Source organism: Arachis ipaensis, chromosome B3 (assembly GCF_059453495.1).
Source record: "Arachis ipaensis isolate K30076 ecotype BB chromosome B3, ASM5945349v1, whole genome shotgun sequence".
Taxonomy (NCBI): Eukaryota; Viridiplantae; Streptophyta; class Magnoliopsida; order Fabales; family Fabaceae; genus Arachis; species Arachis ipaensis.
This window is the reverse complement of record NC_142438.1, coordinates 15,307,671-15,379,759: the sequence shown is the minus strand read 5'-3', so window position 1 is coordinate 15,379,759 and position 72,089 is coordinate 15,307,671. Positions and strand designations below refer to the sequence as shown.

At 32.1% G+C, this 72,089-nt stretch overlaps 2 protein-coding genes and 1 long non-coding RNA gene across 6 annotated transcripts; all 3 read left to right on the top strand.

The window, feature by feature from the left end:
- The first annotated feature begins 19,088 nt into the window (after positions 1 to 19,088).
- On the top strand, positions 19,089 to 21,074 carry LOC107629766 (uncharacterized). Its single transcript, XM_016332649.3, has 2 exons — positions 19,089 to 20,176; positions 20,537 to 21,074. The coding sequence occupies exons 1-2, from the start codon at positions 19,196 to 19,198 to the stop codon at positions 20,867 to 20,869; spliced, it is 1,314 nt and encodes a 437-aa protein (XP_016188135.1). The 5' UTR covers positions 19,089 to 19,195; the 3' UTR covers positions 20,870 to 21,074.
- Positions 21,075 to 41,965: 20,891 nt separating this feature from the next.
- Positions 41,966 to 44,090, top strand: LOC148569903 (uncharacterized). 2 transcript variants are annotated; one of them, XR_015907386.1, is made up of 5 exons: positions 41,966 to 42,004; positions 42,168 to 42,218; positions 42,482 to 42,553; positions 42,767 to 42,835; positions 43,157 to 43,309. It is a non-coding gene; the product is annotated as an uncharacterized LOC148569903 (long non-coding RNA). The 2 variants fall into 2 exon arrangements; XR_015907385.1 differs by lacking the exon at positions 43,157 to 43,309 and adding an exon at positions 43,774 to 44,090 and having other exon boundaries at positions 41,967 to 42,004.
- A 2,183-nt stretch (positions 44,091 to 46,273) lies between these two features.
- Positions 46,274 to 55,387, top strand: LOC107634209 (uncharacterized). 3 transcript variants are annotated; one of them, XM_088508915.1, is made up of 9 exons: positions 46,274 to 46,439; positions 47,110 to 47,184; positions 49,324 to 49,401; positions 49,481 to 49,540; positions 50,018 to 50,175; positions 51,295 to 51,364; positions 51,676 to 51,861; positions 52,452 to 52,495; positions 52,787 to 52,991. In XM_088508915.1, exons 1-5 carry the CDS (start codon positions 46,274 to 46,276, stop codon positions 50,110 to 50,112), a joined length of 474 nt encoding a protein of 157 aa, XP_088365041.1. In that variant the 3' UTR covers positions 50,113 to 50,175; positions 51,295 to 51,364; positions 51,676 to 51,861; positions 52,452 to 52,495; positions 52,787 to 52,991. The 3 variants fall into 3 exon arrangements, 1 of the variants encoding a protein (XP_088365041.1); XR_002358891.2 differs by lacking the exons at positions 46,274 to 46,439; positions 47,110 to 47,184; positions 49,324 to 49,401; positions 49,481 to 49,540 and adding exons at positions 53,595 to 53,657; positions 54,100 to 54,189; positions 55,229 to 55,387 and having other exon boundaries at positions 49,676 to 50,175; XR_002358883.2 differs by lacking the exons at positions 46,274 to 46,439; positions 47,110 to 47,184; positions 49,324 to 49,401; positions 49,481 to 49,540 and adding exons at positions 53,595 to 53,657; positions 54,100 to 54,189; positions 55,229 to 55,387 and having other exon boundaries at positions 49,676 to 50,175; positions 52,452 to 52,531.
- Positions 55,388 to 72,089: the final 16,702 nt, after the last annotated feature.

Below are 72,089 nucleotides of genomic sequence, written 5' to 3'. Positions count from 1 at the left end.
AAACTTTAAATTGAATTTAAACTTTTATTGTATTAAATAGATAAAGAAAAAATAGTGACATAATCTGTTGAGTAGATAAATAATAACTTTATTCGATATTTTTTTTATTGTTTTTTTATTATAATTTTTAATGGCATCTTACAACTTTAAATTGAATCCAAACTCTCATAGCATTAACAAATAAAGAAGGGACCGGATAACGATATAATATGTTCATAAACAAATAATAACTTTATTCGGTATTCTTTTGTTTTTTTCTATTGTAATTTAGAATGCATCTTGTTACTTTAAATTGAATTCAAACTCCCACGGCATCGATAGATAAAAAAAATAACGATATAATCTGTTGAATAGACAAATAATAACTTTAATCGGTGAATAGATGATGACTCAATATAAAAATAGTTATAGCACAGAAATATAGTAGAATATTTTTATAAATAAATAAATTAAATTTCATTAACAAATAAAGAAGGGACCGGATAACGATATAATATGTTCATAAACAAATAATAACTTTATTCGGTATTCTTTTGTTTTTTCCCATTGTAATTTAGAATGCATCTTGTTACTTTAAATTGAATTCAAACTCCCATCGTATCGATAGATAAAAAAAATAACGATATAATCTATTGAGTAGACAAATAATAATTTCAATCGGTGAATAGATAATGGCTCAATATAAAAATAGTTGTAGCACAAAAATATAGTAGGATATTTTTATAAATAAATAAATTAAATTTTTTATTTATTAATAGGACAATTATATGATGCTAAAGGAAGAAATGTTTCTCGTCTGAAATAGTGTGGCAAGCATTTAGAATAAACGTGTGTCCGTCCCATTTCAATGAATGCGAGAAAGTAAGGGACTAAGGTTGCTGTTCGTGACAGTGCAACCAAGTGTGGGTCCTACCAATGTCAGTGGAGCTTTGACCACGTTTTAAATTTTTAATTAATCTCTTTCTAATGGACTATTATTTGTAGTAATTTATGTTTATTGATTTATATTTTATACTATTTTAATGGATGAATTATGTTATTTAGAGTTGTGATTTTTTAATGAAAATAATTGAATTAACTGAAATAAAATTATATTACGGTAGTTTTTAAGTTTTGTATCTTCATTAAATAATAATAAATGATTTAACAAAAATAAAAAATTAATTACAATTAATTCATTTAATATAAATTATCATTACCGTTCTTTATAATTATTATTAGTTTTTATTGTATTTTTAAATATAAAAATTAAATCATAAAAAAATATTAAATAGAAATATAATATTATAATTAATGTCATTAATAAATGAAACTGATAAGAATATGATAAGTAAATTGATAGGAGAGTGAGATAAAAAATAAAATTGTTATTAAATTATATAAATAAAGTAAATTATAGAAAATTTTAACTAATTGTAACTGTTACCAAACTTTTTCTATTGTTTAACAACCACAAAAAATTTATTGGCCAATGTTTTTCCATAACTTATACTTCATTTTTTAAATGAATTTCTCACAAATTAAACTAAGGAAAAACCCAAAATAGCCCCAGACAATTACCTTAAAAGACAACGAGACCCTTGACAACGAGACTCAAAATAGTCCCTGACTTTTATATTTAAAAATACAATAAAGACTAATAATAATTATAAAGAACGGTAATGATAATTTATATTAAATGAGTTAATTGTAATTAATTTTTTATTTTTGTTAAGTCATTTATCATCATTTAATGGAGATACAAAACTTAAAAATTACCCTAATATAATTTTGTTTCAGTTAATTCAATTATTTTCATTCAAAAATCACAACTCTAAATAACATAATTCATCCATTAAAATAGTATAAAATATAAATCAATAAACATAAATTGCTGCAAATAATAATCCATTAGAAGGGGATTAATTAAAAACTTAAAATGTCGTCAAAGCTTCACTGACATTGGTAGGACCCACACTTGGTTGTACTGCCACGAACAGCAACTCTTACTTTCTCACATTCATTAAAATGGGACGGACACGCGTCTATTCTAAATACTTGCCACGCTATTTCAACAAATGAGGAACATTTCTTCCTTCAGCATCATAGAATTGTCTTAATTAATATATATGACGATGGTTGTAACACAAAAAAAAATTAGTAGTTTACCATTATTCTTTTTTGTTTTCTAACATGTCATCTAGTCCATTTTCTACCCCAAAGTGTTGTAGTCAAATTTTTTATTTTTTAATCTCCCAAATTTAACTAAGAAATTTAAGTACAGTCAACAATGTTAGAAGCCATTAGAGCAAAAAACCAATAAAAACAAGGTCAAATTAATTTTAAAAATTTAAGATTGAACAAGTATATTTATTTAATATTTATTCATATTCTGACCTAAAATATAAGTTAGGTCTAATTAAATAAAAAATGTCCAATTCAAAGGGTTGGCCTTCACTGATCCACTTAACCTCTTTAAAGAGGTCGGATTCGACATAAACTGGCGGATGACACTTATTCAAATAAGTAATTGCCTCCTTAAATCTCTCATCCACTTTTAGAAGAGTGATCTCAACAACCCTAAGATAAAGGGACGGTTATCCACTATCAGAAATGGAATGATTCCAATGGTGGTTATTGGTCCATCACCTATAAGTACATTGAGGCACTTAGGTAAACCTAAGTTCCAATACTCAAAAACCTGCTTAACCCTTTGCTGACTTAGGCATAAGAGTGTCTTACAGGTACCACCCCCATCCTTTCGAACACACAGCTCAGACGGCGGCTCCCTGACGCAGGACAAGTCGGAGACCACCTTCCTTGAATGCTTGGGCTTCATAAACAAGCCCAACAATCATCCGGTTCTAGGTAAGCCCCGGAACATTGGCGCCGTTGCCGGAGACTCAAGATCAACGCAATATGGCGGACGACCAACATGAAGACGGACACACCGTATCAGAGTCCGAGCAAGAACATCAGGACGCAGTCAACAACGACAGAGGGATAGTATCTCTACATGGAGTGGAAGGACACCATGGTGAAGGTCCCTCGAATACACAGGGATCGAAAAAAATTTCCTCTGAAATTCATTAGCTCGGAAAAGATGGGCAACCTCACTCTACTGACTTAATGGGATTATTATATGGTCACCAAGGTCGACTCGAGCAACTAGAACAAGAGCTGGAACGACAGCGTGATGCTGAAGGAAGCCTAAGGAGAGAGATTGAGCGACGAAGAGAGCTTGAAGAATAGCTCTAGAAGCTAGAATCCAACCTCCGAAATAGGAATTCTCGCAGAGATCGAGAAGACACCTGTTAGGGGAAGAAGACCCATTCATTGAGGATATCATGAGGGCTAAAGTTCCCAGAAACTTTAAAAGTCCTGACATGGATTTGTATCACGGGACGACCGACCCAAAGCACCATCTCAGTAACTTTAAAAGTCGGATGTACTTAGCTGACGCATCGGACGCTACACGTTGCAAACCTTTTCCTACGACTTTGACGAAGGCGGCGATGAAGTGGTTCGATAGCCTCCCCCCAGATCAGTCACCAGCTTTGACGACCTTTCGCGTAAGTTTCTCACGTGATTTTCAATTTAGAAGGACAAAGTCAAGCACGCGCCGAGCCTACTAGGAGTGAAACAGGAGGTCGGAGAACCTCTGAGGGACTACATGGAGAGGTTCAACAAAGCGTGCTTGAAAATTCAAGACTTACCCACTGAAGCAGTAATAATGGGCCTAGTTAATGGACTCCGAGAAGGACCCTTCTCCTAGTCCATCTCAAAGAGACATCCGACTTCCTTAAGTGATGTACAAGAACGAGATGAGAAGTACATCAATATGGAGAAAAACGCCAGGTTATGAAAACCGAGTTGGCGGTTAGGGCATCCCCACCAATCAAAAGAACAGGAGAGGGATCCCAAGAAAAAGGAAGAAGTCAGGCCCGAAAGACTTAGAAGATATCACTCTTACACCCCCTGCGAGTTTCTCTAGTCGATGTCTACAGAAAAATTTGCCATACTGAAAAGCTCCCTCCCCCGTGACCAATCAAGAACAAAAAGGGGGAGGGGGAGCCGTAATGAATACTGTGAATACCATAAATTGTATGGAAATTCTACTAATGATTACTACGACCTAAAAAATGTGATAGAAAAGCTGGCTAGGAAAGGTCGGATAGACAGATATCTCATGAAAATGTTAGACAATTATGGGAAAAGAAAAAGAGAGTATGAAGGTCCCGGACGAAGAAGTCCGCCTCCGCAGACCCCAGAACGACATAGCCATATAATATTAGGAGGATTTGCAGGAGGAGGGTTGACCAAATCATCTTGAAAAGGGCATTTGAAGGAAGTCTACCAAGTCGGGAATGAAGGGCCCAACCTCCCAACTATTTCTTTTACCAAGGAGGACGGGCAAGGTATTGTGCTCGGACACCACGACCCGATAGTAATTACTATGATTCTCGCCAACGCTCATCTTCATAGAACTCTGGTGGATCAAGGGAGTTCGGCTGACCTCTTGTTTAAACCAGCATTTGATAAGTTGGGATTGGACAAGAGAGAGCTAAGGGCCTACCCCGACACCCTCTTCGGATTAGGGGACACTCCCATTAAGCCGCTAGGCTTCATTACCCTGCATACAACTTTTAGAAAGGGGATGAAATCCAAGACCTTAAGCATCGACTTTATTGTTATCGATGTAGCTTTTGCCTACAATGCCCTGATAGGAAGAACAACCCTAAATTGGCTTGGAGTAGTAGTTTCTACACCCCATCTTTGCATGAAGTTCCCAACACTGGAAGGGATCGCTACCATCAAGTGAGACCAGAAGCTGACAAGAAAGTGTTACAATAAAAGTTTGAACCTGAGAGGTAAAGGCAAAGAAGTCAATACCAATGAGCTCGGGGAGTCTGAGTTAAAGAAGAATTACGACCACAGCCTGGAAGAAGGACCGAAGAGGTACGGGTCAGGCAAGAGATTGGAAAGAACACCAACATAGGAGCCAATTTAGCAGAAGATCTGAAGCAAAAGTTAGTATAACTTCTACAAGAGAATTCCAATTTCTTTGCTTGGAAAGATTCCAACATGCCCGGAATAAATTTCGAACTCATGTCACATAGATTGGCTGTTCATCTGGGATCCCGACCTGTTCAGCAAAGAAGATGGAAGCTAGGTCCCGAACGGGCTGAAGTGGTTGAAGAGCAAGTACAAGTCCTGCTAGAGGCAGGCTTTATTAGAGAAGTCAAGTATCCGGCCTAGCTGGAATGTGGTGTTGGTCAAGAAGCAGAATGGGAAACGGAGGATGTGCGTCGGCTACACCGACCTCAACAAAGCATGTCCTAAAGATCCATATCATCTACCAAATGTTAGCTCGGGGTATCAATACCTGTCATTTATGGATGCTTACTCGGGATATAACCAAATTCCGATGTAGAAGCCAGACCAAGAGAAGATATCGTTCATCAAGCCCAGAGCAAATTATTGCTACGTGGTCATGCCATTTGGACTAAAAAATGCAAGGGCCACATATCAAAGGCTAATGAATAAGGTGTTTGCACCTCATCTGGGAGAATTAATGGAGGTATACATGGATGACATGCTGGTGAAGACCAAGGATGACGCCAGCCTCCTGAATGATCTCTCGCAAGTCTTCAACACCATAAGATTGCACGAGATGAGATTAAATCCCGATAAGTTCACCTTTCCAGTGGAGGCTGGAAAATTCCTAGGATTCATGCTAACACAAAAGGGGAGTGAAGCTAACCCCGATAAGTGTAGAGCGGTCCTAGAAATGAAGATCCCGACCTGTTTAAAGGAAGTCCAGCAGCTAAACAGTCGACTTGTAGCTCTATCCAGATTCTTGGCAGGATCAGCGTTAAGATCCCTACCTCTTTTTTCTCTACTAAGAAAAGGATGCCAGTTCGAATGGAGTTCTGAATGCGAAGAGGCATTCCAAGAGTTCAAAAGGTACCTGAGCCAATCTCCCATTCTCACCCTACCAAAAGTGGGGAAAGAACTCGTGTTATACTTAGCTATCGCCGAGAAGGTCGTGGCGTCAGCATTAATACGGAAAGATGAGGTTGGGCAGCATCCTGTTTACTTCACAAGCAAGGTGCTACAAGGCCCTGAACTAAAGTATCAAAAACTTAAAAAGTTCGCATATGCCTTTATAGTAGCATCTAGAAGGCTTCGGCCTTATTTTTAATCTCACACAATTAGAGTTCGGATGAACCAGCCCATGAAGCAAATCCTTCAAAAGATGGATGTTGCGGGCAAAATGGTTCAATGGGCAATAGAGCTATCCGAGTTCGACTTGAAATACAAAACTTAGACAGCCATCAAAGCCCAATGTCTCACCGACTTCGTGACCAAATACGCAGGAGATCAAGAGGAGACCTCCACGATCTGGGAGTTATATGTGGACGGCTCCTCCAACAAAGTCGAAAGCAGTGCTGGCATAATATTGGTTAATCAGAAAGGAACTCAAATAGAAGTCTCCTTGAAATTTGAGTTTCCATCCTCCAATAATCAGGCAAAATATGAAGCCCTGATTGCCGGACTAAAGCTAGCCAATGAAGTTGGAGCCACCAAAGTAGTCGTCTTCAGTGACTCTCAAGTGGTGACTTCTCAAGTAATGGAGAATATGAGGCTAAATACCCAAATATAAAAAGGTACTTAGAAAAAACTATGGAGTATCTTAGGCAATTCCCCAAAACCGAGGTCAGACACATAACTCAGGAACTTAACAGCAGAGCCGATGCCCTCTCCAAGTTAGCAAGTACCAAACCTGGGGGAAACAATAGAAGCCTGATCCAAGAAACTCTCCAAGAACCCTCAATCACGAAAGCAGATACCAAGCTAGACGTCTTAGAAGTTTCCAAATTAGACCTCGGATGGATGACTCCTCTGATCAAATATCTAAAATTCGACACCTTACCTGAGGAACAAAAAGAGGCCAAGAAGATTCGAAAGAAAGCACATAACTACAATTTGGTGAGAAATGTCCTCTGTAGAAGGGGAATAGGTACACTATTGTTAAAATGTGTCCCGACCTCTAAGACGGAAGAAGTCTTGGACGAAGTACATAGTGACATCTGCGGGAACTATCTCGGAGCAAGATCCTTGGCCAGAAAAGTTATCCGAGCTGGATTTTTCTGGCTGACCTTACAGAAAGATGCCATTAACTTCGTGAGTAAATGTCAGCCATGCCAGATGCATGCGAACTTCCATGTCGCTCTCCCTGAAGAACTAATCAGCATAACTTCTCCATGGCCTTTTGCAAAATGGGGATTGGACCTACTCAGACTTTTTTCTCAAGTGCCTGGACAAGTTAAATATCTCATAGTGGGAGTAGACTATTTTACGAAATAGATTGAAGCAGAACCCTTAGCCACTATCACGGCACAGAGAAGTTGAAAGTTCCTTTACAAGAATATCATTACTAGGTTTGGAGTTCCCCACTCTATTACCACGGAAAATGGTACACAATTTACCGACTCTACATTCAGGAATCTGGTGGCCAGCATGAAAATAAAACACCAGCTCACTTCGGTAGAGCACCCCCAAACAAATGGGCAAGCCGAGATAGCCAACAAAGTCATACTGGCAGGGTTAAAGAAAAGACATCAAGAAGCAAATGGGGCTTGGGCCGAAGAGCTTCCTCAAGTATTGTGGGCCTACCAAACTACGCCTCATTCCACTACCAGTGAGACACCCTTTCGACTTGCCTATGACATAGAAGCCATGATCCCTATTGAAATCAACGAGTAAAGTCCAAAGATGAGATTTTACAATGAGGTCGGTAACGTTCAAGCCCACAAAGAAGAACTCGAGTTGCTCCCAGAAGTTCAAGAACAAGCACAGATAAGGGAAGCAGCGGTGAAGCAAAGGATGACGAATAGATACAACAGAAAGGTCATTCGAAGAAGTTTCATCCCAGACGACTTGGTCTTGATCCGAAATGATATCGGCGCAAACAGGTCAGGCGAAGGGAAGCTCGCTGCAAACTGGAAGGGACCCTACAAGATAGTTTATGTCTTAGGAAAATGATACTATAAGGTGTCCGATCTAGGAGGATCCGAGCTTCTGAGGTCGTGGCACGCTTGCAATATGAAGAGATATTACAACTAGAAGTGAACATCGCTCCCTGATGTACTCTTTTTCCCGACTCCATGGTTTTTTCACAAAAAAGGGTTTTCTTGGAGAGGGTTTTAACGAGAGCTAGGGGCAGAAAATTCATTTCCCTTAGTAGCAAAAGTATCCTTACAAAGCCACATTTTGCTAGTAATAATATCTCTCCTTATATTATCTTTTTATCTTTCTCTTTAGAATTTTCATTTATCATTACTACGACACGCACTGACTTAAGCTCGAAAAAGCACAAAAATCTGTTGTCCGACCTAATATGGTCGGCTAGATAAAGCGACGAGATACAAGTCGGTGTAAAGAGGTTATAAAGGCTGATCATAAAACTGCCCGGAAACAATATAGCCAGTAACTTATAAGTCGGAAAGCCCGAGTAGAACTAAATGAATTACAAGAATAACCTAAGTTATGAAAATAGTTCAATCAGCACAATGAAAATAAAACGTAGGCAAATAAAGTAATGGAAAGCGAAAAATACAAAAGACCCGTTAAAGGTCAAAGGCAACAACATTCCCATAGGAATATTACTTGACAAGAAAGTTCTCAGAAGCCACAGTTAAACTATCTTAGAAAAATTTTCCAAAGCGTCACAAAACTAAGGTACAAAAAAGGTTTTTCTATGAAAAGCCTTAAACCATTCAACAAAAGTTTCAAGTAAAAAAGAAACATCATCACAGGAATAAAACAACGACTTTGTTAAAGGTCCTATCCAAAAAGGACCAGAAATAAAACTTTTTGTTTAAAGACCCTATTAAGGATAAAAAGTCAGCAAGCCATCCACAAAATACAAAACATAAAAATTGTTCATCAAAAGGTCCCACAAAGTTGGGCCTTAGTAAAGAAAATCACATATTTCTAATAAGAGGATTATCATCTAGAGGAGAAGTAGGGTCGGTAGCAGAAGTTGGAGGCGTCGACGGAACCTCTCCAGCCGTAGAGGTCGGAGCAGCATCAGGCGGAGCAGAAGAACTCGGCATTAACTCCTCAGAAGCAGAAGCTCCACGAGGAGGAGATTCAATTATACGTTGCCCCGCTGTCTTCAACTCGGAGTCTGTTTCAGGGCGGGAAGGAAAAACTATCTCTCCATTGATAATGACTTTGTTAGGGTGAAGGGGTGACAGGCCTAAGTCGGGAACAATAACGCCGACCTGCTCCTTCAGGACCTTGAATACCTCCTCAGTCCCTTCAACGATGGAGTCCTCCAAATCCTGATAGCCCTCCTGAAGCTACTCCACCTCCCTTCTTAAGTCAAGATTGGCCGAAAAAAGGCGTACATAATTCTGTTCAGCCTTCTCCTTCAAACCCTCAGCCATGGCACAAGAACCCATTAACTGCTTCTCCTTTTGTCGGGCTTGGGAAAGTTCTTCCTTCAGCCTGTCATTCTCCTCCTACAATCTTTTCTCCTCTTCTTGATACAAAGTAATTTGCCCTTGAAGGTGCTCCAAAGAAGATTGGGTAGCACTTTAAGGAGTCTTTTCCAATATATCATAAAAAGTGGTGAAAACCTCAACAGTTCGAATTCCTCCTCGGATTAAAATCTGAAGATGATTACAGATAGCAGCATCATCCATAGCAATTTGGCTATGTGGAAGGTTGTGCTTCCTAGAAAATTTCACTTCGTCAAAGTCGGTGTCCCTGGTGTTGGAGGCACCGGCTTTCGAGATCTTTCGTTTCTTTTTCTCAGGCTCCGAGGAAGAAAAGACTGGAGGGATGGGGCCAGGAGGAGGAAGAGGAGGAGTAAGAATAGGATTTACCAAGATCGACTGAGAAGAAGTCCCCAAACCCGAGATTTGAAACCAGGGAGGAGTGGCAGAGGCTCTGACCTCTTGTGCGGTAGCCTGGGCACATGCATTCCTTTTTGCTTCCTGCACCTTCTGATAAGCAGCTGATACGTGAGCATCTTTCCTATCTTTTCCTAGTGAATTTGCATTCAATTTGTCGAGTTTAATCAAGAATTAATTATCTTTTAGCCACTATGGATGCTACTTTGAATCGTTTGCAGTTCTGTTTATTTTAGGTATCATTTGGCTGGATTTGATGGAATTTTCGCAGAAAAAGAGTAGAAGGCGAATGATGTTGTCAACCCTGACCTCTCTACACTCAAACCTGAACAACTCGAGCTACAGAGGTCCAATGGACGTGATTCTATTGGCGTTGGAAAGCTAACTTTCAGAGCTTTTCAACGATATATAATAGTCCATACTTCTTTTCCACCAGTTCTGCCAAGGCTGCGCCTAACTTGAGATTTCTCAAGTTAGGCGCAAGGCATAACAACAACACATAACGTAGCACTCCATTCTTCAAGTTAGGCGCATGGATTCTTCAGGTAAGGCGTAAGGCCTTGATCACATTCCAAGTTAGGCGCAGAATTTCACTAAGTAAGGTGCAGGATCACTTATCTAGGCTCCAATCCATGCTGCCGTGATCAAGAAAGGCGCATGACTCCAAGTAAGGCACATCCCCTTCCAAGTAAGGCGCATGATTGGTGGTCCCAGCATCCGAATTAGGAGTGCTCGAAGATTTTTAATTAATTCTGATTTAAACTTTATTTCTTTTATAATTAGAAAAAGATATTATTTAATTTTTAGAAAATATATTTTACATTAATTAGGATTTGATATAAAAGGGAAAAGAATCTTTTCTCTCTTCTCTAGAACATCATTCCGCAATTTACAGTTTACCTGAATCCTAGTTTTTCTCTCTGAACTATGAGCAACTAAACCTCCACTGTTAAGGTTAGGAGCTCTGTCTATTGTATGGATTGATACTATTATTTTTCTATTTTAATTCATGTATTGATTTTTATTTCAAGAATTATTTTCGTTCTTTATCTTATGAATTTGGGTGGAACGGAAGTATGACCTTGTTCTAATTGAGTTCTTCTATAACTTGGAAAAGCTCTTTAGTTGAACAATAGCTTGAAAATAATTTCTCCTATACTTCTAATTATCTGGACTTAACGAGATACGTGACATATAATCCTTTTATATTTGGTTAATTAGAGTTTCTGTGGCACATAAACTAGAATTGAACTTCATCCTCTAATTGGAATTAGGTGACCAAGGAATTGGCGGTTGATGAAAGTTAGAGTAGACTAAGAAGGTCTAAGGAATTAGGGCTTAGTCATATATAGTTTGCCATGAATTGAATCTTGCATGATTAAAATAGTTAGTAAGAAAAGCCAATCCGAAAAATAGATATCTCTGAAGCCTTAACTGTTTCTCCATATATTTCTCATCAATTTACTGCTTGCTGTTTTAATTTCTGAATTACTATTTAATGTTTTTGAATACCAAAACACTCTTTTCTGTTTGTCTGACTAAGCCAATCACTCAATTATTGTTGCTTGATCCATCAATTCTCGTGGGATCGACCCTCACTCACCTGAGGTATTACTTGTTACGACCTGGTGCACTTGCCAATTAGTTTGTGGGTTATAAATTTCGCACCAGCAGCTCTCGACCCGCTTTACATTTTCTCTTAAAAAGAAAGGAAAAATGATTAGCACATAAGTTAGAGTAATCAGAACCACCTACAAAGTCAAAAACAAAAACTTCCTAGCTCGGTCCTCATATAGCTCGGAGATCTAAGAAGAAATTTTTTGGTGCCCAGGTTTGGAGCCCGTCCCTAAGCCTCTCGAAAAAACTCGACCACGGCCTCCTCAACTTCCTCCAAATCTATTAGGTTGTATTTTTCTACAGGGTTTGTCTCTACCCAGTATAAAGGAAATCGGGGCTCATTGTCCTCAGCTAAGAAAAAGAGATGATGGCCTTCGATAGCCCGGACCTTGAAGAAGAAATATTTGAAATCATGAAAAGACTCATCGAAGATGGAAAAACTTTTCGGCCTTGAATAGTTCGGAAGGAAACCCATTGTTGTTTATTCTTAGCACTAAAAGGCTTTGTCAAATGAAAAAGATAGAAGAAAATCTTTAAGGAAATCAGAAAGTCAAGCCCTTGGCTGACAAATTGATAAATTTTGAGAAAACCCTAAGAGTTGGGATGGAGTTGGGTAGTAGCTACTCTATAGTGAGACAGCACTTCCATCTTAAAATCGGAAAAAGGCAGGATAACACCTAAACGGGTAAATAAGCAGTCATACACGAAAATAAAGTGAGGATCAGAATCATTCACCCTCCCACAGCAAACTCGGTCCTCAAGATCTGGGGCCACTAACTCATATTTGGGTTCGTCAGCATCAAGACTATGGATTCTATGGTGTTTTCTAAGTTCGGTTATAAAAACATCATCTACTATTGGGTGCTCAGAAATGACAGAGGAATCTACCCATCTCGATAAGGTTTTAGAAACTTGGGAAGACATTTTCAGAAATGGGAAAATATGTTGGAAGATATACCTACATTGCACAAAGAAAAAGAAACCATCAAAAATAGGTTTCGAAACAAGATAGTTCCTTTTCAAACAAAAACAATCAACCACATCAAAGGAAACGATTTTTATAAAAAGAAAAACACAAAAAACCCGAAGTTTCCTACTATAGGTGCCATAAAGTCTACTCATAATCTCTTCCTCGATAATTCAGCACACTTAACAATCTCAACAAAGATACTGTGAAAGCCAATAAAAAGTGAAGGTAATGAGAAACTAATCTTTCTGGGAGAGAAGAACTGACAACAAGAATGAAAGGGACGAAAAACTAGGAACAGAGAAGGCAAGCATCAAAGTACAAAGGTCTTTCGAATATGGAAGAAAGCACGAAAAGAAAATTCAAAGAGAAGACGAAAAAGGAGAAAGAGGAACATTAAAGAGTATTTATAAGAGGTCAGGGGCATAACTGTAAAAGTAGCTCACTCATTAAAAATGGGGCGCCGTTACCAATGTAACCGCTCTCCACGTGTCAATGCGAAGAACCAAAAGATGTGCCGGTTGATAATTTGAAATCACGTCGGTTTCAAAACTAAAATCACGTCAGTTTTCTGACTTGAAAGGAAATATCGACTTAAGCATCCCCGAGCTCAACTGATACTCGAATCCAATCGTAACTAAGAGATCGGACTCGAGTAGGGGCACTGTTCATACCTTGACCCAAAATATAAGCCAGGCCCAATTAAGCCAAAAAGGCCCAATCCAAAGGATTGACCTTCACTGATCCACCCGACCTCTCCAAAGAGGTCGGATTCAACATGAGCTGGCGGATGACACTTATTTAAATAAGTAACTGCCTCTTTAAATCTCTCATCCACTTCTAGAAGAGTGATCTCAACAACCCTAAGATAAATTTCCACCATCAGAAGTGGAACGACTCCAACGGTGGTTATTGGTCCATCACCTATAAATACACTGAGGCACTCAGGTAAACCTAAGTTCCAATACTTAAAAACCTGCTTAACCCTTTGCTGAGTTAGGCATCAGAGTATCTTGCAGGTACCACCCCCATCCTTTCAAACACACAACTCGTACGGCAACTCCCTGATGCAGGACAAGTCAAAGACCATCTTCCTTGAATGCTTGGGCCTCGTAAACAAGCCCAACAACCATCCGGTTTTAGGTAAGCCCCGGAACAGTATTGAATATGTATTCATTGATGAAGGGTCATTCTTAAACACTTCTTATTAAGTAAGGAGTGCTGCCGTCCTTATTAATTTATCAAATCTCAACTCTTTATTTATTTTATTTTATATAAATAATTTGAATTTAAGAAGATAATCGGTCAATCAGGTTAACCATTTGTTTTGGTAAAATTTTGGATTTTTTTCAAGTATTAAATATTGGACTGGAGTCTAAAACAAAAAAGTATATAAGGATGTCTGTCAAAAAATAAAGCAGCTGAGCTATGAAATTAAAGTAAATAATGGATAAAAATTGAGTTGAAAAAAAAATTATATACCAAATCTAAAAGAATTACAGTCATGCAATCGCCAAAATCTCATCTCACTAAGAAACTTTATCAAACTTCTTTGAAAAATTTTGTCGCCATAGTCGTCTGATCTTGAAGATGGGATGCCATCTTTGATGAAGGAGACCGAGGTAGAGATGAACTGGAGAAGCTTAGGAGCAGCATCGTGTTGTTTTAGACACGAAGAAGGAAGACACGACAAAAAGGCTTGATGAAGGAGGATATTAAAGACTTTGGATTGGCATCAATGGAGGATCAACATCACGTGGAAGATGAGGAAAGGATGGTGATGTTTAAAGATATCAGATCTGCAACAATGGAGTAATGAAAGAGTTCCATCAAATTTCGTTGAGTGTTTCGCTGGTGTAATGGTCATTTTGTGTCAGGTCGTGTCAAATAAGGGGATGAATTTTTTTCCTTTTTTTTTTCGTCTGTCCTAACTTGCTATATATATATATATATATATATATATATATATATATATATATATATATTGGCATCGTCATGTGAGGATCAGTGGGGTCATAGTATCTTTGAGGAGACAAGAGTTGTAACACTCTTATTATCAGAATGTGACGCTTCTGGCGATGTCACTCTGAGTGTTACGACGACTTTATATATTTAATAATAAAATAGGAGTTTTTGACTCAAAACCGTATTGCTATTTTCTTTAAAACAAAAATAAATATATTTTTTAATTAAAAACAGATAAGCATATAAATATATACAAAACTTCTTACTCAAGCAACTTATAAATATTATATACATACATATTATTACAGTCACGACTCATATCCTTCTTACAAGAATATAACAATAAAGGTGAGGAATAGTCTATATCATATATATATACAAACAAATCAAAGGTGTTATTAGTTGTTTTAATATTATCTCTTAATATAATGATAAATCCATATAACTGTGATTAATTATTTTAAAATAGTAATTCATTTCATATTTATAATTGTATAAAAATAAATTATTAATTCAATAAAAAAATTAAATAATTAAAATTATATATTTAATAAAAATATAATTTTAAATTCTAAAATATCAAAAATACATTATAAAAATGGACCAACCAAATATGTTTTTATTATTTTCAACATTTAAAAATGAATTCTCCTCTCATATACCAATTGTGTTTCCTAAGGTGTGAACAGTTAAAAATAATCATTTTTAAGAAACAAAAAAAAATATTTTTCTAAAATAAAAAAATAAATATTCATATGTAGTTGTCTTCATGTAAAATTAGTTGATAGCTAATAACTGTTAAATAATTTGATATATTTGACTTAATGGTTATTTAATAATTTTTAACTATCAATTTTATATAATAAAAAAAATTGTATGTAAATATTTACTAAAAAAATAAATAAAAAAATAAAAATACAAAAAATTAGTGAACAGTTTTAAATCATGAAATTAGTGTTTTTTATAAATTTTAAATTTAAAGTAATTCAATTACAATAATTTAAATTGGATTGGATTAAAAAAAATTAAATTAATATTTTTAAATAAATTTGGATTAAATTAAAAATAAAAACCAAATTAATTTTATTTAAATCATAAAATATTATATTAATTTTATATTTTAAATTGATTTAAAAAATGTGTATTTCATTATCAGTGTAATAAAAATAATAATTGTATTCAAAATGAAATATGCCTTTTTTTTTTTACTGCATATATTTCGTTTGTAGAAAGGCTAAATCCAAAAAAATTAACTTTTAAATATGTTCATAATTATATATATTTGTAAATAAAATATTTAATTTCTTTATTTAAAAAAATTATCCAAAAGTAGATAATGCTGTATTATTGTGTCACGTTAAAATTATGAGAAGAATTGATTTGTTAACATCAACTAATATTATTATACGATGTAACAAATAAACGAGGTCTAAAGAAATAGATGGATTCATCTTGAAAATAATTTTTCATAGTAATATACATTTGTAATTCTAGAGAAAAAAACGGGTTTGGACTTTGAATTATTTTACCTTCTTTTTATTCTCACTTGCTAAAACTATGACTATAAATATAAATTTTTTTTGGTGACTGACTATAAATATAAATTTAATTTGAAGGGCATGCTATAGTGTTTATATATAATTGTTTAATTTACTAAAAAAATAAAAATTAATATTTAATTTAAAAATATTAAATTTAAATAATTTTTAGGGTTAAGTACGATTTTGGTCCTTAAGATATATGTTAAAATTTTTTTTGTTTCCAACTTTTTTTTATAAAAATCGTTCCTAAGATTTAAAACCAAATTTTAAAATCGTTTTTTTTTACTTAAATATTAAAATTTTAGACTAAATTATCTATAACAAAAAATTTATAAAATAAAAAAAAAGAGGATCCACCACTGCCTCCGTTTTTGTCGTCACTTCAGTACGATTTTGATCCTAAAGTAAGGATGATTTTAAAACCAAATTAGATCTCAGAGACGATTTCAACAAATTGGACGCTAAATTCATAGATACCAAAGAATTTATCTTAATTTAACTATAATAAATAAGAATCAAGTCAATCAAGTCGGTAATATAAATATATAATTATTCGTTATCTATATATATTTGTCTTTATTATTAAATTTTTTATCTACATAAATTTAATGTATTTATTATGTTTAAATTATGTCTAAATATATTAAGGAAAAGAAAACAGAAAATAACTAAGAATTTCTTAATCTAGAAGGAAGCTCCTATCCTTCTCTAGCGAACAAATCTGCAACAGTGTTTCTTTTACGCAGAGTATGGCTCTGTTCAACATTATGCAATCGTGCAACCAGAATTCTAATATCTCCAATGAGAGTATTGCATGGATGGGAAGTAGAGCATATCCTCCCTTAATGAAGTCAATAACCATATAAGAATCTTATTCCACAACTAGGTGATGGAAACCGTTAGCATTAGCTATTTGGAGGCCATTAATAACACCCCACACTTTCGCATGAATGATGGAGCAGCTCCCTATGTTGCAAGAATAACTAATGATGAACCTGGCAAAGTGGTTTCTGAAAATTTCTCTGCAAGCTGCATTGTTATTGTGAGAGTAGAATGACCCATCTACATTGAATATGCGGTCAGAGGATCGGAGGTTTTATCTTCAATAATAATGGATTGATATGCGATGGCCATGATCAAAGAAAAACTTCCATCATAGAATTAGCCCAAGCAATATGATCTTCAACTTTCCAAGCTAAGGTAATGGACGTGCCATGGCCATGATCTTCTTCACCGCGGTTTCCAGAAGCCTCTCCTCAAGCTTAGCTTTGTCCTAAAAACCTAAAATGATAAGAAAATCCGATCCATAAGCGATGAATTCAATTCACCATCGGGAATTATCATATTAGCATGTTGGTCTAGTATTCCCAAGGTTGGCACCCAAATGTTTCCAAAACTTAATTTTTAAGTCATCTCCAATGCGCCATGCCATATAGCATTCTTTTAAACATCACTCCAAAAAGATGTGATTCCTTTCCACAGATTAGACATATTACTTTTCCTGTTTATCTTTGGAAGGATGTCATTGTTGTAGCTATATTTTGATCGTAGGACTCTAACCCATAATGAATCTTGCTTCTCGACTAGACCCCAACCTAATTTTATCATGAAGGCCTAGCAACGTTCTTGGCATATCTTACTCCTAGGCCCCCCTGGCGGGACTTTTTGGGCTAGCTTGTTAATATTTTTTCAGCTTGTGAGATGAATTTTTTTGGTCTGCTTTGTTTCTCTCCCAAAACCAGTCCTTACATTTAGAATCAATCAAAGTTACAAATTAAATAAATAAAGGTATACATAGTATAATTAGAAAAAAAAAAAAAGGGGGTTTTTTTTTAGGCTTTTTAATTGTTAAGTCTTCCATTCATCTTATTGACAACCTCTTTTTAGGGTCTCCTTGTTGGCTTTGGAATATAGCAAAAGCACCTCAAAGTACTTTTCCAAATCATGATAAACTGTAAAGAGCTTTTGGAATGTAAAGAGTTTTATCCTCGTTTATTTTCTGCCTCAAGCTCCTAAAGAATTTCTCCAATGCTTTTTTTTTTTAAACTATCTCTACTTGTTGCATTGAGGTTTCTTTAAAGAGAATTAAGTCGTTTACTGACATATATTGAAAGAAAAATATTTTAATTGTATTATTAAAAAATATTTAATTTTTTTAATATATAAAATTTAAAAAAATATAATTTTAAATTATATATTATTATATAAATTAGTGTATTAATATTTTAGTACTTTAATTTGATAATTATATATTTTAAAGATTAATTATATTTTATAATAATAATAATTGTTATGTGTACATAAAAAATAATCATTTGTAAGAATATTTATTAAAATATAAAATATACATTAAAAATAAATTAAATAATATATTTATATATAAATATATAATAAATAATTTAATAATTAATTTTTTATATACACATAATATTTTTTATAAATATTATTGTCATATTTTATCTTTACTATTGAAATTTTTTGAATCCGCCACTAACCTTAATAAATTTACTCTATTCAACTTTATACATGAGAGTACATAAAAAATATTAAAAGAATACTCAATTAACAAATAAAATATTAACCAAATTTATATAATGATATATTTTAACTCTTATAATAATATTATTAATATATAGCATGAATTACACATCGAGATCAAATGAGGTAGCTTTTGTAAAAAATTCTAACAGATCAAGTTAATTTAGATCCAAAAAGTATAAAAATTATTATTAAATAACTTATCAATGTATTAAATTATCTAAAAATTAAAAAAATAATAAAAAATATAATTATTCTGTAAGAGAATAAAAATAACCGAGTCCTCTAAGGATTTTTTTGATATCGAGGAACAAAATAAAATTAAAAATGCATTGGTCACGCCTCTAGTAAGAATTTAAGATAAGAGGAGTACAATTGATTGTGGAATGTCGTAGTGTACTCTACACTCGTCCAACAAATGGAGCCCTTTGATCTCGACACGACGAGGGTTATGCGGCCACTTCAGGTAGAACTATGATAGATGTCGCCACCTGATTCCGCTTCTGCATGCAACGTGGCAGTTATATTGCATTGTTGCAAACCACCGACTTTAGCATACTCCCAAAAACCTAAACAAATCTCCAGTCTGAGCGGTGGTATATACAGCAATACTATCACATCATTTAACCTTCAAACTCCGTTTTTAATTTTCAATAGCAAAAATGATGAACGTATTAGCGATGTGTTTGTTTCTGACTTCTCTTGCAAGCATGTTTTCTCCCATTCCGTCTGCAGATCAGAAGCAAGCAGAAAGCACCATTGTCAAAGAAGGTCATCGGGTTGTCGTCGTTGAATTCGATGGAGATGGTTATCAGAACACCAAAATCTCCATCTCACCGGAGCAGCATGCAGATTCTGACACTGGCGTTGTTTTCAACACCGCCAAGGAGAAGATGAAGGAGGCGGCATCTGTTCTCCCTAACGTGGGGCAAGGATTATCCTCCCAAGCACACGATGCTGCCTTCCTCCATGCTTCCAAGGACCTCATCTGTGATGCCTACGGAAAGTGCAAGCATAAGATAGCCAGCGCCGTAGAGAAAGCCAAGGACAAGGCCCATGACGTTATCGACTTCGAGAGAGAGTCGCTGGCAAAAAAGAAAGAGGTGACGCGTGGTGCAGTTGAGAAGGCCAAAGAAACCATTTACGATAAAGCTCATGATGCCAAGGAGTATACAAAAGAAGCTGTGGAGAAGGTAAAGGAACATGGACAAACCCTCAAGAATGATGTGGTTATGAACGTCACGGAAGGGAATGATATGCTTTTGGGGGCTCGGGTAGCATTGAGGCGAGTTGCTGCTGTATATTTGGGATCCATGGACAATTTGGATTCATTGATGAGTGTGGCTAATTTGATGGGATTTACAACTGCTTATGGACTGTGTGTTTGGGTTACTTTCTTCTCAAGCTACGTGCTATCGAGGATTATGCCGAGACAGCAATTTGCCGTGATACAAAGTAAGATATACCCTGTATATTTCAAAGCTATGGCTTATAGTATTGGGATGGCTTTGGTGGGCCATGTCTTTGGCCATAGTACCAAGGTGCTTTCCCATAAAGCCGGGATATTTCAAGCTTATAACCTTCTTGCCGCACTTTTCACTGTTTTTGCCAACTCTGTTTATTTGGAACCTCGTGCTACTAAGGTATATACCCGCTACTTCCTTCCTTCCTTCATTTAGATCACATACTAGTTTTTCATTCTACTGATTGTTAAAGCCAACTCTCTTTTTTGGAAAAGATTAATTACAATTAATGATTTCATATGAGTACTTCATCATTGATGTTGTTCACCTTCCTCGTTTGGTATTGAAAGCGGTTAAAAACATTTTTAATACACAAAAAATTTAAGACTTATATAGTGTTGAAACAATCATAGAAGAGAAGGTGGAATCAAGTGTATGCATATTTTTCATACACATATCAAGATTTACCTTGTTGAGATGATAATTGTATTAGAGAAGCTTTTTAAGATATGATATTGGTTCAATTTTTTTTATGATCAGCTGATATTTGAAAGGATGAAACTGGAGAAAGAAGGAGGAAGGGGAAGAGAGGATATGACAGGTGAGCGTAGCATTACAGAAGAGAATCATCAACATCACAGTACTACTGATCCTAATGAAATCGGTACAAATGGTGCCACCACCCCGGCCTCAGGAGCAGCAACAACCACACTAGGTGCAGAGCAGGATGCATTCAGATCCAAGATTCTCAAACTTAATGAGAAGCTGAAGAAGTTGAATTCATACTCCTCCATCTTAAACATCCTCACTCTCATGTTTCTTACTTGGCATCTAGTCTATTTGGCTCAGCGTGTTCATGACGGCCCATGTTAAGTTAAAAAATACTTAGCAGTAGTAGTTTCTTATGATGATACATGCTCGTAAATGTGTGTTTTATGTTTGTGATGACTAGTTTAGTTAATCTTAGATTTGTATCTTTCATAGGCACGGAGGCAACGCATATGTTTGTGAAGTACTCATTGTAGTTTTTTTCCCTCATAATTAGTGTGTTATATGATAAATCAACAAGCTTTCACAATATGATAATGCTTTAAATAAAGTGATGGTTACATCACTTTTAATTTGTTTTTAATTGAAAAATCTCTAGTTTTTTTATTTTAATAAATAAATTCTTTTTAAAAACTATCTCGCCGTGATACGATCGTGAAAGGGATAGGGATAATCTAGTATTGTAGATATTTTTGCATTTTTACTTTTAATCATTTTTTATTTTTAAAAGATATCTCGTTGTGATACGATTGTGAAAGGGATAGGGATAATTTAGTATTGTAAATATTTTTACATTTTTACTTTCAATCATTTTTTACTTTTAAAAGATATTTCGTCGTGATACGATCGTGAAAGGGACAGAGATAATCTAATATTGCAGATATTTTCGTATTTTTTTACTTCCAATCATTTTTTTATTTTCTCTTTTGTCATCAGATTTTCTCTCTTTGTCAAGTCACCAATTTCCTTAACTTTTTGGCGTTAGCCCTTATACATAGTCTTATGACTTTAAGGAGACCTATATTTTTGAGAGAGAAATGTTAAGGGTCAGCAATTTTAATGTTTTATAATCATCAATTAATTATTAATAATATTTTTAATTATGTGAGATTATATCTAATATTGAGAGATCATTTATTTTTATTTTTATTTTTTATGGTTAAATATTGACTAAACACAAAGTTATTGCCCTAGACTTTTTTTTTTTTGGTAAACAGGCGTTGCGACCTGGTCACTGCCACTCCCTACTTTTGGCCGAAAGGGCCTCTTCCGTATATTAATTTGATCGCTAATCAATAATAGTCACAAATTTGATCAAATGCAAATTAATATAATAAGATGGCAAGAAAATTTTATGCATTAATTAGGTGAATAACTGTACAAATAACGCAAAACTACACTAAAACCAACAAGAGGGACTTTTCTGCTAAAATTGATTCATCAAGAGACTTCTTTAATAAATTATATACATCAGAGTGCACAAAGAGAATTTAATTAACAAAGTAAAATATTATTTAAATTTATATAATTATATATTTTTTTTATAATAATATTATTAATATATAACTTTAATTACACATCGAGTCAAATGGGATAGTTTTTACATAAAATTTTAACAATTAAGTTAATTTAAATTCAAAAGATATAAAAATTATGATTAAATAACTTATTAATGTATTAAATTATTTACAAATTAAAAAAAAACTACAATTATTCATAAGAGAATAAAAATAACCACGACATCCTCTAAAGATTTGTTTTATGTAAGGAACAAAATAAAATAAAAAATGGACTGGTCAACTCTAGATTTATTTTATGTGAGGAACTAAATAAAATTAAAAATTGACTAGGCAACCCTCTAGGAAGAACGTAAGATAATAGGAGTAGAAATGATCACTAGTCGCTTTTTGTTTGAATTATATTTTGTATATATACTATTAACTAATAACAAATTTTTAAATGAATTTTAAATTTACGATAAATTAATTTTTAAATAATATTACATATTTAAGATTTTTTATTAATTAACTCTAACTAAAATCGGTCTAATATAATAAAAATCAGTTATGACTAGTATTATTCTAAATTTTATTGTTTATTTAGTTAAATTTAATTCATAAAAAGATTTAAATGTATATAATCACTTTAAACTTCGTTAGGGAGACAATGAAAAATCTTGACACTACATATAATAAATTTATTTATTGGTATACTGATGGATTAAAAAATAAAAATACCTCTTAAATTCTAATAACAAAAAATTTTTACCCTTACTTTTAAATTTTAACTATTTTTTACCCACTACCAAATTTTCTAAAATATATAACAAAATAACCATTAAATTTCAAATTTTAAAATTTTCAATTTTAAATTTTAAATTTTAACAATGTAATCCCTCAGTAGTCCCAGTCCTATAGTCGCACCCATGCCTTCTTTACCCATACTTTTCCTTCATGTGCCCATTGATAAATGTTCAGTTCAATAAGTTGGCAAATAATTATTGTAATTCTTATGAAGATAGTTAATTTAAGTATATATAATTAACAGATGTTCATTTCATTGGATAGTGTTATTTTAATAGTTATATGGATGATTATTTGTTGGGTTTAGATGTATTTCAAGTTTTTCGGAAGCGACTTTCTCCTACCTAAGCGACACCGGCGAAATTCAAACCACCACCATCTCCAACCTAACAAAGGGCAAAAAGGCCATTATTTTCGCCGTCCTGGGAGCCTTGACACCAACCTGCACGTCCAACATTAAGCGTTGGCATAACCGGATAATCTTCCTGTGAAGGAACATGGTGAAGCCCCATCGTGTACCACAACACTATGTTGTCTTCCTTCTCTATCTTCCTATTCTTCCTGCTCCTAACGCCTAACGGCTAATGTATCATCTTCTCTACTACGATTCACGAATAATCCAGTGGCCATTTTTCAGATTTGTTGTAGGGTGTGACCCAAACATTATAACTGCTGAATGCCCCTCGTATTTGAGGGTAATCATCACTCACCAGAAGGGGGTGTGCAACTGATCTCGGTAACAATCGGTACCCAGTCTTATAATAACGAAGAAAAGAAGTGCCTGCCGAGGGATTTGATACGCCAACAAAGAGATCACGTGCAGTTTTAGTCGGCCAGAACCTCGTGGCGGCAGCAGAACGGTCGGCTGGGGGTTGCTGCGGCGTCAACGTTAGACAACGATGGGGTGAAGTTTTTCGATGAGATGTTGGGTAATGGTACGTATTTAAACGTTTAATTATTAATTCTAATTTTTTAAAATTTAAAATTTGAAATTAATCAAAAATCTAATTATTAATTATAATTTAATTTTTTTATTTTATTTCTATTGTATATATTGTATATTAAATTTATTGTCTCTTAATATTTTTTTCAATTATTTTTTGTCTTAAAAAATACTTTTTCTTTTACTAAAAATAGAAGATTCAAACCCACAACCTCTTAATTGAGTATGGAGAGATTATACCATTTGAGCTATAATTTATTGGCATCTTACAAAATACTTTGGACAAATAAAAAAATATATATTATATTTTAGTATATATTTTATATTAATAATAATTAATTTTAGTATATACTTAAGACGATTATTCACATAAAAATATGTATTTATATAAAATAATTGAAAACAATAAATAATATAATAAATTTTACCAAATATATGTTAATATTTTAATTATTATATTTGAATAAAATATTTTCATGTGATTAATCATTTTAAAATGATATGTAAAAATTTTTATAATACTTTTTTTAAATTTAAACAAAATAGTCTTCGACTAAAAAATTATTAAATTAATTCTCAATCTTTTAAAATATCAACAAGTTAACAAATATATTATATATGGACAAAGTAGATGTTATGTAATGTAGCCTTGTCTCATTTCATCATCAACATCATCATTATTATTATTATTATTTAATCTTCTATTAGATTCAAGTAGTCCCAATATCCAAATACAACAGATTTTTCGCCCGTAACGAAAATATATTCATTTTATGGCCGTGTTCTTTTTCTTGTTAAACAATTGAGTCTGATACGTTCTGTCCTCCTTTTTATTTTTTATTTCCTCCAAGGCTCCAAATCCCCTTCCCCCTCCCTTCTTTTTTTCCCGCCGGGATCCCACCCAAAAAAAAAAAAACGGAAAGAAAGTCAGATCCTTGTAACAAGTGCGGATGCTACCATGATGAAGGGGTTTTGCTTGCATATAAGGAATAGACGTGGAACGTTTCGGTATTGTACGCATGTACTGGAGGTGTGGACACGCGTGAAAACCATTGCAGGTTGACTGATACGGAACGCAGTAGAAATAAAATCTGTCGGTAGAAAGTAGATTAATTTAGTGAGATTTATGTGGGTATAATTATTATCATTAAGGTATTAGATTTTTTTGTATGTACATAAACCTGTTTTCTGTTTTGGTTTGTAAAATTATGAAGATGATGAGCTGGGTGGTTGGAGTGTTATTAGGATATTTTATTAGATGAGTTAAAAAAAATAAAATTAAAATAAATAGGATTTACCAAAAAAAATAAAAATAAATAGAATTAAGATAATATTCTATTTGTAAGAATTTAGACAACTGTAAAATTAATTAATAAAGATTTTCATTTTTAAGCTAAAAAAAAAAGTTATTATTATTATTATTATTATTATTAGTAGTAGTAGTAGTAATAGTAGTAGTGTATGATTTATAGTTTCTGGTTTAAATTTGAAGGGTTAAAAATTTAGAGTTTATAATTACGGACTAAGATTTATGAACGAGTTAAAAGGTTTAGGGTATAGTGTTATTTATTTAGTATTTTTTATTTAGTATTAAGTGTTTAGGTTTTGTAGTTTAGGATTTATAATTTAGGTCATGATTGAGGCATTTTAGATTTGTAGTTAGGATTTAGGATATGTTATTGAGGGTTTAGGGTTGAGAAGTTATGTGTTAGAGTTTAGGATTTGTGATTTAGGATTTTAAGTTTATGTTTAAGGGTTTAAGATTTAGGATTTAGTGATGTGTATTTAGTTTTTTTAAAAAATTAGTTTATAAATTTTAAATTTATGAATATTAATTTAAAACTAGCAGGAGCCCCCGCACGCGGGTAATAGTAGTGTTTGGATAGTGTAACTGCTTCACTTAAAATATTGGATTGAATATTAATATTGTATGTAACATATATAATGGTCTTTTGATCAATTTTAATACAGAGTAATAAGACATAATATAAATAAAGTGTGAAATTAAAGAGAATACACAAAAAAAAGAGTCATTGAATATTTTAGTTGTATTGTGATATTTACTATCTACTTCTTTCTAATTAAAAATGCAAAATTCCAAAAATAGTGTAAACAATAAAAGAAACACAATAAACAAAAAAAATATAAAAGATAGGAAGATCAAAAATGATAGAAATTGATACATTCATTTAGAAAGATTAAAAGAATGTTCGACCTATTATATAGAAAAAAAACATGTTCCATCCTCTATATTTGATAGTCTAAATAATTTTTCTTTTCAAGTTCATATTAGCAAAATTTACTTATATATGAAAAACATATTATATATGTATATTAACATTATTACTTCACTAAAACAAATTTATTTTATATCACTTCTAATTTTAAATAAATAATACATGCTAAACTAATAACTTCTTACTAAAAGAATAATATATTTTAAAAAATATTATTATTTAAATTCACCTTATTTTGACTTACAAACTAATTATTCAATTTGTTAGGATTCACAACTTTAAACAAAAGATCATTATTTTTGTATATAATCTAACAAAATTTCAAATTTTTGTATATGATTATAGACAAACTTAAACTTTCTTACAAAAAAATAATTCAATTTAAAATATTTATAAAATTGACGAAATATAGTTTCATAATTATTTTATATTTTAAATATAATAATTTGCAATGTACATTTGGTTCTAAAATCCTACTTGTAACTGTTCATTCAATATAGGTAAATTGTATAAAACATATAATAATATATTTTTGGTACCTTATTTAATTAGTGTTATGTATTTATTTAATTAAATCTATTATCTATTTAAATTTCTAATTAAGTATATAATGATAAACTCTTTCAACGAAAAATGCATTAAATTAATGTAGAGTTATATGTTATTTAGGAAAATGTTCAAATTCTAATAATTGGATACTATAGTTAAGTTCAATTAACCTCAAATAACACACCACAAACTTGCACCAATAGCTTATGTTAAACAAAAAAAAGTTATCTTCGTTTAATTAAAACTTATATGTATCATAATTATTTTTCTAAGAAACAATCAGGAATTTAACTATTTTGATATATATAATTTTTTTTCAAGTAGATAAGTTTCTAAATTCCCAAGAATTGAATTATAAAGTAAAGTTTAATTATCCTCAAATAAAAGTAAGAGTATAAAAAAGTGCTAAATCTCTTTATATAAGCTATTAAATAAGTTATTTATGTTTGTGCTTGCTCTTTATCATAAACATTTTGAATTTGTATGTGAGTGTTGTCTCTAAGACATACTTTTCATACTTTATCAAAATGTAAGTATAATACCCACACTTAATTGGTCCCAGGATCACTCACTCATATAAATGACGCTATCATATTTTTAATTTCTCAAACTCACTAACACTCATATTAACAAGGAGAGAATTTTACAAAAAACAAATACTAAGCATTCTTTTCATATATATACATGGGATACAAAATACAAGAGATGCACCACCTATTTATAGTTGTATTTGGCGGTTTTAAAACTAAACAACTTGTAACCTAAGCTTAATGATTAAGTTTGGATATAAGGCGGTGACTTATTGAAAGTTGTAGAAGCAACTATCCAGCTGTGAATCTTTGAACATTTGACCATGATCCTTTGTAACATTTCTAGTTACTTCCATAATAATCATTTCAAATTTTACTTTCTTCAATGTTTGACCAAGTTTTGACTAAACTTTTGTAAATGGCGATAAATGATTTTATAAGTTGATTTAATTATCAACATTGCCTCCCTTAAATCAAGCTTGTAGAATTAATCATTCCAAGCATTTTCTTCAACTTGTAAAATAACTCAATCTTCAATGGCTTTGTAAATATATCTGCCACTTGTTTTTCAGTTGGACAGTACTCGATCATAACTTCTTTTTCATTCACCAATTCTCTGATTTTGTGAACCCGAATATCAATATGCTTCGATCTTCCATGAAATACTGGATTTTTGCAAAGTGCAATAGCTGACTTGTTATCACAAAATATTGTTGTTGGAGTATTTTGTTTCTCGTTCAATTCCTCAAGAACTCTTCTTAGCCAAACTGCTTGTGTTGCACAACTTGCTGCTGCTATATATTCTGCTTCTGCTGTAGAGAGAGCAACTACTGGTTGTTTCTTTGAAGACCATGAAATTGCACCAGAACCAAGATGAAATACAAACCCTGAAGTACTTTTTCTTGTTTCTATATCTCCGGCCCAATCACTATCAGTGTAGCCAACAAGGTTTATTTCATTAGTATTTTCATAATAAATTCCATCATTTAAAGTACCTTTGATATATCGAAGAATTCTCTTTGCCGCTTGCAAATGGTTGGTACAAGGCTCCTCCATAAATCTGCTAAGCAAACCAACTCCAAACACAATATCTGGTCTAGTCGCAGTTAAGTACCTTAGACTTCCAATCAAGCTTTTGTAATATGTGGGATTTACTGTTCCTCCTTTATCTTCTCTCAACAATTTGAACTTCTCTTCGACTGGAGTAGAAACTGGTTTTGAGTGATCCATCTGAAATTTCTTCAAAATATCATTTGCATATTTCTTCTGAGAAATGAAAATTCCATCGTCTCTTTGAACCACTTCAATGCCAAGAAAATAAGACATCAAGTCCATATCTGTCATTTCAAAGTGCTTTATCATAGCCTCCCTGAATTTTGTAATTATCTTCAAATTATTCCCAGTAAAGATCAAATCATCAACATAAAGACAAACGATCAAGATATCTCCAGGTTCAATGAACTTGATATAAAGAGTATGTTCAAATGAACATCTTTTGAAACCATTTTGAGTGAAATAAGAATCAATCTTCTTGTACTACGCTCTTGGTGCTTGCTTTAACCCGTACAAAGCTTTCTTTAACTTGTAAACTTTATCTTCTTTTTCAAGAACTTCATATCCTGCAGGTTGCTCAACATACACTTCTTCTTCTAAAGTGCCATTTAGAAATGCAGACTTAACATCCATTTGATGTATCTTCCATTTATTTTGAGCTGAGAGTGAAATAATCATACGAATAGTGTCTAATCTAGCAACAGGAGCAAATACTTCAAAGTAGTCGATACCTGGTTTTTGTTTGTATCCTTTTGCAACTAATCTTGCTTTGAAACGATCAACTTCACCACTGGGTTTGTACTTAGTCTTGTAAACCCACTTTACTCCAATTGGCTTCTTATCTGCTGGTAAATCTGTCAGCTCCCATGTGTCATTCTTCTCAATGGCATGAATCTCCTCATCCATTGCTTTCTTCCAATTGTTGTCTTTAGAGGCTTCTTCAAAGTTCAATGGTTCACAATCTGAAAATAGAGCAAAATTTATGATTTCTTCATCGGACGGATCGTTGTCATTGCAAACTTCATAATCTGCTAATCTAGCAGGTAGTCTCCGTTCTCTTTGAGGTCTTCTAGATGATTCTGGTTGTTCGGTTGTGTCAGGTTGCCTTTCTTCTATTTCATCACATGGATTTGGAATTATAGTCTGTTGCTTTTCTGTCTTTTTGTTCCAGTCCCACATGTCTTTCTCGTCGAATGTCACGTCTCTGCTGATGATTACTTTCTTTGTTTCTGGATTGTACAACTTGTATGCTTTTGAGTCTGTGCTATAGCCAATAAAGATACACTTCTCGCCTTTGTCATCTAACTTCTTCCTTAATTGATCTGGTACATGGGCATAAGCGATACACCCAAAGACTCTGAAATGATGGATGGAAGGCCGCTTTCCACTCCAAGCTTCCTCTAGAGTTTTATCACGAACACTCTTTGTTGACACCTGTTTAAAATATGAACTGCTGTTGCAACTGCTTCTGCCCAAAACTCTTTAGGCATTTGTTTTGACTTGAGCATGCATCTGACCATATCCATGATGGTTCTGTTCTTTCTTTCAGCAACTCCATTTTGTTGAGGAGTGTATCTAGTTGTTAGTTGATGTTGAATCCCATGTTGCTTAAAGTATTCTGAACATGCAAGATATTCTGTTCCTCTGTCTGTTCTGAGAATTTTGATTTTATAGCCACTTTGTTTTTTGACAAACGCCTTGAATGTCTTAAAGACATCACATGCTTCTGATTTCTGCTTCAGAAAGTATACCCATGTATATCTACTAAAATCATCAATGAAAGTGATAAAGTACCTGCTACCACCATTACTTGGAATTTCTACAGAACAGAGATCTGAATGCACAATTTCAAGTAATCTTCTGCCTCTCCATGACTTTCCTTTAGGGAATGGATCTCTGTGCTTCTTTCCCAGTTGACAAATCTCACAAACACAATTGGGAATATGAATCCGTGGTAGACCAGAAACAAGTCCTTTTCTTGACAGGTAGTTTAGGCCAGAAAAATGAAAGTGCCCAAACCGCATATGCCACAACCAATTATCATCAAGTATCATAGAACTCATGCAAGAGGGATTAACATGTTGAATTTTTAACGGAAACATTCTGTTTGAAGTCATCTTTGCTTTATCAATGAACCTTCCATTGTTGTCAAACACAGTGCAATAACCATGATAAGTTATCATCTTATATCCCTTCTCAGATAATTGCCCCATACTCAGTAAATTGTAATCAAGTTCAGGAGCATAGAAAACATCAGAAATATAACTCAGAGAACCATCCTTCAATTTAATTGGTATGTGCCCTTTTCCTTCAATAGGGATCTTTGTACTATTACCAAACTTCAATAATAGTTTAACTGAATCATCTAGAGAAGAAAATAATTCCTTTCTACCAGACATATGATTACTGCAAGCATTATCCAAGTACCATATATTTTCATCTTCAGCACATGAATTACTTGTAAAAAATAAAGTTTGAGTACCCGGATTATCATCAGTATTTTGATGCTGATTTTCTGCAATGTGTGCTTGATTATTATTCATCACTTTGAATCTGCAATCTGATGCTTTGTGTCCATATTTTCCACAATGAAAGCAGTTGAAATTGGTTTTTTCTTGATAAAAATTGCCTCGACCTCTTCCTCGGTTGACAGGCCTAAAATTCGTTCCACCTCTTCCTTGATTAGGTGATGTAAAATTATTATAATTTCCTTGGTTGTAATTGCCACGACCTCTACCTCTGAAACTTCCTCTGCCTCTACTTTGAAAATTAAAACCACGACCTTGTCTTTCTTGTGTACGGCTTGATTCTGCAACGTTGTTGAAATTCACTCGGCTTTTCAGGGCTTCCTCAGTTGATTTTTCTGACTTTTCCAATATTCTGCTGATGTGGCTTTCCATAGTTCCTTGCAACTCTGCAATCGTCATAGTATCCATATCATGGGACTCTAATATCGTAGTTACCACATGGTCATACTTCATCGGCATGGTGCGAAAAATTTTCTCCACCACTTTGCTATCGGACATATCTTCTCCATAGACTCTCATCTTATTGACAAGATCTGTAACACGAGTAAAATATTGCTCAACAGTTTCTGAGCTCGACATCTCGTACCTTTCATATTCTCTTCTTAAAGACAGTAGCTTTGCTTTCTGAGCTTTATCTACGCCTTTGTATGATAGCTTCAACGTGTTCCATGCTTCTTTTGCATTTTTGGCATTTGCTATTTTGCCAAACACCGTATAATCTACTCCTTGATGAATTTGAGATAGCGCCAATTGATCTCTCCTCTGTTGGGCAGCATCTGCTCCTTCTTGCAAACTCGGTTCAATGAAATTCCACAGGTTCTGGGCCTTCAAATGGGTAGACATCAAAGTCTCCCAATAACTATAATCAAGTTTCCCATCTAACTTGGGACCGGACCACACAATATTAAAAGTGTTTGCCATACCGACTCTATGAGTAAACAACTATGTGAGAACTCTCTCACACCTCACAAACTCTCAAACACCAGGCGCTGGATTAACCAGCTCTGATACCAAATGTAAGTATAATACCCACACTTAATTGGCCCCAGGATCACTCACTCATATAAATGACGCTATCATATTTTTAATTTCTCAAACTCACTAACACTCATATTAACAAGGAGAGAATTTTACAAAAAACAAATACTAAGCATTCTTTTCATATATATATACATGGGACACAAAATACAAGAGATGCACCACCTATTTATAGTTGTATTTGGCGGTTTTAAAACTAAACAACTTGTAACCTAAGCTTAATGATTAAGTTTGGATATAAGGCGGTGACTTATTGAAAGTTGTAGAAGCAACTATCCAGCTGTGAATCTTTGAACATTTGACCATGATCCTTTGTAACATTTCTAGTTACTTCCATAATAATCATTTCAAATTTTACTTCCTTCAATGTTTGACCAAATTTTGACTAAACTTTTGTAAATGGCGGTAAATAATTTTATAAATTGATTTAATTATCAACACAAAATAATTCACAAAAACTCTTTATTAAGATTTATAAAAGTGAGATAATTATTTTTATAACTAAATTTTACTTCCAACCTACTTGCCTTTATAATCCCATATTGACCTACAGAAATTTAAACTTGCTAAGATTAAATTTTAAATTAATTTTTTTTTAAATTATATGATTTAACATACTTATTTAAGTTATCCAAAATGCAGAAAATATTAAATAAATTTTTTGGTTCTTATAAAATTCAAAATTAGTTCTTGTAATTTATTATAATTATTCAAATTTTGATACTAAAACAATTAAAGAAGATTGATTTTGATCCCATAATTAATTTATTTATATTAATTGTTAAGGCGGTCTCAAAACAAATATAGATGTTATATGTCAAATTTAAATGGTTTAATTACTTTGTTGGTTCCTATAGTTTCGCAAAATTTTTAATTAGGTCTCTATATGTTTTTTCTTTTTAATTGGATCCCTGCACCAAATTTTTTTTCAATTAGGTCCCTCTTAGTAGTAATTGGCTTCATTATATAGGGACCCAACTAAAAAAAATTTGGTGCAGGAACTCAAATAAAAGGAAAAAAAGGTGTAGGAACTCAATTAAAAAAAATTTGGTGCAGGGACCCAATTAAAAATAAAAAAAGTATAGGGACCTAATTAAAAATTTCGCAAAACTATAGAGACTAATAGAGTAATTAAACCAATTTAAACATATATCATTCAGCATTTAAAAAATAAGGACAAAGATCAATAAGTATTTTAAAAATAAAGGTTTAATTACTTTGTTGGCCCTATAGTTTTGTGAAATTTTCAATTAGGTCCGTATACTTTTTTTCCTTTTAATTGGGTCCTGCACCAATTTTTTTTTCAATTAGGTCCCTCTTAAGTAATTAGTTTAATTATATAGGGACCCAATTAAAAAAAAAATTGGTGGAGGGACCCAAATAAAAGAAAAAAAAGTATAGGAACCCAATTAAAAATAAAATTTGATGCAAGGACTCAATTAAAAGAAAAAAATGTATAAGAACCTAATTGAAAATTTTGCGAAACTATAAAGACCAACAGAGTAATTAAACAAAAAATAAATACATATTTGATTCACAATTTCACAGAAAATAATCAATATAATCATCGTACTTTAAATTAAACCTCAAATCCGATGAATCTTCTATTTTTATTTTGTCTTTTGAAAAATTCAATGTTGTTAAGATAATACCAATAAAATCGTAAAATCATAACATTACAAAAAATTGAACTTAAATTCATTTCAAATTATCAATATAATCAACTCCACCAATATTATTTTAACTTTCTAATAAAAGCATTGTTTATTTTGGACAACTTTTTTCAATCTTAATTGCACAATTTTAAATAGGATGAGCTGAATATATATATTAACATTTTCTGCTAACATAAAAAAAAATACCAAAACCCATGAGGAAGCTTACCAACAGTCTCCATTGAAGAAGCTCACAAAATTGTGAAAAGAGAAGAATCTTTTTAAGATTTAAAACAAATTAACTACTATTTGTAAATTCTTATTAGTCTAAAATAAAATGTTTCTCTTAGTAAATAGAAGCAGCTTAGTTGTCATTCATAGTGAAATTCAAAATATCCAAGAAATTGCGATTCACCATATTAGAAGAAATAAGAATATGTATAACTATAATCAAGACCTTTAATTACTCTTTTAGCAAAGCTTGTATAAAAAGAATATCCAAGCTCTTGTACTATGGATGAGTAAAATCAAATGCTACCAATCTTTGTTGGGATAATCTTTTTCAATAGATTCAGACTATTACAACAAATATTGAACCAATGCAAATCAAAATAAAACTGCCAACAAATTATTACAAAAATATGAAATGGCATGAAAACTAAAATGCTTTTGCTACAAAAATGTAGTGAGAGTACGGGCAACTGCATTATCAGGAACCAACACCTGAAGGAACAACCACGTCCCACCTCGCACTCTTACAATGGTAGCCTCCAGTATGAGCAACCATTTCAACATCCATTTCAGTATCACAAAAATTATTGGAGAAACTTTTAGATTGTCAAAATAATAACCACCTTAATTAATTAGCAACATTGTATAAAAAAGATAATGTATTTACCTTTTAGACATCAACACCTTAATAACCACCTTTAAAAAAAGACTTCTAGTGCTACTGGAGTAACTCCAGTCATAATGGTTAGAGTTTAAGCTTGCTAAGATCAAATTTCAAACTCAAGAAGTTTCAAATTCTAGGGTTTAACTTGCTTATTGAAGTTAACCACAAAACAAAAAATGTTTAATAAAATTTTTAGATTTCATAAAATTTGTATATAGTTCATGTAATTGATCATATTTATTCAAATTTTGATTAAAAAACAACTCAAGAAGAATGATTTTGATCCCACAATTAATTTGTTTATATTAAATGTTAAGGTGGTGACAGAAAAAATAATCTTTGTGGACAATTTTGCAGACTTAAAGTTTGTAATACATTTATTAAAATCAAATTAAGTTTTAGGACTTGTAAATTTAACAACTACCCTTAATATACTTTTTAGTTAAACTCTTAAAATATTTTTAAGCCAAAAGAAAAATAAATTCTACAGAAATTGAGAATTAAAAAAAATCATACTTTAAGACAATGGCCAAAATTTTGTTTAACGAAAAAAGGAATTACATAATTCTACTTAAAACAATTATCTTGTCATAGTTTAAAGTGTGATAATTAAATCAGCAGAATCACCTTGCTTCTTAATCTGTAAAACATGTGATGCTAGATACACTCCTGAGAGTACACCAACAGCAGTCATTATTCCCAAAGCAATGACTCCATGCAGCACATACTCCATTCCCTGTAGAAAACACATGAACCTGAAAATTCACAGATACATGGTGGCATTTTTTGCCGCAAGTTTGTTTAACATAAACACAACATAAATAGAAGAGGAATTTATCGTAATATAAGAGAAAACTTCATGAGAAAAAAATAACAGCCTGTGGAATAAGCATTTTGTTTTCTCTATTTTCAGCCTAAAAATCCAAGTAGTTTCGTGAAGTTCTATAACATAGGCCTAATAATTGTCTAAACCAATTGTAACTGCAGCTTCAAAATAATTATGCACACTATGGACTAAGTTTTCACATAGTGGTGGCTGCCTATAGAAGTATCGAAGCTGCAAAAAAGGAAATGAAAGAGCTTAATTATTTTTCTTTTTTTTCACTCAGTCCAGTAAAAACATCACTGATGAACACAGATTTTCATCCCATTTTGCATATACACAAACTTGATAACACTGAAACACTAAATCACATCAATTATGATCACACAACAAACAATTAAAACCAAAAGAAGAAAGAAATTAAAGCAAATAATAATTTTAAGCAATTAGAATTAATTCATGGAATTAAACAATGTCGTCATGTCTATTTACTAAGCAAAAAATAAAACAATTCTTCTATGACCGCCAATATAATTATGAATGTAATGACATAAAAAATGATGGAATTATTAGAATAATAGAACACCGCCACTCTCTTTATCTTTTGTTACCAAATAAGATTGAACAATAAATTACAGATGGTCAAGTTATATTAATGAATTAATTAATTTATGAAACATTTAATGTTAGAAATTAAAAGTTAGACCAATGATTGGTCTTAATGTCCAATAGTCCCTTTTATTATTTATGAATTGTTAAAGGAATGGAAAAATATCAAATTTAAATGACAAATGTCAATTTAAAGAGTGTTAATGCCGGAACTTAAAAGTTAGACCAAGGATTGGTTTTGCTGTCCAATAGTCTCATCTATTATTTATCAATTGTTAAAGGAATGAAAAAATATCAAACTTAAATAACAAATGTCAATTTAAAGAGTGTTAATGCCACCATAAAATGCTTTAGGAAGGCAAAGATCATCGTATAAGACATTTATCTATCAGCAAATCTATCTCCTCACCTTAATTAAAAGTGTTAATGCTGACCATTGCAAATTACGATAATAATGAGTTATTATTAATGCCTTTTCACATAATTTTGCTTTTAATGTTTCAGTGCTGCTCATTGTGGTATTCCCAATCATAAGAATGAATGGAATTTTAAGAATGACTTCCAGACTAAAATATTATGACAGCAGACATAAAGAACTTGTTAGAAAAAAAAAATAAAAAATAAAAAATCATATATACATGCTAAGAAAGAAAATTTAAAACCAAGAAAAAACCATAAGCTTTATGCAGAAAGCACATAATAAATACTGACCATCTTCTTCTACTCAATGAGCAACACATAATGCAACAAAAAAAAACATTAAAGAGAAAGAAAACTAAGATGGATTGTTAAATGACCCATTGACATCATCATCCAATTCAAAATGAATAGCATATCAATAAACATAGTAAAGCCAAAAAGGTATCCAATTAAAACAAAAAAAAGGCCCTGATATACTAACCTAAGAAGTACTTCATAATTCACAGATTTATGTTTTAAAATGTTTAAAAAATTCTCTCTCCCTCTTACCTGCTAATTCTTGAAGGCATATTCATTTGTAACAAATGACCAGATAAACAAATAATTTTTACAAAAAGTTCAAATAAAAATTTTAGAAATTAATTAAAATAGTAAAATAAACTACAAATTAGTCTTTTAAGAAAAGTAAAATCAGAAACCAAACTTCAAATATATAATTTTCTTGTGACTTTTCATTTTGTCAAAGAAAGTAAAGTAGTAAACTACAAAATGACCTTTCATCTAGATATAATTAGTATCAAACAAAAAATATAAATTCTGATCCCATAAACAAAAAGGCAACAACTTGCACTAATCCATTCTTAAAGAAGAATATGGTGGCAAATATTCAGTATGCTAAGCAAAAAGATCAAGCTATTAAGTTCAGATCAAAGTTCAAAATATATTCAAATGGAGATTCAACAAAGATTGGTCTAACAGATAATTATTCAATAGCATAATTAAAAATAGTTCAATTTCAGCCCTCTACATAAAATGTACTGTAACCAAATTTATGAATTTGTCGTAGATAAAATCTCACTTTAAATTAAATCCCCACAGATAACCCAAATCAAACATGGCATGGATCTGCAAAATAAGAACATATGAGACCGATTCATTGACAAAAAAGACGGAAGATATATTCCAGAGCAAAAATGTTAAATTGATGATGCAAAAATTTCTTCTATATTGAAGGAAATTTTTAGCTTATGTAGTAGTACCATACCGTGTGAAGTTTAGAACCTACTTCAATGAGGCTACTTTTGCTCCCTAAGGTAGTGTTTGGTTGATGTCCATGTCTCATTGAGACATGGACACGGTGACACATGTCTGCTGTTTGGTTTGGTGAGACACAGAATTTTGATGGACACGGGAGGACACGGATGGACACGGAGACACTAAATTTGTGTACCTCCAATTTGATGAGACACTGAGACACAACTTGTGAGACACTAATTTTTTACTCTTTTACCCTTATTCAATTTTTTAATTTTCAAAATTTGTCCTCTTATCTCTTCAAATATTTCTTTTTTTTACTTCCTCTTTTAGATTTTACAACCAAATTTGTTCTCCCATTTTTTTCAAAAAAAAATTATACATTTAATTTTTTATTTATTTAAATTTTAATTAATCTTTGATAAATTTTAGGCTTTGGTTTTCTATTTTTTTTTAAAAAAAAACTGTATATTTAATATTTGAATGATAATTTAAGATGATATTAGAAGAAAAAAAATATGAAAAGAAATAAAAATTTAATGGTAATGATACGTAGCGTTTGAGGTGATAGGTGTGCAGTGGTGTTGATAAAATTGTGGTTAAATGAAGGGTAATTTAGTCTTTTTCAAATATTTGTGTCTTGTTCATTATTTTTACCAAACACAATACATAGACACAAATATTTTATGTCTATGTCTTTAATGTCTGTGTCTTTGTGTCTATGTCTCATCCTATACATCAACCAAACGAAGCCTAAAAGCTCAATAAGCTTCTCAAGAACACTAAATGCTAGTGACACGGCATTTGCACCATGAAATCTGCAAGAGAGGAGAAATTTGGGATATAAACATCTCTGTCAGTATCACATACCAAACATATAAACCAAAATAAGTATAGATCAAATAACGTAATGACCAGAGACCAAAATGCAAATATAAAATAGTATGCTTCAAATAAATTTAGTTGGCAGAAATAGTGTATTTTGCCAGAAATAATTTAGGATTATACAATGCAGATTTGAACAAACTAAAATTTATCCATATACCATTATCATTTGACTATAAGACAGATCAGAGATTCTCAATGTTGATAGTACTATCATTGATTCTCAAGAATAAGATCTTTAAAAGATGGATCTCAAAACACATTTTTGGATGAATAATTAAGAAAATGTATGAGCTCTAGAAGTGAATATTATGATATATGCTTTTGGTCACCATATTTGTTATCACTGTTATAAAACAGAAATTGCACGAAAGAAAAATACCTTAAGTTCATACTTGCACTTCTGTCTCATGATTTTTAATGGCAGGGGAAGAGTAGAAAGAGAAAATAGCAAAATAGCAATTTAAAAAATAAATTTATCAAAATAAATTCCATGGCAGAGGCAGAACAGATAAGGGGGGCAAAGCAAGACCAGGTCAAGGGCACGGTGGCTATGGTCCTTTCCGGCGGTAACGACGGTGAAGCGGCGGTGTATGGTAGCTGAAGGGCTCCTCCTCTCCCACGTTTTCTGCTTCGGGTCTTCCTCTCTACTTTTCTTCTTCCAATTTTTTCTCTCTCCTCTTTGTAATGACTTTCTTCTCCGGCGGTGGATTTAGCAGCAGTGGTGGCCTCCAATATACTACTGCTCCAGTATTACAGTGCAAGATTGAGGAGAAGAAAAGATTGGGAAAAACTGATAACAACAAAATAATTTTAGGTTAGAAGTAAATAGTTGGACAGAATCTAAATTGGTAGCATTAGTAGCTGTGTTTTGCCTTTGAAACTTAAGTTGTCTACTCAAAAATAGTAACTTACATTATAGATTACACCCCACATTCAAAATCTTTAACTCGCCATACCTACACACCAGAAACATAAAAAGATTAGTGGAAAATATTGAGCAGAGAAACTTCAATATATTTGCGGATGGAGTGAACCGCGAGTTAAGCCTCAAAGTAATCTCTGAATTTGCACTCGAGTCTCAAAGTGATCCCTAAACTTAATAATTTCTCAAATTCGTCTCCAAATTTGCACTCTGAGACTCATAATAGTCCCTGAGATATTTTCCGTTCATCAGAACCTTAAAAACGTCGTTTTGAACCAAAAAAATTAAAAAAAAAAAGCCCAGGCATAGGCCCCAATTCAAACCAAAAAAAAGAAAAAAGAAAAAAAGAAAGTGTAGCGTAGAAACCCCCCTTCCCCTCCCAACATATTATCTGCCAACTTCTGCCAACTCTTATTTATAATTGTGTTTCATGGAAGTGTGTTCGTGGATATGTCTAATAATTAATATATTTTAAATACATATATAAAGAGACACATCTAGAAAATATATCTATAAAGACACTTTTGTTAAACACAGCTATAAAAAAGACATTTTTATTAGACACATTCACAAACACACTTCCATAAAACACAATTATAAATAAGAATTGGTAGAAGTTGGCAAATATGCTGTTGGTAACGTAGCGGAACCGTTCCCAATATGATCCATCCCCACCTTCTCCTTCCCCTTCCCCTTCTCCTTGTCCATCCCCATCCCCTTTCCTTTCCCTTTCCCCTTCCCCTTCCCCATCCCCAACCCCTTCTCCTTCCCCTTAGCGTAGAACCACCTCTCTCCCAATTCCCAATCTGTTCCATCCGCATTCCCATCCCCAACCTTTCCCTTCCCCTTCTCCTTCCCCATCCCCAACCCCTTCCCCTTCCCCTTCCCCTAAAACGCATTCGAAAATTTTTTCGAAAAAATTCCTGCTAATGAGTTTTGTATTTGAAATCATAGCATTTGGCTGATCAACGAAAGGCAATCCGTGTGATGTGTTAACAGCCAATCAAATGCTATCAATATCTCCTATTATGAGGAGAAAAAAAACAAAACTATATAGGACAGTTGTCACTCTCTCGGCCATCATTTAACAATGCTAAATAGTGTGTGAATTCACTGTGTGACTAGTTAACCATTATATATTAATAGATTGACAAAAATTTAGTATAAATTAAATAATTTGAAAATAAATACTCTAAAAAAATTGATATTTTAATTTAAAAATACAATAAATTAGATTATGTTTAGTTAATTGAAGATCTCACAACTTTTATTCAATTAATGTTGGTTTAGAATTTTTTAAAGTTGATCTTAGTTTGCAATTTTTTAAACTAAAATATAAATATAATAGTATTATTAGTGTAAAATTTAAAAATTTTAAATAAACAAAGGTAGAAAAATAAATTTAAAATTTAAAATTATTAAAAATTTAAAAAATAAAAAATTTATAATTTGTAATTTTTGAATTTAAAAATATTGATAATTAACATTGCAGAATAAATTTTAAAAATGAGTAATTTTAATTAAACAAACATACTTTTAAAGTTTAAGAGTTATTTATTTAGTATTATTAGTAGAAAATTATAAAATTTAAAAAAACAAACCTAGCAAAATGAATTTTAGATTTTGAAATCATTAAAGATTTGAAAATAGATAATTTTACATTTTAGTTTTTTTTAATTTCAAATTTTAGAATTTGAAATCATTAAATCTTTGAAAACAAATAATTTTAAATTTCATATTTTTTTATTTTGAAAGTGTTGAAAACTAAGATTGCAGAATAAATATTAAAATAAGTAATTTTAATTAATCAATTTAAACAAAGGTACTATTTTAAGAAATGAGAAGTTTAAATTTAAAAAATTAAAATATACGTGGTAGTATGTGTCTGTGTCTTAATAAAAAAAAATTTATTCGAACATATTTGGATATACCTAAATATCATCACGTGTCAATCTGTCAAACTTTATTCTCAACATGTATTCTTGAAATAAATTTAAAAATAGTGTATATTACTATTTACTAAAATAAAAAATATTTTAAATATTCTCTATAGTTAAAATAGGACACTAAAATTAATTAAAAAATAAACTTATGTTTTAATATCAATAAAAATATCAAATATCATTATAATTTATCTAAAAAATTTTATATTTTATATATATATGTGTCATCGTATCTTATAAAATTTTAAAATTTATATATTAAAATGTTTCGTATCGTGTCGTGTTCCGTATCCGTGTCCGTCCATCATAAATTCCTTTTAACATCATCATTCATATAAGAAACCGAACAAATTCACTCAGTAACGAATTTAAGAACCTGAATTCTTGTCTACAAGTAAAGCTTGGTTTAACTTCATTATTATTATTATTATTATTATTATTATTATTATTATTATTATTATTATTTAGGTCCATCTCATATTTTTTCCTGTTCCATATATAGTTCATAACTTTATTATCATATGGTATGGATCACATAATGTATAGACCAAGCCGAAAAAATAAGCCCCAATACTATATACCAAAAACATTTCTGAGACAGCAGAAAAAAGCCCAACAGATTAATCATGGAATTACCAATTACTAATTACCAACACTTACCAATAACTCATCTGATAGTTTATGGCTTTATGCGACTTCTGCGAATGCAGCAGGATTTTTTGCAGCGACAAAACACGCGTCTACCCCTAATGTAGCCACATTGTTTCAGCAGATGAGGAAAAAGTTTTCTAGCACAGATATTCATATTATTTTCAACTGTATAGTGTTTTCAATGCTACTAAATACACTGTTTCTACATGAGAATAAAAGTTATGTACAGAATTATAGAACTCACTATTGAATATATTGTTCACTCCTTCCCTCTATATATATATATATATATATATATATATATGCAAGGAAGGTCCATGATTTATAATTATTCAAACTTCATTAATTAATAAGCTCTCATGTATTATTGTTGAACATCAGGTTCGCCGCAAAAGGCGTCCGGTTCAAATGATTCATCACTGTAAACTCCAGGTATGACCCGATCTCTGATTTCTTTTGATGATTGATAACTTTGGTCCCCATTGATGTTGAAGAGAATAAGAGCAAATACAAGTAATGATGTTCCCAAACTGACTAAGATATTCCAAATCGGGCATGGTGACCTTTGGAGCCCAGTGAAACTGGAACTATCCTGACACATTCAATATATGCCATGTGATATTGCGACGTTCACTCTGGCTACCAATATATACATAAAGTTTTTTCTAAACAAAAATAACTTTTTTATTGCACAGTTCGCACTTCTTCATCATATCTATCTTCTCTATTTTGAACGGTGTTCATCATGCCAAAGAAGGTACATTCAGGTGAGTTTTTGTGAATTTATTTTCACTATTTTTCTTTTAAGATCTTATATAATCGTTTACATCTACCAAATACACTCATTGTAAGGCTCTGAACTGGCATATATATAGTGAAACATGACGCATTCCTTGAAATTGTGAATGAATCAGAGTAAAAGAGTTTTGATTTTGGTAAAAATTACCTAGCTTTACTAACCAATGCTCCCATCGAAGCAGAGAAGAAGAAAGCTAGCGCCTTCTGCGAAATGCAGGCCAAGGTTGAGAAAGAGATGGACGGTGGTTAAGGTTTTTCTTTCTCCCTAAAATCAGATTTTCATTTATTTAAGCTGATTTGTTTCATTTTATATGTTAATTTTAAGGAAAAGTCTAGGGGACCAACAGTTTTGTTGAATTTTGGCCAGCATGTAACCAGTAGAGAAAGGTGAGTCATTGGATGAAATTTCACACCAATCTCACACCATTAAATCATCATTGATGGCTATTTGATGGCTACCAATCACAAAAATTGCTGCCCCCTAGCATTGCTCTAATTTTAATTTAATGTTCAATGCTGAGGTTTTGTTCAGGTTGGTAGTAAGTAGTAACCTTCTCTATTATTTTTTCAAGGTTGTTGAAGATAGAAACCTGACTCTTACCCTTCAAGGGGAAAACTGAGACAGTTAATTTCTTTTTCAATTGTGCTTTTGATTTGGAAGGTGTGCAATACTTAATAACTTTTCAGACGTTATAGATAGAATTGAAGGTTAGTTATTTGCTTGCATCTGTTGGATTTTTTACTTGGTATCTTTATGTGCATAAATCATGTGTAGAAACTATAAATTGTTTGGCTTATTAATGTGGAACAATTATTAAATTTATTTTTCAGAAAAGCAGGATGTAGTTGCAGATAATTAACATTCATATTTACATTATTTCATCGTGTTACTTTCCTAAAGTAATTCAAGTAACCCTATCCATGCTGGGACAAATACAAGAGCTAAATTTAATAGGTTTAAGATGATTTTGTTAGAGAATAATATAAATTGGGAATATTCAAGATGTATGATATGCTCCATTTTTTGGGAGGGGTTCACAAAAAATGAAAATGGGTAGTTTGATATTTATAAGTTTGTTGGAATCTTTTTGAGATTTTTTTCATATTGTTCTGTGCTTCCCGGGTCTTTTCGTGTGTATTATTGCTTTTTATGAAATTTTCACTTAATGAATTGAAAAAAAATGAGTAGGAGGAGGAACGCGAAGAAGAGGAGGCTCCGTGCGTAAACCAGCGTGAGAAAAAGAAGAAGAAGAAGCTCCATCCGTAAATGAGCGTGAGAAAAAGAAAATACGCATATAATCACGCTCTTTTAATGAGAGTGGGTTTTATTGATGTTATGAACCTACTTAAATGAACTTAGATAAAAAGAAACTTAAATGTTTATACGATGTAACAAATAAGGTCTAAAAAAATAAATAAATCTATCATATAAATAATTTTTACATTAATATATATTTGTAATTCTAGAGAAATAGATGGATTTAGATTATTTTATCTATTTTTTAATTATCATCCACTAAAATTATGATTATAAATATAAATTTAATTTCATTATAATAAATATGAATCAAGTTCGATGATATAAATATATAATTATTCTACATCTTTATATGTACCTTTATTATTAAATTTTGTATCTATATATATTTTTTAAAATACTAATGAGATTGAGTAATACATTTAATCATAAAACTTTTATTTTTTTTAAATTTATTAGTAATTTAAAAGAAGTAGCTTAATATGTATTTGAATTAAAAATTTATAAATGAAAATTTGTATAAAATGAATTTTACAAATTTTATTTTTATTAAAAATAAATTGGTGTTAGAGAGATTTATGTTTGACAATTTTTATATTGAAATAGATTATAATAAATTAAACGTTGTTTGAATATATTATTCAAAATTATTTTTAGATAAAATTTTTTTGAAAAGGATATAAATTTAAATAATTATTTTATTTTAAATATTTAAATAAATTTTAATATTTTTTATAATACTCTTAGTATTTTTTAGTACTCTTTTAATTATAATTTTTTATTATTTATAATTTTAATATTATTATATTAATTTTATTTAATTAATTCTTTTAATAAAATTATAATACAGAATAAAAATAAAATAAAATAAAATAAAATAAAATTTTATAAAAAAATAAAAAGAGCATTTATATAAATAAAATATTAAAAAATAATCAAATAAAAAATAAAAACAGAGTATTTTTTGGTGTTCTAAATATTAAATCTGATGCACACTTTGGAAGCATGAAAATAAAATCAGGTTATGAGATAGTAATTAAGTCTATCTATGTATGATATCTGTCAAACTTTATATTTAACCAATATAAGTGGGTCACCATTTTGGTGAGAGGCTCCAAGATTAGACTTGTCATTGGATGTTGTAATATTGTTATACCTATTTCTATGTTCACTTTATCTGCTTTCCTTTGTTTTTTTTTTTTTTTTTAATTCATTATGATTTTGCAAGGCATCTTGCAACTCAACTAAATTGAATCCAAATTCTAGCATTTATAGATAAAAAAAGGGATAAGGACATAATTTCTCTATAAAATACTCAGCTTATTAAATAGTCGTTAAGTCAGTTTATGTAATATATACGATAACCACCAAATTTAGAATTTAACCAATATAATAATATAAGCGGTGGAGGACTATCTAGGGGAGAAGTTCGGTGACGGTCTAACTCACGTTTTCATTGATATGTTCCTATATTTATCTATGCTATTTTATCTGTTAAAATGAAGACAAACTGTCACCGCATTGATTGATAAAGAAAAGATAACGATGTAATTTACACAATAAAAAAATAATAATTTTATTTGGTAAATAGTGATAATTCAATATAACTATGATTATAGGACACAAAAATAGGATTTTTTATGAATAAATAAATTAAACATTTTATTTATTAATTTATATAATTTAGATGGTATTTATATTTTTAAATTGTATTATATATTTTATCTTTGATCAATTTTAATGTTAATTTGGATTGTTTTTTGAGTAAAAAAATATTTTTTTAAAAAAATAAAATAAGTTTATTTAATTTAAAATTTATTTAAATATGTCTTAAAAAAAGTATTTTTTAAAAAAAATTATTTACTTTTTTTAAAAATTAACAATACTTTACTTTTAAAAAAATATAAATAAAAATATTTTTAATACTTAAATTTTTTTTAAAAAATCAATCTAGACACAAATAAATTTTTTTTATTAAAACTTTTTTTATAAAATAAAAAAAAATAAGCACTTCTTCAAAAATTAATACAAACTAACCTTTAATGCATTGATTTTTTTTTCTTTTTTACCGTTATTTTTTTTAGTTTTCTAACCTTGTCAACTCTTTCATTTTTTAAATATTGTTGTCAAATCTTTTATTTTCTAACTAATTTGTATAGACATTTTGAAAACATGGAAATAAAATTTTTAATATAATCTATTTTTTTTTAAGAATAAAATTTTATTAATTAAATTGGCAAAGCTTTTTATTTTGTGTCTTGAATGAATTGAATGTTTAAGCTTTTTATAAGTTTTTTGGTGCATGCATTATAGGCACAATTTTGAAACAGTATTCTAGACTCACAGAAATTCCAAAGCAATGATGCACTCAATAATGTGCAGGACCTTGACATTATGGTAATGAAATGTGATATATATATGTTTTTTTCCTATGATACTCAGTTTTAAAAGTTTGCTAGAAGATGCTACACAATACTTTACTATACTTAACTCTCTTTTTGCAGGGACTTCATGCCCGAGCCAGGGCTCAGGAGGAGGAGATCTTCTCCCTTTGGGAACAGGTTGCTGTTGCCTGTATGAAGGTATGGAATATACAGGTATGAAAGATGTTATAATGTTAGGTATAATGTTAGGGCTGACAAATCTTTGAGGAAAGAGGTTTTATAATGTTAGGTATTTCCTTACTTCTTTTATTATTGTATTTAAGATTTTAGTAAATTTAAAAAATAACTTATTCCAATAGTATTTATCTGTTTATGTATATGATGGAAAAACATTGATTTAGTGTGTATATATATGAACTTTTAACAGTAAATACTCAAAGTGTTACGGAGATAGGTTCTTTCATATGCACTAATGCAGTATGCTTTTGTTTATGTGAAGAAGAATTAGTATATGAGTTCATAATAACACTGCTGCTTCAAAAAAAATCATCCTTTCTAAACTAAAGATTTTCATTTGGGTTCTTTACTAAGAACATATGAGAAACAGGTTTTGGAAAATGCAACTTTTAAAATTCTAATTTCTTTTGCTTGACCCTGTAGGATTAAAAATCATAGTGGAATCCTATCAAATGTAACAGTTAATTCAACATGGTGTTTTAACTATACCATATATCCTTTTCTTTTATCTTTTGTTTTTAGAATTTGTATAAATTGAATATTTTATCTTATTTTTATGGCTTTCCTATATATATATGTCTTTAGATTGTTGTTGTATACTTTTTTTTAAACTTTTCTCATTTTGATCACTATGGAAATGTTACAGCTTTGCTTAGCCGTGATTGCAGTGCTCAAAGGAGGCACCAACAGGTACGGAAGTGCTCAAAGGAGGCACCAACAGGTACGGAAGTTTCCTGTTATCACATAAAATTGCAGGGTAAAAGTAATTAATACAAAGGAAATGCTTTCATAATAGTGTATTGTAATTCTCGGTGGGAATGTTTGAGTAGTCTAGTGTATATAGCTTTAGTGCATATTATCTAGGATGCAGTTACTTTTGTTTTGACATTAGCTAATAACTGTCTGCTTCATAAAAAATATCAAACTATTAATTATTGACTTTTGATAAATTGGTGGCCTCTGCTTTTGAAGGAAGTAATTTTTGTTTTTACTCTGCTGACATAATTGAAGGTTAGTTATTTGCTTGCATCTGATGGATTTTTTACTTGGTATCTTTATGTGCATAAATCATGTGTAGAAACTATAAATTGTTTGGCTTATTAATGTGGAACAATTATTAAATTTATTTTTCAGAAAAGCAGGATGTAGTTGCAGATAATTAACATTTATATTTACATTATTTCATCGTGTTACTTTCCTAAAGTAATTCAAGTAAGCCTATCCATGCTGGAATACAAGAGCTAAATTTAACAGGTTTAAGATGATTTTGTTAGAGAATAATAGAAATTGAGAATATTCAAGATGTATGATATGCTCCATTTTTTGGAGGGGTTCACAAAAAATGAAAATGGGTAGTTTGATATTTATAAGTTTGTTGGAATCTTTTTGAGATTTTTTCATATTTATAAGTTTGATTTTTTTCATACTATTCTGGATAGTTTGAAAAGCAGAAACTATAATTTTTTACTTCTAGTGAACGAGCTTTTGGGATGCAAAATTATTAACGTTCAGAAAAAAAAATTGCCAAACATCAAAGAATAGAGTTCAAAGCACTTCAATCTACTTTTATCTTCTCTAACGTGTTTCACAAACACACCCATAGTCGTTAAGTCAATCTATGTAATATGTACGATAACTGCCAAATTTAGAATTTGACCAATATAATAATACAAGCGGTGGGGGACTATCTAGGTGAGAAGTTCGGTGATGGTCTAACTCACGTTTTCATTGTTATACGCATATGTTTATCTATGCTATTTTATTTGTTAAAATGAAGACAAACTGTCACCGCATTGATAAAGAAAAGATAACGATGTAATTCGCATACTAAAGAAATAATAACTTTATTCGGTAGATAGTGAGAATTCAATATAACTATGATTATAGGACACAAAAATAGGATCTTTTATGAATAAATAAATTAAATATTTTATTTATTAATTTATATAATTTAGATGGTATTTACATTTTTAAATTGTATTATATATTTTATCTTTGATCGCCAATGAGTTATAGCTCAAATGGCATAATCTTCCCATACTCTATTCAATTAAGAGGTTGCGAGTTCGAGTCTTCTATCTTTGGTAAAAAAAAAAAAAAAAAATATATATATATATATATATATATATATATATTTTATCTTTGATCAATTTTAATGTTAATTTGGATTGTTTTTTGAATAAAAAAATATTTTTTTTAAAAAATAAAATAAGTTTATTTAATTTAAAATTTATTTAAATATGTCTTAAAAATTTATTTTTTTAAAAAAATTATTTACTTTTTCTAAAAATTAACAATACTTTACTTTTAAAAAATATAAATAAAAATATTTTTAATACTTAATTTTTTATAAAAAAAAAAAATAAGCACTTCTTCAAAAATTAATACAAACTAACCTTTAATGCATTGATTTTTTTTCTTTTTTACCATTATTTTTTTTAGTTTTCTAACTATGTCAACTCTTTCATTTTTTAAATATTGTTGTCAAATCTTTTATTTTCTAACTAATTTGTATAGACATTTTGAAAACATGGAAATAAAATTTTTAATATAATCTATTTTTTTAAGAATAAAATTTTATTAATTAAATTGGCAAAGCTTTTTATTTTGTGTCTTGAATGAATTGAATGTTTAAGCTTTTTATAAGTTTTTTGGTGCATGCATTATAGGCACAATTTTGAAACAGTATTCTAGACTCACAGAAATTCCAAAGCAATGATGCACTCAATAATGTGCAGGACCTTGACATTATGGTAATGAAATGTGATATATATATGTTTTTTTCCTATGATACTCAGTTTTAAAAGTTTGCTAGAAGATGCTACACAATACTTTACTATACTTAACTCTCTTTTTGCAGGGACTTCATGCCCGAGCCAGGGCTCAGGAGGAGGAGATCTTCTCCCTTTGGGAACAGGTTGCTGTTGCCTGTATGAAGGTATGGAATATACAGGTATGAAAGATGTATCTAAATTTTTTTAACTCCATGAAATTAAATGAATTTATTTGGATGCAAGAGCTGCAGATGTTGAACGAGAAATGCAATCTGGAGAGGCAATTCTCTGAGCTAAGAAATGGTTAGTTGAAGTCTTTGTTATTTATGGTTTAACTCCAGCAGTTTCTTGAATTACAAGAAATTTAAAATTAGTATAGCTGATCAGTTTTTAATATTTTAAATTGGCTCTTCATTTGGTCAGAATTTGTCTGGAATTCTAAAATATTGGTTAATCTATCATAATTTTTTTTTTCTTTTAAACAAATGAAGTGGCTTTAGAATTAAAGAAATAACTAATGAGAATTTTAAATAATTTAAGGCGGCTTCTTTAGGGATTTAAATGAGGTGTTACTTTATTTGGTTTTAATGTGTATATGTTTGAATTTCTTAAGAGGCTTTGCAGAATAAAAGGATATCTATTTAGTATTTAGAGGCTTTAAAGTCTCTTATTGTAATATTTAAACTGCATATGTGAATTAAGTGATTTTGATGATTTTGAAGTTTAATTCTACAAACTAAGATTAAGGCGCGAGCCTTAGAGTTTGGCACATTAACGTAGGCAAATGCAGAGTGGGCAAATTGAGCAGAATGGTTGAAGGTGGCAAATTGAGCAGAGTTGAAGGGCACAAAGTAAGTGTCTCTAATGAATGCTAAGCCAAGGATGGAGAAACTAGAGCTGATTTACTCTCCGAGGCAAGCGTTGAGTATGAGACCAAGGTTAGTGCCTTCATTTACGTCAAAAATTGATGTTATATTACTTTGATTTGCACTCATCGTAGACTACTCATTATTTGGTATGCTTGATTAGCTTATTTCTACTCATCTGAGATTGGCCATTAGATGAAATAATATAAATGCAACTTATCATCAATTCATAAGTATCATAATAATAACTGCATAATAACCTTTTGAATTTGATCAGGTACTTTTTGTTTTCTGTGAATTTTTGTGAGGCTCAAACAATTATTTGATAATAACATTTTGAATTTTATCAGGTACCTCTTATATGAACACAGCTATAACTCTTGCTGTTTCAAATTAGTGCTTTAAGTAATTTGAATAATCTCCTACAACTTAGTTTCAGGAACTTCAACTCTTAAAACATAGAGAACGAGCTTAAAGTAACTACCATTATAGTATAGAGGAAAACCCCACGAATGAACAACATAAATCCAGAATATAAGAATGGAATTAGAGAAACACTAAAAAATTGGTTTCCAGTTTCCACCCTCAGTAACTGATAAATTAAGTGCTGTGAAGAGTTATCAATCAACCAAGTATGAACATAAATCCAGAATATATAGAAGTCTACGGAACACATATTGCTAGCATTAGGAACAATATTTTCAATGATTTATTGTGAATCAAATTGATCTCTTATCTTAAAGCATGCTATTGGTACACTTTTGATATTGCAAAAGGAACTTTCTCCAATTCAAGAATCAAGTCACATGTGCAGTTGTTCCACTTCAAATATTGATTTTTGCTTTGGGGTATAGCGTTTGGTTAGTTTTAGACATTTCTTACTTTTAATCACTTTTGATGTCATTACTTGATCAAATCGGAAAGCCCTTGATTGCTCCTTATTATGAACTATGAAGCTTATTATTGAGGTGAACAAAATTTCATAACTGCATAATTTGCTATATCTACTGGAGATGTTATAAGAATAAAAAATATCTAACACTTTTGATGGTATATGGGCAGAACATCTAGAGAGGAGTAAAAATTTATTTCCTTTTAATAGATCTCCAAAGTTGAATTATTTTCTAAAAATTATGTGTTTATATTTAATCCGCTTCTCTTTTTCTTTTTTTTTTCTTCTGATTTTTGCAGGAATCTTCATCTCTTAGAAACATACCAGTGGTGATTTGTTACAAATGAATGTGCCTTCAAGAATTAGCAGGTAAGAGGGGGAAATTTTTTTTCAAACATTTCAATTGATGAATCTGTCAATTATGAAGAAGTACTTCATTGGTTAGCATCCAAATTTCTACTAAAAGATCAGTGCTTTTTTGTTTTAGTGGCATACCTTTTTGGCTTTCTCAACTATAGATCACTGAAAAATAAATAGTTGGCAACTATAGTTAAAAAAGATGATAACTTTTGAAAGAAGTTTGTATTTTTTTTATAGTGGAAAAGAAAATGAAATTGAGAAAGAGAATGATCTTGATTTAATCCAAATAGCATAGTTGATTTGATAATTAAGTTTGGCAGAGAGTATAAGTGGAGGAGAGAGTGTTCCAGCACCAAAAGCATCTCCTGAGTCTTGGCAAGGATTGTTATGATGTTCTTAGAGGAGAATAAGAATGCTGCTGCTTTGACAACTAAAGCTAAAGCAGGAAGTTGTCAGTTTTGAAAAGGGCTGAAAAATCCTTGAGGAAAGAGGTTTTATAATGTTAGGTATTTCCTTACTTCTTTTATTATTGTATTTAAGTTTTTAGTAAATTTCAAAAATAACTTATTCCAATAGTATTTATCTATTTATGTGTACGATGGAAAAGGATTGATTTAGTGTGTATATATATGAACTTTTAACAGTAAGTACTCAAGGTGCTACGGAGATAGGTTCTTTCATATGCACTGATGCAGTATGCTTTTGTTTGTGTGAAGAAGAATTAGTATATGAGTTCATAATAACACTGCTGCTTCAAAAAAAATCATCCTTTCTAAACTAAAGATTTTCATTTGGGTTCTTTACTAAGAACAGATGAGAAACAGGTTTTGGGAAATGCAGCTTTTAGAATTCTAATTTCTTTTGCTTGACCCTGTAGGATTAAAAATAATAGTTGAATCCCATCAAATGTAACAGTTAATTCAACATGGTGTTTTAACTATACCATACATCCTTTCCTTTTATCTTTGTTTTTAGAATTTGTATAAATTGAATATTTTATCTTATTTTTATGGCTTTCCTATATATATGTCTTTAGATTGTTGTTGTATACTTTTTTTAAACTTTTCTCATTCTGATCAATATGAGAATGTTACAGCTTTGCTTAGCCGTGATTGCAGTGCTCAAAAGAGGCACCAACAGGTTCGGAAGTTTCCTGTTATCACATAAAATTGCAGGGTAAAAGTAATTAATACAAAGGAAATGCTTTCATAGTAGTGTATTGTAATTCTCGGTGGGAATGTTTGAGTAGTCTAGTGTATATAGCTTTAGTGCATATTATCTAGGATGCAGTTACTTTTGTTTTGACATTAGCTAATAACTGTCTGCTTCATAAAAAAGATCAAACTATTAATTATTGACTTTTGATAAATTGGTGGCCTCTGCTTTTGAAGGAAGTAATTTTTGTTTTTACTCTGCTGACATAATGTATAGACTGCTGTGATGGAACTGATGAAAAGGATAGCAAAGTCACATACCCAAATACCTGAAAAAGAAGATTGCCAGATATCAAGAAGGTGTCAAGCTTTGGAAGAAAGAACTTGAATGAGAGAAATCTGCTCTGGCTAAGGACGAGGCTGAACTTTTAATATTGAAAAAAAGAAGAAAGCGCACTTAAAGATGGTGCAACAGCTAAAAGGTATCACTTTTCTGTCTTATTATTTCCTATACTTCCATATATATTATGTGATCATAATGGACTATGCACTGGGTATAGCCGGGGAAGCATTTAGTTGCTTTGCATCTTGGGTCGGTTGGAGGATTCATAAGGATAAAAGGGAAGTGTGCATGTCATTGTTTTATGTAGTAATTTGGTGTACATAGCGGGAGTGAAACAATCGAATCTTCAGTAAAAAAAAAAAGGAGTATAGAGTGGTACATAGTGGTGATTCAAATGAGCAACAAATGAATGGAAGGTAGAGATTGTTAATTGAGATTCCACGGGGGAAGGAACTGCAAGTGTGAAGTTTTTGGATAACTTTGATATTTACTATACCTATATTTTAGTAGTTATAGTTTTGGTTTTTTTGTTTTGTTTTGTTTGTCTACTACAGTTTTGGTGTTTGTTGTTGCCTTGGTCTGATCTTGATGTTTTTGTTTTTTGTTTTGGCAAAAAAAACTCTTTGACTAATGCACTATGAGAAAGTTCCAGTCAGTATAGATGATTTATACGTGAACTGCATTGGTAAGAATAAGTCTTGAAATAGAGACTAATTCTGTGTTTTTATGTGTTTGATTTCAGAAAAAACAGGCCGAAAACAATCTTTTCATATTGGGATTGTCCATGATTTCTTTGAAAGAAGAGGTTAGCTTGGTAATTTCATCTATTATTAACAATTTAGTGCAATATGTTATGAAACCACTCATCCCAAAAGCTTAAGCTAATGGGAGAAGGCAACATTAATGGTTATATCTCTAACACTCCCCCTCAAACAAGAGCCTCTTTTGGGTTTGTTTGATTTTGCATAGGCTTTCTTTTCTCTTTTATTTGCCTTATGCCACTTTTGGGGTTCACCAAAGATCGAACTCTTGACCTTTCGGACATAGAGCTCTGATACCATGTTATGAAACCACTCATCCCAAAAGTTTAAGCTAATGGGAGAAGGCAACATTAATGATTATATCTCTAACACAATATAATATAAGATAAGATTATCAAAAGTTTGAGTTATTCTCAAAGTTCATAATTTTCAATTTCACCTCAATGTCTTAGATTTGATTTCATCTCCAAAACTGAAATGTTTCAGCTGTGAGGATATGGAAGCAAGCCAAGGTTCATCTATTGGTCAAATTATCTCATCACAATTCAAAAATTTGGTGCATTGCGTGTATTAAAGGTATGAAAATTGAATACTAAACCATTTTTGTAAACATGAAAATTGCGTGGATTAAAGGCATGTTCCTTGCATTGTGTTATTTTATTTTTTCTTATTATTATTAGTAATTAGTAACTATAGTTAGTTTCTAGCTACCTAGTTTTAATTTGTTGTTGGATCATAGGCCGTGTAATTTTTTTATTTTTATTTTTTATTTTTTTTTATTAAAGGTAGGGATATTTGAACCCATGACCTTTTAAATGAGTATGGAAAAACTATGCCATTTGAGTTATAACTCATTAGCCATAAGTTATGTAATTTGATTTTTGAGTCATCTTAATTTACATTGGTGAAAAATTGTAGTTCATGACATTTATTGGATTTTTTTCCTTTTTAAATGTCAATCTTCTTAGTGCCTCAAATTAATTAGTGGCTTAATATTTTATATCCCTGTCAAGTACTATATATATTGCATACATACAAATACGAATAATATTTTTCTTATAGTAACTTGGATGACTTGATAGCATTTACCATCTCCTTAGGCTTCTGTTTTAGTTTCTTATTCATTGATAAACTATTGGTACATATTTATGTGTATTTCTATTTGTCAATTGTTCACTATGCAGTATGCACTATTGGATACGTGTCTTAGTTGTTGAGAGTTTGGAGAGTATTTAAGCCTATGGTGTTAATTAATTGCTTGCTATATATTTGTGTATGTAATAATGTCATGGATGCTATGTTGAACATATTAATAAAATAATAATATTGTAAAGTATAGTTTGAGTTTTTTAATATATGTAATAAGAAGCTGGTGTTCTCTTTTTGGATAAACTCTCCTGTTCTTAAATATTGAGCATCTAACGTTGTGATTGACCAATAATTAAAATTTGTTTTTAATATTTTGTTGTTAGATAGCCTATCATGTTTGTCTTTTATTAACTATATTGTTGATTTTTTTACTATTTTCATGTTTTATCTCATTTCTTAAACATTGAACATCTAAGATTTTGATTGACCTGCAACTAAAATTTTAAGTCACTCTAATTCTTTATAGGAAAAACAACGGGCAATGGTGAAGGAGATGATTGACAAATGTGTAAAAGAAAAAGGTGCCAGAATATGCTTCTTTGTGTGTTTTTATAAGAGTCTAATTGAAACTATATTAGCATAATTGCACAAAATTTAATTGGCAGTTTTCTTCTATGCTTTAAGATCGATCAATAAACTTTGTATTTTTTTATGTTAGAGTAATATATTTTGTGAGAGTTTTATATCTTCTGTTGAGTATTCAAAGCAAAAGAAGCAAAAAGGTTTTGAAGCGAAGATTGGAATTGATGAGCCAGAAACTTTGGTGCTCACATCTCTTTTTGCTTTTTCCTCCCTTTTTTTTGGAGTTATAAAGCTTCCTTAATTTCTCATATACTCGAGTCTAATTTATTGGGTTAGCAATACAAAAAACTCATATGAGTAATTCTTTTTTCCTTTTGGCGCATCCATTTGCTTTCTTAACATGTGATTATTTTTTAATATTTATAGGTACTACTAAAAAGTATTATAGACCAAAAGTCCCAAAAGTTCAGAAACTCTTGGATTAAACAAACTCATATTTAAATTACTATTGTCAACGAGTCAGAAAAAACCATTGGTTTTAACTTGTGTTGCACATGTAATATCACAGATAATTCCCTTAAATGATTCATGAACTAGTAGAGGATGAACTAGTATAAAATTATGAAATTATTTTTTTTTTCAATAACTAGCTAATATCTTCTTTTTTGCAAATTATTGTTTCTTTTTTCCAGCAACAGTTTATATTATATTTTCCTATACCTCTCCCTCTTTCTCATTGTTGACTAATTGTTAAATAAAAAGAAATTAATTATATGTGGTAGTAACATTTAGAATTCGGTTAATTTTTTAGATATTGGTCAAATTTTAGTATAATACTTAATTATTAAATTATATATATATATATATTTTTTATTTGGAAGCGAAACGATTCGTAGGGGACATATTCTGTTTTTAATATTTAAATTTACAATATATAATTAACATATTATATATCTTAATATTGGACCTGGGTCTTAGTGATGAGTCAGGATAAGAACATGTAGTAACTTGTATTATTATATGATGTAACAAATAAGATCTAAAAAAATTAAATAGGTCTATCATATAAATAATTTTTCCGGTAATATATATTTGTAATTCTAGAGAAATAGATAGATTTAGATTATTTTATGTCTTTTTTAATTATCATCCACTAAAATTATGATTATAAATATAAATTTAATTTCATTATAATAGATATGAATCAAGTTCGATGATATAAATATATCATTGTTCTACATCTTTATATGTACCTTTATTATTAAATTTTGTATCTATATATAATTTTTAAAATACTAATGAGATTGAGCAATACATTTAATCATAAAACATTTATTTTTTTAATTTATTAGTAATTTAAAAGAAATAGCTTAATATGTGTTTGAATTAAAAGTTTATAAATGAAAATTTGTATAAAATGGATTTTACAAATTTGATTTTTATTAAAAGCAAATTAGTGCTAGAGAAATTTATATTTGACAATTTTTATATTAAAATAAATTATAATAAATTAAACGTTATTTGAATATACTATTTAAAATTATTTTTAGATAAAAAATTCTTGAAAAGAATATAAATTTAAATAATTATTTTATTTTAAATATTTAAATAAATTTTAATATTTTTTTATAGTACTCTTAGTATTTTTTAGTCTTCTTTTAATTATAATTTTTTATTATTTATAATTTTAATATTATTTTTATGTTAATTTTATTTAATTCATTCTTTATAGTAGGATTAATAAAATTATAATACAGAATAAGAATAAAAATAAAATAAAATAAAATAAAATTTTATAAAAAAAATAAAAAATGAGCATTTACATAAATAAAATATTAAAAAATAATCAAATAAAAAATAAAAACGGAGTATTTTTTGGTATTCTAAATATTAAAATAGATGCACACTTGGAAACATGAAAATAAAATCAGGTTATGAGATAGTAATTAAGTTTTTCCATGTTGATATCTGTCAAACTTTAGATTTAATCAATATAAGTGGGTGACCATTTTGGTGAGAGGCTCCAGAATAGACTATTATTGAATGTTGTTATACCTATTTCTATATTCACTTTATTTGCTTTCCTTTGTGTGTTTTTTTTAATTCATTGTGATTTTGCAAGGCATCTTGCAACTCTACTAAATTGAATCCAAACTCACGCATTTATAGATAGAGAAGGGATAAGGATATAATCTCTCCGTAAAGAATTTTTTGTTAATAAAGAAGCAAAGTAATCAATTTATTAAATAGTGGTTGAGTCAGTCTATGTAATATGTATGATAACTGCTAAATTTAAAATTTGACCAATATAATACAAGCGGTGGCGGATTATCTGGGTGAGAAGTTTGATGACGGTCTAATTCACGTTTTGATTGTTATACGTATATGTTTATCTACGTCATTTAATGTGCTTTCTTTTGTTATTTTTTTCCTTATGATTTCAAATGGCATCTTACAACGTTAAAATGAAGACAAACTGTCACCGCATTTATTGATAAAGAAAAGATAAATGTAATTAGCACAATAAATAAATAATAACTTTATTCCGTAAATAGTGATAATTCAATATAACTATGATTGTAGGACAAAAAAATAGGATATTTTATAAATAAATAAATTAAACATTTTATTTATTAATTTATATAATTTAGATGGTATTTACATTTTTAAATTGTATTATATATTTTATCTTTGATCAATTTTAATGCTAATTTGGATTGTTTTTTGAGTAAAAAAAATACTCTTTTTTTTTAAAATAAAATATGTTTATTTAATTTAGAATTTATTTAAATAGGTCTTTAATATTAGCGTGGTGTGTTAGGCTTTTTTATTATAATTTGTGATATTTGATATAAATGCTTGAAAACTTGCTTACTTCTATTAGAAATCGCCATTACTGGTATAAGCGTAGCTGACTTGATTATGTTGCCTGAATTTCCTATATTAGGTGTTATTGCAATGTCATGGTGTCCCACTGATAGCTCTTATTTGATAACCTGTGGCAAAGATAGCCGGACCATATGCTGGGACACAATTTCGGGAGAGGTGGTGTACTGGTGTTTGCCTTTTTTTTTCCCCATAAATATTCTGTTTGATTAATTTCAAAATTACCCTCTTGGGTTAACCTTTTCAGTTGGAGAATTTTCTTTGGTAGTGGCACTTTTGTTTTGGTTGGGGTTGGGCACAGATTGCCTGTGAATTGCCAGCTGGAACCAACTGGGATTTTGACGTGCACTGGTATCCAAAGAGGTAAATTCTATGGTGTCTTTTATTGTGGTGCCTACATTGCCTAACTTACTTTTATAAGTAAACAATAAAATGTATAAAATAAAAGTAAAATATTTAAAATTTATTAAATATTATTTCTTTACTTTTTTTTAATAAGTTAGGCACCATGTCTTAGGCACCATAGCATTCACCATCGAAAGATCCCGGGAGTGATATCAGCGTCCTCCTTTGATGGAAAAATTGGCAATATACAATATTACGGTATATTTGTATATTTTAAATTTGACGAGTTTTCACTGGATTTAAAATGCACTATTGGGAGGCATACTTTATTTGTAATTTGTAATTAACTAGGAATAATGTGATGATGTAATATGGAGAATGAAAGATTAGATAAGTAATGTGTGCATTTTCTTCGCACTATTAAGTCATAAGTTCAGTGCCTAGCAGTTGTTTTAGAATGTCATGAAGTTTGAAGTAGCATCTTTCAATTCATATAATGGCAAATTTTAGAATAAAACCTTTTACATTGCTCAATTCAATTAATGTTATAAACTTTAAGAATATGCTGCAGCCTTATATTCTTATGGTCCTTTTGTTCTCCATTCCATCTTTTACCACGTCAATTCTAATGGAAATCTAAGAACTATTATTATTTTTAATTTAAGTAGTTCTTTAACACTAATACCACAAATAAAATTGATAATAACGTGGAGAGATGAGAGAGAGAGAATAGAGAGAGTTGGGGTGGGAAACACAGTGAGGGGTAGTTTTAGGAATCCGTTCAAAGATCCTAGAGTTTGGAATCGAGAAGAGTATCATCGATTGGAGACGGAGTCTTTTTCGATTTTCTTGGATAACCTTCCGGAGGACTAAGAGAGAACTGTTCGAACTGTTCAGTTGGACTGGACGCATAAACGACATTTACCTATCTCGGAAGCAAAAGAATGGTAGTTTGTACATCTTTGCGTTCGTACGGTACACTACGAGGGGAGGAGCTTTGAAGGCCATAACAGAGATGAATCGTATGAGACTGAGAGGTAAGATTGTGTTTGTTGGAGAAGCAAAATACAGGAGAATATCGGTTGCTAATGACACGAAGAAGATACAGGCAGAAGGTATCATTCGAAAAGAATTTGTTCGCCAGCCGCAAAGGGAGCATAAGGATAATCCGGCTGTCCAAGCTAGTAGTTCTAAGAATGTGGGAAAAGATAAGAAGATCCTGGATCAACATGGGAATGAGGTAACAAAGACTCTAGAAGTGGCTGTGGTGAAGGAAAATTTGAACTGGTTGCAGAGAAGTCTAGTCGGTGGAACAACAACGGCCATTGACTTTAGGTCTCTACAGGATTTGGTTGCTAAGAACTTTCCGCAGGTCACTCAGGTACGAGAATTGGGAGCTTATAAGGCTTTGCTGACATTCGACAGTCTTTTGAATGCTGAAGAAACATACACGTTCAAAATGAATAGTCTTCTGAAATATTTCCATAACGTATGGAGGTGGGATGAATCGGAGAAAAGTGAATCTAGAAGAATCTGGCTAGAGTGCTTCGGAGTCCCACTACATGTTTGGACAGTGGATACATTCAAGAAGATTGGTGGCCAATGGGGGAAAGCGGTTGGGTGTGATAAAGGAACGGAATCGTGTGCCTCCTTTAGTGTCGGCCGCGTACTAATTGATACTTGTGTTATAGGTGTGATCAATGACTGGGTTCATATCACTGTAGGCACCAGTGGATTCGACGTCCTGGTAAAAGAGGTGGGACAAGAAATTTACAGCTCGCAATATGCTTCGGAAAAAATACCGGATAAAGATATAGTTTGCGCTCCCCAAAATAACGAAGCGTTTAGACTCTCTGAGGCTGATGCTACAATGTCGGATGCTTCTAAAAGTTTGATAGGCTACGAAGATCAGGCAGCGGTAGCAGTTACAGAAAGGGTAGGACGGGAGGTTGAAGATGAGGGCAGAGTAGTCATTTCAGAGACAATTTTAAATGAATGGAATTATGACCACTTAAAGCGCAATCAAATAATTCCGGTAACGAATAAGCAAATTTATGGTCACATTGATGGCTTGACAGATTTTGGGGGATTGGGAGGTAATTATGAAACAGATTCGGAAATCACAATTCCGTGGAGCTATCCATGTGTTCATGATGGGCTACTAAGAGATAAACCCAAGGATATTTGTATGAGACTTCCTGAATGGGCCACCAATGCCAATAAAAACAAAAATTGTGTGCTGGGCCAAGGTGGGCCGTGTCCATTTGCACAAGGGAAGTGTGGCACCGGTGCATGCTGGCATGGGCTGGACCATGGTGCCATGGGTCGGGTCAGGGGCAGCCTGACCCAAGGAGTGAGATCTGGTGCAGGCAGTCCTTCTGCGCCGTCAGGGAGACCAAACGGGGTGGAGATCCACGGAAGCGACTTCGGGAAGGGGGAAGGAGGGCATAACACAGCCATTAACGCCACAGGCGATGAAGCACAGCGCCAAGTGTGTAGGTCGGTTGAGGTCGACCCGGAGCAGTCCGATGGCCCCATGCGCGATGAAGAAGAAGCTTGCGTCGACTCCATCGGTGGACACAGCTTGCGGCGGAGTCTGACTGATGGTGGTGTAACCACGACGCTCCCTGGTTGTGCGACGAGCACGGGCGGCGCTGCTGGAGAACGGAAGACCGCAGGGGTATCGGGTTCGGCGTTGATAAGGGGCTGCAGATTGGAAAACCGAATTGAAAGGCTGGAAGGAGCTGTGACGATGTTGGAGGAAGTTCAAGAGGCTAATGACATGGACAGACAAGCAATTGGTGGTGGTTGTGCAGAGTTAACGGAGGGAGCCCCAGGGTTGGAATCGGTTTGTGCTAGGAATTCTCCGTTGCAGAACGTGGAGGAAGGACATGGTGACAGAGGCAACGAGGAAAGGGAACAAGAACAGGCCAACGAAGACGAAGATAGTAGTAATGAGTATGTAAACCTGGATGAACAAATGCTGGAGAACCGGAAGACATGGGAGCTAGCGGAAGAATCCGGAGCAATGCTGCTCAATGAAGATGATGACATCATGCGAATTCTCCAAGAACAGAATGAAGAGATTGCTAGAAAAAGGAGACTGGCAAAACAGAAGGCTAAAGCTAGACGGAGCAGACCCAAAAAACTCAAAAAGGTGTGTAATAATATTTTAAAATGATTATTAGCTCATGGAATATTAGGGGGTTAAGGGGTGATGGGAAGTTAAGGATGGTGAAAGAACTTAAGAGGAAGTATAGGTTGGATATGCTAGGGTTGGTTGAGACTAAACGACAGCTAGTAACAAGGTTTGATGTTGTGAAAATATGGGGAAACGGTTGTGTGGGATGGGAGTATGTGGAGTCCGTGGGTGCATCTGGCGGGTTGTTATTAATGTGGGATGAGGGGTTCTTTAAAATGAGAAATTGCTATAAAAGTGAGCGATGGCTATGTGTTGAAGGGGTCCTGTCAGAGAATAATTTTAATTGTACTTTTTTCTTGGTTTATGGTGCTCACACTAGAGGTGAGAAACTTGCTGTGTGGGAGGAGATGAGTTACTTGGCTGGTTTATGCCCAGACGCCTGTTATTTTTTTGGAGACTTTAATGAGATTGGACAGGTGGAAGAAAGGCGAGGATTAGAAAGCTTACCTTTGTCGGCACATGACTACAAGAATTGGGTGCATGACATGGGCTTGGTGGACCTACCAATCTCTGACCGTAAGTTTACATGGTTCAGGGGACAGTCTTGCAGCCGTATTGACAGAGCTTTGGTTAGTTTGGAATGGCTTGAGGCTTTTCCGGAGACTCGCTTGAGAGGTGGTCCTCGGGGTTTGTCAGATCATTGCCCTATCATAGTGGAAGAGAAGAGGCTGAGAGACGGTGCGAGGCCATTCAGAAGTCTGGATTCGTGGTTTACTCACGAAGGATTTTTAAGGTTGGTCAAGGAGGAATGGAGAGGGTTAGGCGAGATACCATTCACCGATAAACTAAGGGCGTTGACGGTTCCTTTGGGGAGATGGCATAGAGAAGTTTTTGGTGATATGGACAAGAAAATTTTGAGGTTTGAGGAAGAGATTCAGAAGATTGATGACATGGTCGGCAATGGGAGCTATGATGGGACAGTGGAAGCAAGACGGAAGGCGCTAGTTACTTGTTGTGAAAAATGGTATGTGAGGAAAGAACTCCATTGGAAGCAAATGTCAAGGTCGAGGCATGCGAGGGACATGGATAAAAATACGAGGTACTTCCACAACTTAGCTTCTACTAGGCGGAGAAATAACAGGATTGATTCTTTACTTATTAATGGTAGAATGATAAGGAATCAAGCCAGAATTAAGCTTGCCATCAGGGAGTTTTATAAAGACTTATATCATCAAGAGAGGTCTCCTGAGATGGGGTTCAGAGATGGGCTGGTGGAAAGGATAAGCGAGGAGGATTCTATTGCTTTAGAGATGCTACCGTCACCTGAGGAGGTTAAAGAGGCAGTGTGGGATTGTGAATCGTCTAAGGCTCCAGGGTGTGATGGATACAACATGAATTTCATAAAGAAGTGTTGGTCTGATATAGGTTCGGATTTCACGACAGCGGTTCTGGCATTTTTCCAATCTTCAAGGTTGCCGCCTGATGTTAATGTCACGTGGGTGGCGTTGGCCCCCAAGTTTACTGGTGCTAAGGAAATCAAAGATTTGCGTCCGATTAGCATGGTGGGGTGTGTTTACAAGGTGATTTCGAAGATGCTGGTTCGGAGAATGAGAGGTGTGATGCCAGGTTTAGTAGGTGATACACAGAGTGCTTTTGTGAAGGGTCGGAATATTTATGATGGGGCTCTAATCGCATGTGAAACGGTTCAGTGGATCAAACAGAGGAAGAAGGAAGCGGTAGTAATAAAGCTTGATTTCCAGAAAGCATATGACAGAGTCAAGTGGAGTTTTGTAGACCTTGTATTACAGAAGATGGGCTTTGGTCGAAGATGGAGGGGGTGGGTTATGGAGTGTGTAAGCACATCTTCTATGTCAGTTCTGATAAATGGCTCGCCATCCAAGCCTTTTAAGATGGAGAGGGGCCTGCGGCAAGGGGATCCTCTGTCCCCTTTTCTCTTCGTACTTGTGGTTGATGTCTTACATAGGATGATTGGAGAGGCTGTAAGAAACGGTCGCATATCACCGTTATTGGTTGGGAGAGATCATGTTGAACTGTCGCACCTACAGTTTGCAGATGATACTGTCTTATTCTGCCCTCCTGAGGAAGAGACAATCAAGAACTACAAAAGGTTGCTTCGGTGCTTTCAGTTGATGTCAGGTCTAAGTATCAACTTTGATAAATCAAGCTTAATTCCTGTTAACTGTGATGAGGAGTGGGTACAACGTATGTGCAGAGTGTTGGGTTGCAAGCAAGCCAATCTACCAGTTAAATATCTGGGCATCTTGTTAGGAGCAAACCCAAGGTTGGTTAAGACGTGGAAGCCTGTAATAGACAAGGTGGAGGAGAAGCTTAGCCTCTGGAAGGCCAAGATCCTCAATAAGGCCGGTAAGTTGGTACTTATTAAAGCTGTGTTAAATAGTCTACCGGTTTATTATTTGAGCCTGTATAAGATGCCGAAGGCTGTTGCAGAGAAATTAATTTCCTTGCAAAGGAGATTTCTATGGAGTAAAGAGGATGGAAAGAGTGGTATGGCGTTGGTTAAATGGGAAGTGGTTCAGGCTCCTAAAAAGCTGGGCGGATTGGGGGTTGGGGATGCCATGATTCGGAACTCAGCCCTTCTGTTTAAATGGTGGTGGAGGTTCTCTAGGGAGGAGTGTCCGTTGTGGAAGAAGGTTGTCTGTTCCTGTAACAACCTGAATCCAAATGAGCTCCTATCATCCCAAGAGCTACCTATCCGAGGAGGCCCGTGGAAGGATATTTGTCAGCTACAGTTTAAGAATCAAGAAGTCAGGCAGAAGATGATTACTGGGTTGTCCATGGAGGTGGGTGACGGAAGACAAACTCGGTTCTGGGAGGATGTCTGGATTCAGGGAGGTTCTTTGAAAGACCGCTTTCCAAGGCTCTTCTCAGTTTCAAACCAAACAGGGTCAATGATAGGGGATTGTGGGTTTTGGGATGGGTTAGCTTGGATTTGGAATTTTCAGTGGAGGAGAGAATTATTCCAATGGGAGTTGGATTTAGTGAACCAGCTTCACCACACTCTGAGGCTGGTTAAACCTGATCCTGGTAGAGAGGATAGAATTGTATGGAAGTATGATAAACAAGGAATTTTTTCTACTAACTCATTTGTGCAGGTGTTGCAGGTGGAAATAGCCCCAGAGGATATATCAAGCTACAGTTTTACAAGGACCATTTGGAAAGGCCTTGTCCCACCCAGAGTAGAGTTGTTTGTCTGGTTTGTCCTGATTGGCAGAGTCAACACCAAGGAGAGGCTGAGTCGACTTGGAGTCATACACCAAGGAGATAATTTATGTGTTTTATGTAACAATGGTGTGGAATATGGCCACCATATATTTCTTGGTTGCAGTTTTTCTTGGCAGGTATGGTGTGCTTGGTTATCATATGTTGGAATGCAATGGGTGTGTCCAGGTGCAGTAAAGGAGCACTTTCAAAGTTGGACTGAGAACTCAAAAACAAAACAAGAGTGCAAGCGATGGATGGTGTGCTTCTGTGCGATCATTTGGAACATATGGCTGGAACGCAACCGGAGGATTTTTCAGAACAAAGGGAAAGGGGTTGAGGAGATTATCAACTTATCCTTTCTGAATTATAAGGAGTGGCTAGGTGCTGACCCTTTCTGTTGTTGATGGCAATGCCGGAGATGACAAAGGGATTTCTATGTTGGCTTTTATTCTAGTCTTTTGCTTTGCTTTGCTTTGTCCTTGATACATTCCTTGTTCCACTTGTTGTGTTGAGCTTCTCATTCAAAAAAAAAGTAGTTCTTTGACACCGATCACCAAAGTTTTAACTTGCATTTGTTTAAATTTTTTACTTAGAATTATGTTAGCCTAGTGTTTGTTAGATCCTACCATATCACATATCAACTTCATATTTGGGTTATTGGTAACAGTTCACGTTAGGCTTTCCTTTTTCTCCCCTGCCTCCTCGCCTAAGTACACCAGAAGTCAAGGATTAAATATCCATACATAAAATAATATAAGAAACTAAATTGTTTGTTTCTTGGGAGTTGCTATGGTACTGAAAGACAAATTCTTCAGCAGGTGCTGATTCTGCGTGTCCCAAGGTGGTGGGAACACGCGTCTACCTAAGGAAATACAGAAGCAATATGAAGTGACGCAGATGTGATGGGACGAGTAGGTGCTATATCAGTAACGTACGCACGCTAAGTACACAACCTTTACTTCTTATAACTTATTTAACCATTTAGCACTCTAGTAATATAATTAAAGATATTGAGAAATTAACTCTACAAATAAATACATTTTATTCTCCAAATAAAATAAAAAAATATATCACACATCTAAAATAGGTTCTTTATAATTACCCGGTATTGATACAAAAAAAAATGACCGTAAAACTAAAAAATATAGTGTTTAATTTTTTTATTGACACATAAAATAAAATGTTGACTAAAGGTATTTCACATATTATATGTTATTTGATATTTTTTAACGGTTGTTTTATTCTTATGTATTACCAACATAAAGTACTTTAATATTAAACTTGGTTAGAAAATTTATTTGATTTAGTACTTGCACAGTAGCATGGCTCCATCGTTATTATTCATTATTAAGGTCAAACCTATATCATTTACTATTTAGTTACTGTTCAGTATCACTTTAGACAATTTTTAGTAGAAAATTTATCTCAATTTCTATTTATAACCCACTTGTATTAAAAAGTAATTTTAGATTAATTTTTGTATTATAAATAATAAATAAAAACATAACGTGTCTCTCTCTTTTTCATTAAGAGAAATTAATTTTAGCCTTTATTATGGTTCTACTTAATTAATTAAAATAATTAAAAGGAATATAATTGTATTAGTCCGGTTGTATTTATTTGATGTCTATTTTCAGCAGTTTTTACTACTGTATACAGTAATAATCCGACAGAATTAAGAAAAATTTAGCTCATATCGTGAATAGATATTCTTTTTCACTAACATTTTAAACATGAGACCTGCTACAAATACAAGTTTTTTTGGCATACAAGTTTATACAAGTTAATCCTAACTCAATAAAATTCATTTTTATAATGCAAGAAAGAAAAGGAAGAGTTTGAATTATACAAAATTTATTAATATACATACACCAAAAATTTTTAAATAATACAATATAAATGACTTGTATGTATAAATAACTTGTATGTGAAGAATAATTCTTTAAACATAGTCAAATAGAAATTTTACTCAACAATTGATAATCTAGTTATTACTTAATAAGAATATAACATTTTAGTATTTTTTCATAAAAACACAGTTTTAATTTTATTTTTAAATTAAAATAAATATTTTTTTTATTAACTAACTCATTAGTTTATATTCATTATATTATTATATACTACATATTATATGTATTTATCGAAAAATAATATTAATAAATATTATATAATCTTAAAAAAATTATATTGTTATTTACTAAAATATTTAATTTTTTTATTGATACATATTTAATTATATTTATAATAATAATCATGACTAATAAAAAATATACTTAATTTAAATATAAGTGAGTTTAAAATTAAAATAATTAATAACAGGAATTACTACACATATTGATACAACATTTTATTTTATTTTATTTATTTATTTATTCCACAACAATATATATAATTTAGTATAATTACATATATTGATCCAATATATATCAACCAAATCTCAAATGATTAATTTAACGTACGAAAATGACAAACTGTTATAATATCATTAAAAAAATTATTCATAATTTTATTTTCCACGTTTTTAAATTATTAAGATATTAAATAATTATTTTAATATTATTGTTTATTAAAGTCCAAAAATAATATATTATATTTTTTTGTGTAATATTAAAATCAAGTATTTTAATCATTCATTTTTTTAATCCCATTTCATTATTTGAGTTTTAGGATAGCGTTATCATTCCTTATTTTTTTTAATGTTTTTAATTAAAAAAAGGACAAACAAATTACAAATTGTAAGATTATCCTATCTTTTATTAAAAATCAAATTAAAAGACAAAAAATATCCCCTTAAACTTATCTAAACATTTCAAAACCTATAAAATTTAACATACAAGTTAACTTAAATTAATTCTATCATTGGACTCGGATAATAAAAGTAATGGGACATGCATCATGTATACCTATTATCAAATTTACTGTGTCCACCACATCTATACTACCACATCTACATGTCAACTACTAATCACTTTGGTTAGCCCAGCTTTACTAAACAAAAAAGGTTTTACAGCCCCGTCCATTTCATATAAAATATTATTAATTACAATAATTATATTATCCTTAACTGCATTAATTATCATCTCTAAATCATTTGCTAAGTACCGACAATTTACAGTTTTACACAGATACTATCAATTGAGGGGGCCACAATAACTTTTGTTGGCTTACACAGACACTGTCAACTGAGGGGCCACAATAATTTTTGTTGGCATCATCTTTGGACACACGTTTGAGCGACATGCATCGTCAGCGAGTGGGGATGGATCTTCACTCAGCACAGGAAAATTTTCCTTGTTTCTTTGTTGATTCTCTTCTGTAGATATTAGCACTTCTTTTCTGGGGTCAGAATTAATGATAGCATATGTAATTTTCTGCAGGGTTGCCGTCATTATGGTGTCGGGGAAAATGATTACGGTGCAGGTGATGCATTTGTTTTTGTTGTCTATAAAATAAACTGCAAACTATTATATTTAATTTTGCATATATAATTGAACACTAAGCAGCATTCCTTGATAAGTATTGGTGTGTGTGTGGGCTAGGCAAGATTATGTTATTGTTGTGTTCCTTGATATAACTTAGTTTTTTGAATCTCTTAATGAAATTTTCCTCTTCTTTTTTGTTCTTGCCTTGGTCTGATCTTTGATGTTTTTGTTTTTTGTTTTGGCAAAAAGAACTCTTTGGCTAATGCACTATGAGAAAGTTCCAGTAAGTAAAGATAATTTATACGTGAACTGTATTGGTAAGAATAAGTCTTGGGATAGAGACTAATTTTGTGTTTTTATGGGTTTGATTTCAGAAAAAACAGGTCAAAAACAATCTTTTCTCATTGAAATTGTCCATGATTTCTTTGAAAGAAGAGGTTGACTTGGTAATTTCATCTATTATTAACAATTTAGTGCAATATGTAGAAGCGGTTCTGGTATGTCATTTGCTTTAGTGAAATATCATATTCCATTCTTTTAAAACCAATCAGATTTAATTTAAAATATATAAAGCGTTTAGATTGAAGAAAGAGCTTTATTGTGGACATGAAGCCAAGAAGTGCATGAAAGGCATGCAACTGGTTCATTCCTTCTGCAGTGTATGAACATTAAGCATGTCGAGTGTGTCCAACTTGGTGCCAAACTAGCCATTCTCTTTAAGTGAATCTGGCTTAAATGCCAAATGTTGAGCCGAGCTGAGCTGCTTTTGGGTATTTTTTTTACAAATATTTTGTTCGTTCACTATGAATCTCTCTCTCTCTCTCTCTCTCTCTCTCTCTCTCTCTCTCTCTCTCTCTCTCTCTCTCTCTCTCTCTCTCTCTCTCTCCAGCTCTATTACCCTCTTTCTCTAACTCTCTGCCTCTGCTTTAACGGAAATCGTCTCAATGTAGCTCTCTGCGCCCATGTCTCCGCCCTCCCTCAGCCTCCATACTGCCCCTTTCTCACCAGCACACCCCCACTGCCTACGAGTCTCCCTCTGCCCACCCTCTCCTGTTGGCTCTCTTGGCTTCTCTCCGTCGAGGGCTAGTCGTGCCTCACTCCGTTATGGGCTCGTCGTGCATCCATGTCTCTCCATCGTCAAACTCCTCCTCCCATCTCTACCTCCTTCAAGGTGCATCTGTTAATTTAACAATTTTGGGAGATTACGATTTGATTTGTTTTGCGTAGAAAGCAGTTTTCTGATAATAATGTGATTTTAGATTGAGGATTTGTATTTTTTTTAAACACTAATTTAGTGATTTGTGTATCTTTTACATTGATTTAGTGGGTTTGTTAAAATATTGGATAAAGAACAATCATTGTGGAGCTGAAGGTGAGTTTTTTGCCTTACTAATATTTTTCAATCAATGAACAGAAAGCAAGTTATAATCAAATTATTTTAATCTACATTCATGATTGCTCAGGAAGCATGCAAAGCAGGATTTTGTCTTCTCTGGGCAATGGTTTCATGGACAAGATGGAACATATAGTAAGATTAAGGTTATTGTGATCATGTGCTTATGCTCTCATTATGCCCAAGAGTTAATTTATTTACCTTTGATGCAAGTTTTGAATTTTAATGTTATTATATCTTTCCACTATAGCTTATAGTTGTTTCTTGAGCATGATTTTTTCTGGGGCAGGAGATTATATTCGTTTTTCAATTCTTTTTATTTATATTCTATACGTTATTCTATTATCCATTGAATTTCCTTTATTTTCGCATAATTTACCTTTTCTTAGATTAATTGACATTGTTGTGGCCTTAAAAATCTGTGGTTTGGTTGAATTCAATAATTTTTTTTTGAATTCTGATGTATTCTTACTACGCATTTTTGGTTGAAATGAGTAAGCTATTAATTACTGATGAAAAAGCAAATCTAGAAATGTAAAGCTTGAAATATCTCCATTGAGTTTAGCTGAACAATTGTATGTTGTTTTTACATTTGCAGGGTACAATTGTAAGCATCCAAATGATGGAACATAGGAGGCAGCGCTTGCTGAGTTTATAGCCTTGGATATACATCTTAATTCTTAAGATCAAAGTTATGAAAATGAAAATGATCAATAAAATGTGCCTTGAAGAGTCATGATTAGTAATATTTAGAGGTTTGATAAGATAGTTTATGAAGAATACTTGATTGGCTATGTAAACTGTGAATTAGTCCTTTTCACTTTTCATTTTATCTGAGTTGGTTAATGTACATGACATTGCAGTAGTTATTTATATAAGAATAGTTTCAATGAATATATTTAACCAGTTTTTGCTTTAACCTCTTAGTTATGAATGTTGTTGCAGTTTTTATTTCAGATTGTAGTTAAGAATCATATACAAATAAATATAGTTGCAAATGTTAAACATGAAGCCAAAATATGTTGGTATCTACAAGTAATTTTTGCTATAGTGGAACTACTTGCCAGATTCGTAAAAGGTTGTTTCACTTTTCATTGGGCATTCATTACTTGCGAAACTTGTTGAAAAAATTATATGCAATTTTTGCGGCATTGTGTCACTCGCGAATTATGTTGCGAATTTTGTATATGCAAAAAATCCACAACATTTGTTCGTATCTTGTTATTTGAAAAGATTTATATTAGACAAATTCTATACTAATATTTATAAACAAAAGATTAGATTCTGCAATGTTACATTAAATTAGGTAAAACCGGAATATAACGGATCATGACAAGCAAAATCAGGGAAAGTTCCATCTTCACCTCTTAGAAATTATAGTCAAGAAAACACAAGAAGCACAAAGCCAATTTCAATGATAAGTTTACTGGATCGGCACTTGGAAACGTCACGAGGGGCGGTCTCTGATTGCAGGTCTGGTGCCTAGACCGTCCATCATGGGTTACTAGAACTGGCACCGTTGTCACGATGATGTCGGAGCTGGTCAAGGTCGGGAGAGTTAAACAACATCTCCATCACCTCCTCCGGCCGTACTAAACCGCTGTCACGTACATCATTGCCTAGGTCACCACCATCATCTAAATATCTTGTTCCAGAGGCTGCCTCGTCCATGCCAATGTCCAGTGACGTTTCCTGCATGGGCGGACGTACACTGATTATTTAGGGGGACCATAATTCAAGTGACCAAACAATTTCTTATAATTGATGATGTCCTCATCAAGAAGTGCAAATTATATTACAATCTATGATCCTTATGAAATATAAAATTAATATTTCAATTCAAATTAAGATATTCAACATTTAGAACAATAATGCTAGCATTTTAGCATCAATAATACAAAATCATAATTAAATATTTAAATAACAAAAAAAATAACTTAACAAAACAACCTATAATTACATACACACATAACAAATACTATTAAATTCACTAACTGATCAAACACATAGAAAAAATATATATAAACACCATCAAGCTAGACTAACAGAAAATTAAATTTATTTTATTTAACTCAACAAAAAACTAAAAGTAACAGTTACTGTTGCTTCATTCGCAACAATAAAAGTGCCTCGTTCAGTACATCAATGCATCAGAAAATCAATAAAAATTCCCATAAATTCGATTTCTGAATCAACATACACATCAGCAACAAAAATAAAATTGAATCCATATTTGGTAGCCACTCAACAACCACCACACAATTGATGCATCTTCCAACAAACAGATACTGTAACGGCTTCATAGATCCTTGAAGCCACTGGGCAAGGTCACCAAATTTGGCATACAAACAAAATCTACAGCCTTTACCTCAAA

Excerpts from the sequence above, each read along its gene's own strand:
- LOC107634209 (XM_088508915.1), top strand. The coding sequence starts at position 46,274 with ATGATACTCAGTTTTAAAAGTTTGCTAGAAGATGCTACACAATACTTT. Across the intron at positions 46,440-47,109 it reads TGAAGGTATGGAATATACAG|CTTTGCTTAGCCGTGATTGC; the intron begins GTATGAAAGATG and ends GAAATGTTACAG. Across the intron at positions 47,185-49,323 it reads CTCAAAGGAGGCACCAACAG|GGACTTCATGCCCGAGCCAG; the intron begins GTACGGAAGTTT and ends CTCTTTTTGCAG.
- LOC107629766 (XM_016332649.3), top strand. The coding sequence starts at position 19,196 with ATGATGAACGTATTAGCGATGTGTTTGTTTCTGACTTCTCTTGCAAGC. Across the intron at positions 20,177-20,536 it reads TGGAACCTCGTGCTACTAAG|CTGATATTTGAAAGGATGAA; the intron begins GTATATACCCGC and ends TTTTATGATCAG.